The sequence below is a fragment of the Chelonoidis abingdonii genome, chromosome 8, assembly GCF_003597395.2.
Source record: "Chelonoidis abingdonii isolate Lonesome George chromosome 8, CheloAbing_2.0, whole genome shotgun sequence".
Taxonomy (NCBI): Eukaryota; Metazoa; Chordata; order Testudines; family Testudinidae; genus Chelonoidis; species Chelonoidis abingdonii.
Window position 1 is genome coordinate 6548354 of NC_133776.1, and position 71383 is coordinate 6619736.

Genomic DNA, 71383 nt, shown 5'->3' on the forward strand with positions numbered 1-71383 from the left:
CAGGAAACAGAGAAATCAATACTTCTTTCAGATCAGAAATATGGAGGACAAGCAAGGAATAGATAGATAGATAGATGATATAGCAGCAAAGGCCCTGCTAGGATGCAAAGGGAAAGTCAGACCCATATCAGGTAGATTCCTGGACTCCTGGGACCATTTCCACCCCCGCAATGATTCAGGCCACTCCGTGCATGTTGGCCACTAGTCCCCACACACCAGCATTCCCCAAGCTGTGCAGCTGAGCTAAATACACGGTGGAACAGATGGTTAAGCATAAGGAGTTAACTCATGTTGCTAAGCATAACTGTTACTTACCCATCTGTTCTCACCTGTATTTAGCTGGGACATTCTGATTACGTTTCCCAGTCCTGAAGAAGAGCTCTGTGTAAGTTTGAAAGCTTGTCGCGCTCATCAACAGAAGTTAGCCCATTAAAAGACAATACTTCACCTGCCTTGTCTCACTCAGAGCCTGGAACCAACAGGGCTACAACACCACTGCAGACAAGCTCTGGTTACTGGTCATATTACAAGAATCGATCAGATTAATCTGTAGGTTTTGGCTGGATATTAGGAAAATCTTTTTAACTCTAACAAGCCCTGGAGCGGGTCACCTAGGGTGGTGTAAAATCCCCATCACTGGAGGTTTTTAAGAACAGTCTGACCAGGGTTGGACTAGGTTTATTTGGTCCTGTCTCTCAGGGCAGGGGGATGGATTAGATGACCTCCCGAGGTCCCTTCCAGCCCTACGTTTCTCTGATGCCATATCTATATGGCTCCCCTGCTGTTTTGCATAAATCCTGGAGGTGGGGCCAAGCCTTGGGATTCAAATCTCAGTTCCAAGTGGGACCGTGCACACCCCACAACATAGTGGAGGGTTCAGATTTGGGGTCCTGGTTTGGCCCATTTGAGGCTGAGGTGCTAATTCTGATGTTTGGCTGCTGGTTCTTCCTTTCTCGGTTTTGAATTACCCACCGTTTGGGGAGTTAGACTCAGGGGTACCATTTAACCTTAACATAAAGAGAGATCCCATTTGGATCTGGTTCCTATTGAGGTTCTGAGCACTCCTGGTGTTTGCAGGGGTTGAGTTCTGGGGTTCTGGAGACCATAACTTTCCAGTCTGGAGTTGGGTTCACACTGCCAGTCTCCCACCCCCAAAACTCACAGGCCAAGATTTGACATTTGGGGCCACTTCCCATACACGCCTCTTCCTGCACTTCTGATGCTTTAGGAATTGGCCTTGAAGGGGTGGAGATGGGTGGTGTGAACACCACCCCATCTCTGCGTCAGGAGACACCTCCCTGGGCCATTCTCAGGTTAGAAGATTCAGACTCCTCACCAGCACTCAACAGGGTCCCTGCTTAGGTTACACCTCTTGTCTCGCCATCCTGCGCTCTGCAACACAGCTGGACACTCCTTGGTCTCGTCTCATTAGCATCTCCAAGTCTTCCCCTCACACATCCCCTAGGTCTGGCATATCCTCCCAGTCCTGTGCACCATACAATCTCCCTCGCCTTCAGATCCCTGCCCAGGACTCCTGAGGAAAAGGGTAAGAAGAAGGCAATGCCACCTTCCCACTCTGCCCTCTGCGCGACCACACCGGCCCCCTGACACTGAGCTATCATGTCTCTCCTCTGCATCTCGAAGGTTTTCCTGATCTCCCAGGAATCTACTGAAAGGGAGACCCCCTGCCCTGGATCCCAAATTGCAGTGCATGCAGCTGGGATCTAAACCGGAACAGCACATGCCACAGGGCCTCTCTGTTGTAGCCTTCCCTAACCTCCCCTAGCCTTTTGCTGTGCTGTGTCTCCTTATGACTGTGGGTTTCTCAGAGCAAGGCACCCGACTGTTTTGTCTGTCTGTAAAGAGCCATGTGCCCCTCTGTCTCTGGAGAGCTGATAAATAACAGCGCTAGATCTTTTCCCCATTTCAGGGTGAGCTCTTGGAGAGGTCGGTAAATCAGCTGGGCTCGGCTGGCACGCGGCCCGGAAGCAGGTGTCAGTGCGGATGTTTTCGTGCGGGGCTGGTGGGCGGCTTTTATCATCCTGGAATCTATTGGTCTCCTTTATTTTGGTTCAATTTACCATCCCAAAACCTGGAGGCATCAGTAGAATTGCCTATTTGCAGCTTTGATGTCTGCTTTGCATCGTTCAGATGATTTAAGCAAGTCCCCCAAAGGCAGATCAATGAAGAAAACCTGAAGAGGTAAATAAATGGGCTGCTGCCATGTTTGGCTTCTTTAGGAGGTAGGCAGAAAACCTGACAGGTTTGTTGTTTTCCCTTGGGCTCACTTTTCCCCTTGGAAATATCAGCCATGTCGAGACTTGACTTCCTTGTGTACTGAGTGCGCCTTGTCTGAAGGGGCAGGACAGAGGGATTTGTAACATGAGATCTTTTCTCCCACCTGTTGCTCTGCCATTTGAGTTACACAGGTGTGAGCAACAGCAAAGTACAAATAAAAACCACGTTAAGAGAGCGGTTTAAACAGCAAACGCTTCCTCTAGGTGCCAGTCGGGGTTTGGTTTCTGGGTGTTTGTGCTGTCATAGCCCCCCCTGCCCCTGTGCTCCAGTTGCCTACGGAGTCATTTGGGAAAACAGGGATAGTTCAGCCCCCCATTTCTCTTTGCCGCCCTCTGGTCATGTGCAACAACTTATCAGCTGACCAGAGAACCACGGGGTGGCCTCACATCAGTCTCAAGGCATCACCCAGTTTTACCCAGCAGGTAACTCGTCTCCTCTTCTGCTCCCCAGTTGAATGATACCCTCATTTAATCCCTGAGCAGTGAGTCTTTGGGAGGAACTGGGTGGGCTATCAGCCTTTCTCTTTGCCATGCGATAGGACATGTAGGCTCTGCCAAACCTGGTAGCACAAAGACTACCAGCTGGGTGGGGATTTATACAGATAAGGGAGTGCCATTCCCTCCTCCTGGCTCCCCTTTTCTGCGGAGATCCTAGTGTAATTCCGGGGGGATGCAGAACTGGCCCCGACACGAGCTGAGACAGATCCTTTTAAAAAAGCAGCTAAGAGTATTACTAGGAAGGCTTGGGAAGAAATCATTAAGGCTCTTTCACCCTGTTTCGCACTTTGCACCATCATTGACACCAGTGCAAAATGCTACCACTAGTGAGTGAGTGGAGAATTTTTAATTGCACCAATTTTCACTCCCTCTGCACGGGCATAACACTCCTCCCCAAAGTGCAGGTGAGCGGGGTCCTGAAAGCACCGTTGTGCTCTGAAAAGGGACAGAGGACTTGGCTCTCTGTCTGTTGCACCTCTGTGGCAAATGTGGTCAGTTTCCCTGGGTTTCCATATAGCCAGTGTCTCAGCCCCTCCTGGGCATCCTTCTACGGCTCTAGTTGTTGCATCAGTGTCAACCCTCTTCCCAATGCTGCTCTCTCCTGGGGCCCCAAAGGGCATTTGTCCTGGGCTCCCTCCTTTTTCTGCTAGTCTCTACTGTCTGTCTGGGTGATCTCATCTGGTCATGTGGCTTTAACTACCATCTGTACACCACCAATCTATAAAACGACCCCTCCCCTGCCCATCTGTCCCCCTCCATCCCCTCTGGAGCTCATAGACTTTAAGGTCAGAAGGGATCATCATGATCATCTAGTCTGGCCTGCTGCAGGCCACAGAACCTCATCCCCCTGCCCCTTAGCCTCTGACCAGTCTCTGCGACAACTCCTCTGGGATGTCCCACTGGGTATTGTGGGCAGTAAGTTCTGATTTCCAGACACCAGACATGACTCTCCCTTAGCTCCATCCAACCCCCTAGGAGATATCAGTGGCGCTACCCAGAGGTGGCTGCTTTGTAAGGCGAGTGCTGGGCCCTTGGCGGATGAGTGCTGGCAGCACTTCCAAATTGGGCTAGAAAGGAAGCAAGGCTGTCAGGCACTCGATGCGCATGCTATGGGTTCCTAGAGACTCAGCACCCCAAATGCAGCAGAGCCTATGATGGGCCTTGGTTCCGGCAAACCACACTGAGTGTCTCCTGGGATGCTGCCAATAAACGATTTTACATCCCAGTTAATCTCATTAGGGGGCCCTCAAGCTTCATTCGAGCAGCAGTTGTTGCTTAATGAAAAGTATTGACTGACTATTAAAGAGCCATTCCCTTGAGGTATATATCACCGCTCAGCACTAGCCCTTGATAAATGGCTGGGTAATAGTCATCAAGGGGCAATTACTTGCTCCCAAACACATCACCCTGTTGGCTGCAAACTGGCGAGCAGTGGGAGGATAGGAACCTCGGCTGGAGCGTTCCCACCCAGAGCTCCTGCTCTCCTCTGCACCAGTGATGGATGGCAGATTAAGGGAGAGGAAACGAGATCAGTATTAATGCTCGTGGCAGCGATTGTTTCCTCCGAGAGACGTTTTGCTGACGCAGGGCCGCGTCCTGCTGATTGCGATGGGAACTGGGAGAAGCCAGTGGGAAGCGAAGGGGATCGGGCGAGAGAATAGGGCTGGGAGGTCTGGATTGTGGCTTTCCCCTTCCTTCATCAGCACCCCCTGAATGATCCAGGACTCCTCGGGCTCCAAAACCAGGGTGGGAAGGTCACAAGAAAGAAGGCCCTTCACCAAGCTCCCTGGCAGGGCGCTGTGGGTAGCTGCTGATGGGGCCAACGAACAGAGTAAAGGTTTTCCTTTTGCTGCGGGTGGCTTTGCCGACGCGCAGGGCTCTGCGCTCGGGTGCCTTGTACAGCGGCTGCTACTGCTGCAGCAGAACACGCTGATACAGGCGAAACATGGGTTCTTCTTGCAGCACCGTGACTCCCAGCTTTGAGGCTGGATCCAAGAGAAATGCAACCCATGTGGGGTTCAGAAAGCCCCTCCAAGCTGCAAGGATAATGTAACCCAGCCATTGCTCCGACAGGCAAAGGCCACGGGGCAGGGATGGGCCTGATCCAGAAGCCCGGGACGGAAGGGCTCCGAACCCACAGCCCAGCTCAGTTCACAAGGCTCCTCCCACCCCATGGCTCTAAACCCCAAGAAGTGACTTCTTCCTGCGGGGGCAAACCCAGCTCCGTTGCTCCCTGGCAAGCCAAACGGATGCGTGGTGGGGGGGAGCCCCTGAGGCAATCTCTGCATGGGGACAAGGCCTCAAAACTAGTCCCCTGGTGGGAACCCCAAAAGGGTAGGAAAGTTTGGAGCTGGAGCCAGACTTGGCCATCCTTAACCCTCTCCCTGTCAGCTACAAGGCAGGATCCATGCACCCTGTCATGCAGCCTCTCTCCCCCCACAGCCCCCTGGCTAGGAAGTTTGGTTTGGTTTTCAGTCTTCTGGCACCAGTGTCAACTTTTATGGTGATCCCAGAAGCGTTCCTCTGCTCTGTATGCAGGCGGGATCCTTGGGGTGGGAGTGGGGAGAATAGGGCAACACTTTGCAGGCATTGGTGGCAGTGCTGGGGAGCTTAGGGTCACAGCAGCCTGGGCTCTCTCTGGAGGAATCTGCCATGGCCCTGGGCAAGGAGGAGAGAGAAGGAACAGGGTTCTGCACGGCCAGCACTGAACTTCCATGTCCATGATGCCTGTGGGTCTGATTCTGCTCCATGTTCAGAGGCTGGGGGTCATGCCATGCGGAGGGCACGGGGCCTCCATAGGTTTGCACCAACTCTTCCCCCAAGTGCCCCGCGCTATGGAGGAACCACTTGAATTCAGAAACAACCCAGACAGAAGCTCCTCTAGTCACCTTCCAGCATTGTTTCTGGGACATGAAAACAGAGTCTGGGATATGCTTTGTGGGCCTGACCCAGCATGCAGCAAAATCAGGGCAAAGGCACCTCTAGTGGCTGTGGGCTCAGGCTCTTTGAGAAGAAAAACTGCTGATTAGCAGCAGCTGATAGTCTCCTACCACATGAGAAGGATGCTGCTTGGTGCCTACACACCTCAAGGGTGGATTCAGATGAGATCAGGGAGCTTCTCAAAATTCTCCATGGTGCAGGCACTGGTTGGACAGAGCTCTTCGGGATGAGCAAGGATTGCATCTCAGGTGGCATTTCGGTGTCTGAATATTTCATCTTCTTTGTGGGCTGGGAGATCACAGGGGAATCGAGGGTATTGATCTGAAGGAATAATTGATTGCCCCTTTCCAACTCAGAGAAGCGCAGCCGCTTGAGCCGCACTCCTTGACATTTGGTGACATTTCCTGAATGCTGCGTTTGAAGGGCCGGCTACAGATTGTGCACTCACAACCCAGTGCAGCTGCTCTGGATTACAGGGGTACTTCTGAGGCCACGGCCCCAGCAAGCGACACCAGGACACTGTGGTGTATGGTCTGGGGTCTGGAAGGGGCAGCAGCAGGGGCCTGCATGTTCTTGGGTTAGGGTCTGTACTGTGTCATTTACAACTGTCTAACCAGCTCCTGGCCCAGAGGTTGAGCTGGCTCCTCTTGCACATAGAGCTGAAAGCACTTCACCTCCTTATGCCCATAGGCACCAACTCCATGGGGAAAAAATGGTGAGTGTCCAGGACTCACCTATCAGCTGTTTGGCGGGCCCCACCGATCAGCTCCTCCCCCTCCCCCAGTGCCTCTCGCTCACCACCCCTCAGGAGGGGGTGGAGTGGAGGCGGGGCCTCAGGACCGAGCAAGGGTGGAGCACCCTGGAGAAAGCTGAAAGTCGGCATCTGTGCTTATGCCCACTTTATAGGTGGAGAAACTTGGACAGAGACGAAGAGACTTGCCCAAGATCACACAGTAAGTCAGTGTCAGGGACAGAAACAGCTCCCAGGAGTCCTGACTCTCAGTCTGGTGCCTCATGCACTGGGGAATGCTGCCTCCTTTAAGACCATCATCCAGATAATAATCATTAGAAACCGGAAGTCAGAAAACAAAGCCAGTCACTGAATGGTGACTTGGTGAATTTGGACAAAGATACAGTCTAAGGTCCTGACCCCAAGCCCACTGAAACCAGCTGCAAGGCTCCCACTGCTGATTGGATTATGCCCTACAGGAGCAGCAGAGATCAGTTACGGGATTATGGGCCCGTTTACTGGGGGGGTTAGGAGCAAGTGAGGGCAGCGTGAGGCCCAGTCTGCTTCACTTTATTTGCTCAGGAATGTCAGGGAAGTTTCTGCTGCTATTATCAATATTATCACAGCACAAATCTGGCAGCACTGCATGTGAGCTAATCGTGCCTTGGGGCAGCGGCTTTAAAAAAGGCAGGATTCCTGTCGTGAAAACAGGAATGGCCATATTGAGTCAGACCAATGGTCCATCCAGCCCAGTATCCTGTTTTCCAACAGTGGCCAGTGCCAGATGCTTCAGAGGGAAAGAACAGAGCAGGGCAATTATTGAGTGATCCAGCCCCAGCATCTGGCAGTCAAAGGTTTAGAGACACCCAGTGCATGTTGTTCCATCCCTGACCATCCTGGCTAACCACCACTGATGGACCTATCTTCCATGAACTTATCCAGTTCTTTTTTTAACTCAGTTATGCTTTTGACCTTTACAACATCCCCTGGCAAGGAGTTCCACAGGTTGACTGTGCATTACGTGAAGTAGTACTTCCTTATGTTTGTTTTAAACTGGCTGCTTATTAATTTCATTGGGTGACCCCTGGTTCTTATGTTTTGTGACGGGGTAAATAACACTTCCTTATTCACTTTCTCTATACCAGTCATAATTTCATACACCTCTATAATATCCCCCCTAAGTTGTCTCTTTCCTAAGATAAAAAGTCCCAGTCTTTTTAATTTCTCTTCATATGAAAGCTGTTCCATATCCCTAATCATTTTTGTTGCCCTTCTCTGTACTTTTTCCAATTCAAGTTTATCTTGTTTGAGATGGAGCGACCGGAACTGTTCGCAGTATTCAAGATGTGGGTGTACCATGGATTTATAAAGAGGGAATATGATATTTTCTGTCTTATTATCTCTCCCTTTCCTAATGGTTCCTACTATTCTATTAGCTTGTTTGACGGCTGCCGCATACTGAGCAGATGTTTTCAGAGAACTATCCGCGATGAAGCTGAGATCTCTTGCTTGAGTGGTAACAGCTATTTTAAACCCCATCATTTTGTATGTATAGTGGGGATTATGTTTTCCACTGTGCATTACATCGCACCTATCAACAATAAATTTCATCTGCCATTTCGTGGCGCAGCAGCCTAGTTTTGTGGGATCCATTTGTAATTCTCCACAGTTGGCTTTTGATTTAACTATCTTCAGTAACTTAGTATCAGCTACAAATTTTGATACCTCACTGTTTATGCACTTTTCCAGATAATTTGTGTTGAACAGCACTGGTCCCAGTACAGATCCTTGAGGGACACCACTATTTACTTGTCTTCATTCTGAAAAAGGCCATTTATTCCTACCATTTGTTTCCTATCTTTTAAACAGTTACTGATCCCCGAGAGGATCATCCTTCTTATCCCATGACTGTTTACTTTGCCTAAAAGCCTTTGATAAGGGATCTCATCAACGGCTTTTTGAAAGTCCAAGTACATTATGTCCACTGAATCCCCCTTCGCCACATGTTTATTGACTCCCTCCAAGAATTCTAATAGACTGGTGAGGCATGATTTCCCTTCACACAAGCCTTATTGACTCTTCTCCAACAAATCATGTATATCTACATTTTTGATCATTCTGTTCTTTACTATAGTTTCTAACAATTTGCTTGGTACTGAAGTTTGGCTTACTGGCCTGTAATTGCCAGGATCGCCTCTGGAGCCTTTTTAAAAGACAGCGTTACATTAGCTACCCTCCAGTCATCTGGTACAGAGTCTGATTTAAGTGATGGGTTACATACCACAGTTAGTGGTTCTGCTATTTCATATTTGATTTTTGTCAGAATTTTTAAGTGAAACCCATCTGATCCCAGGGACTTACTACTATTTAATGTATCAATTTGTTTCAAAACCTCCTCTGTTGACACCTCAATCTCGGACAGTTCCTCAGATTTGTCATCTAAAAATCCTGGCTCGGGTGTGGGAATCTCCCTCACATACTCTGCAGTGGAGACCGATGCAAAGAGAATTCATTAACGTCTCTGCTGAAGTCAAATCGGGGTGCAATTGAGTTTATACTGAATAGTGGGTCAGGGGAGAGCAGCAGAGAGAGAAATAATTTGAGCCCAACTAACGAGAATGGTTGTGGGTTTGTTTTAATTCTCAAGTTAAGTGACAATCAGCTCATGCACACCAGAGAGACCTACAGAGAGAAAAACCCCGAACTCACCCCAGCATGGACGGCCCGGGGTAGCTGCTGATGTCGGAGGAGAGGCTGCTGCGCTGGGGAAGGTCCGGGACAAGGTGGTGAAGGAAAGAAAGGGAAGTGGAGAAGGAGCGAGAGAGCATCTGCTCCACAGCCAGGCTGCCAGCACTGCACTTTGAGTCAGCTGTTCACACACGGATCGGAGACATCTCCCTTGTCAGGAAAGGTTCCCATGTTTATGTGGGGAGGGTGAATTATCTTCCATGGCTCACACGCGCCAACACACAGGAGCCAGCCAGGGAAAGGGTGAGTCAGTCTCACACAACAGCTCTTCCTTCTTCACTGGGGTGGGAGTAAAACCAGTCCCGTCCCCCCCCCACCCGCCTCCAGCATGGCCTCAGTAGCTCCACCAGGCCCAGGCCCCACAGCTCTTTCCCTCTGATTTACAGTCCCTCCCTGGCAGGGGAAAGCGAGGGCAGCCAGGTGTGGTGTGTGCCAAACTGAGCTACCCGTGCCTTGCTGCGGGGGTGCCTGAGTGAAGGTCTTCCCACCCACAGCTGCCACGGCCTTGCCCAGAGCTGCGACGGCAGAGGCATGGCACATGCTCGGACAGCCAGGCATGTAGTGGGGTGGAGGGTAACACCACACCTCATGAGAGTGTTGATGTCTCAGCTACAGCATGTCAAACCCACAGGCCGCTGGAGAGATCCTGCATCTGCGCCCTGCCATACTCCCTGAGTGGCATTTCTCTGCTTATTTCCTCCACTTCGTGGTTCTTGCCCTCCTCCCCAGGGACAGCAGGAGTAGGGGGGGGTCAGGAACCCAGCAGTGCCAACTCTCTTGATATCTGGCATCTTTCTGAAACCCCCAGCTCCTGGAGTCCTGGGATTCTGGGAGCATCTCAGCTCTTGTTTTCGAGGCTGTAGCCCATGTGGGTGTGGAGAAAAGCTGGGGACTCCTAAAGGTCCCAGCACCAGAAGGCAGGGAAACAGACCCCGACATTTAGTATTTTTAAAAGTAAGATGAATTTGGGGGGCCAGGAGCTGGCAATGCTGGGAACTGATTCCCTGCACATCCCAGGAGCAAGGGGGGCTTGCGGGGAATCAGGAGCACCCAGTGGGGACTAGGGTACAGGAGAAAGTCAGGGGCTACTGGGAGGGGAGTATTGGCTTGGGACAGCCTGGAGGAGGGATTGTTGTGTGGTGGTAGAAGGTGCGGGAAGGGAGGAGAGAGCCTGGGGAGGTGGGTAGTGGGAGCAGGGGAGGAGGGTGAATGAGGCTGGCAGGTAGTAGTGGCTGGAGCCTCAGGCTAGGATTAGCAGGGAGACTTCTCCCAGGAGGGAAGAGGGTGTGGGGGGGACCTGTTGCCCTGTGACTCAGGCGGCCAGCAGGCAACGTTACTCTGTGACCAGGGCCCAGCCCTCTGAATGACAGGGGCAGTTGCTCTGAATTCAGTGGCCACGTCTGAACCTCTGGGCTGAACTGTTTCAGGCCCCGATGCCCTACACAGGGAAGAAGCTGGGATCAGTGGAGACAACCTGCTTCTCGCTAACCTCTCTCTTCTTGTCTGCGCCCCTCCTAGCACTAAGCTGGGCCGGTGCTGCCAGACGCACCAGACAACAACCTACAGCCGGATGGCACCACCACCTGTGCTGAAGACGAGAGGCTGCAAAGGCATAACCCAGCCAGTGAAGAGTTAATGCCCCACCTCTCTGAACCCAAGTTCTGCCTTTGCTCGTACCCTGGTGCCATGGCGCAGCCCCTGGTGAGTTCAGCCTACAAGGGGTGGGAGTGGAGATAATGCCAGGAAAGTGCTAGCGGGTGGCACAGCAATGGGAGACGTAAGCGGGTGACTAGACACTGGACATGGCCTTCCCAACCCCCTCACGGTCGTTGTGTCCCTCCAGGAGCCTGCCTAGCGGGGAAGGCCCTGGCAGTACCCTCAGGGGAAGGACGTCTCATTCTTAAGGGTGTCCTCCCCCTCCATGCCCATCTCCTCCTCCTCCACATTGGACAGGGGCAGTCCATTGCCAGCAGGCAGGTGCTCACACACCGTGCTGCGGGTGGTGACCCGGGTGACGCTGGGCGAGTACTTCCTGGAGCCCAGACTCCTCAGGCGCCTGTGACACATCACCTCCTTGAACATCTCCCGGAAGCGTGTGGACATCAGGTTGTAGAGGATGGGGTTGGCGGCTGAGCTCAGGTAGAAGAAGACCCCGGAGATGATGTGGACGTACTGGAACATGTGCAGCATCTGGCCCGTCCAGTGGGAGATGAAGCTCCAGACGAGCCGGTCTGTGTGGAAGGGGGCCCAGCAGATCCCGAATACGACAACCAGCACGACTGGAAGGAAGCAGAGAAAATTCCTGACGATTGGAGAGTGTGTGTGCGTGCTGGTTCTGTGCTCTGGTCCCTGACAGTCGCTGATCTGGTGGCCCAAGTTCCTTCCTGCCTCCTACTCTTTGCCTTCGTTGCGTTAGTTGCCATGTTCTCTCTATGCAGAAGGGGAAATATTGCCAATGCATGACACTGATAAAAGCATGCATCCTGCCCTCCTTAGTGCCTGGCTCACATAGGACAGCGAGGGTGGCCGCAGAAGTAGAGAGGTAGCTTGGGCCATAGGTAACCGAGGTTCAATTTCTGACTCTACCACAGAGGGATAACAACCTACTGATACTGCCAACTAACATTTACCTTGAGTGATAAAGGCCTGCGGTCAGGCCCGCCTACAAGGGGGAGGCAAAGGGGGAAATTGCCCAGGGGCCCAGGTAGTTTAAAAGGGCCCAGGGCCCCCAGCTGCTGTGGCGGATAGGAGCCCTGGGCCCTGTTAAATTGTCCAAGTGGGCCGCAGGACTCCTAGGCGTGCGTGAGGTGGTACTGGAGATGCTGAAGGCAGCCGGGCAGGCATGTGGAAGCCCTGGCCATGCCGGAGGAGTGCCCATTGACAGTTCTGCCCTGGGGCCCAGAATTGCTGTTGCAGGTGTGCCTGTGGTGCTGCGAGTTGTGGGTTCTTTCCTTGCGGATGACCCATTTTGGAGTGGGTGGTATGTACCTCTAACGTGCCACCCTAGGGTAAACACCCATTTCTTTCATAGCCCTCAGGTGACTGATTTACTGCCTCCCTGTTATGGTACTTACTGTAGCTGCCATCATACAGCCCTGGGAAGGAAACGGGCCCTTACAGTAAATGAGACATAAACCGACAAAGGATTTAGTGGCTGCAGGATGGGAAGAGACACAGAAAAAGGCAGGAGGTTTTGGCTGGTTCTGGCTGACAGGTGTGTCACTAGCACTAGTTTCTTCAGATATAATCTACTGATTTATCTGAATTAAGGGCAAGACACAAAAATAGGAGGGGATGGCTGGCAGTTAAAATGAAGCCCAAATACCACTTTGATGGGCATGATAGATAGATTAGACAGACAGCAAATGTGAAAAATCGAGACAGGAGGTGGGGGGTAATAGTAGCCTATAGAAAGAAAAAGACCCAAACATCAGAACTGTCTTTATAAAATCAGGACATCTGGTCACCCTAAGATAGATAGATAGATAGATAGATAGATTATAAGAATTTGAAGGCATGAGGTTGCTCATTGTGGTGAAAGGATGCTGGTTTATGTCATGACATGTCATTAGCTATCATGGCATGTCACACAGCAGTTCTTTGGTTTTGCATCCTAGTCACATGGTTTGTAACATTCCACAAGGCATGATGTGCTTTCAGCAGAGTTTATAAAATCAATAGCTTATCAAAAGTTAACAAAGGGTTAGCTGTTTTAATAACTGGTTAATCAACAGTAATAGAATCCCAAAAGTCAATAGACTGCTTGTAACCATCTATAACATCCTACACCTTTCTGTAACGTGAAACATCTATTAACCCTTTGTAAACCGTTTATAAATAGAACCCTAATATAAAGTGTGACCCGGTTCTTTCCCAGCCTCCACCCTCCATAAGAAATATAAGAGACATAAGAACGGCCAAACTGGGTCAGACCAAAGGTCCATCTAGACCAGTGTCCTGTCTACCGACAGTGGCCAACGCCAGGTGCACCAGAGGGAATGAACAGAACAGGGCAATTTTCCAGTGATCCGTCCTCTGCCATGTAGTCCCAGCATCTGGCAATCTGTGCGATTCCCTGTAACTATCGCTCCCTTGTGCCCCTCTGATGTCTTGGACCTTCACCCAGTCTCAGCAGGTCTTTCTTTCTCTCCCCCGTCCGTTCTTTTTGCTTCGTTCTGCTCTCGTCCTTTCTCTGCTGCCCCTCCTCTCCAGCCAGCAGTTGCTAAGTGTGGTCACATTAACCGGCTTTGGCCCTTGTCCCCCTTCCTTTCGTTATCCTGTCTCCGGTGTTTGTTTCTCTGTCACCTTGCCCAAGCTCCTTGACAAACACAGCTCCTTTCCTTTCCCCCGTGACCCCAGAGCAGGCTGCGGCTGTTGCCCCAGGATACGCACCCGGTAGAAATCAGGTGCCTGGTCTCGAAGGGTTTGTTTATCCTGCTTAAATACACGGCCCTGGCACAGACGGGAACGGAGCAGCCTCGTCGCTGCTCGCCACGCCCCAGAGTCTGGGCATGGATTCCCGGGCTGGTGATCGGAGCCAGACCGGCAGCCCTGAAGCCTTCCCAGCAGCAGCAATGGGGTCATGAGAAAATCTGGTTCCCATCCCTGTTCCCCCCAGGCCTGCCCAGCTGCTGAACATGCTGGTTCCCCTCCAGGGGGCAGGCAGCCTCCTGCCTTCACTGCCCTGGCAGCTCCTGCCCAGCTCCACGCCAGGATGTTCCCAGCCTCTCCTGCAGCCGTCAGGCGCCTGATGCCGGTGTATGGGGACTGTTGGTCCCTTACTAAACTCAGTGGGGGGTTTCTGGTTGGGTAGCTCCCAGTGCCAAAAGAAAGGGGAAGGTCAATGAGAAATTAGAACCCTGAGACACAGTCCCTAGGAACAATGCTCCAGCTCGGCTTGATTGACAGGCCAGGCTAATCAGGGAGTCAGGAGGGTCCCATCCTCCTTGTGAGCTGAAATCGCCTGGGTCAGACCGAGTGGGGCTGACTTAAGGGGAGAGCAGGGGCCCGAGCTGAGCTGGGGAGCAGGGTCCTGCCAGCCAGAGAACCAGAGAAGCACCCCAGGGAGTAGGTCAGTGCTGGGAGGAGAACTGCAGCAACCAGAGCCAGAGGGGCCAGGAAAAGCAGCCCAGGGGGCTGGAGGCAGAGCAGCAGCTGTGCTAAGGCAGAGTGGGGCTGGGGCTGGAGCAGGAGCCACCCGGAGCTGGGTGCAGTAAGCAGCTGAGGAGAGTGAGGGGGACCCTGGGCAGCAGACCCAGTGCAGGGAGACGCCCTTAGTTAAGAGATCCTGCAGGCCAGACCTGGAGGGGGATCGTAACCCCGACGGGGGCTGACGCTGGGAAGAAGGGTCCTGCCATCTAGAGCCTGGAGGTGTGTGGCCACTGCCAGAGAAGTGTCCGACCCACAGCACCTCTACAGCACAGCCAGGGACTGGGTCCTGTGAGGGACAGACTGTGAACTGCCCTGACATCCCAGAGATGCTGGTTGTGATGTCCCCTGGCCACAGAGCGGGGTGACATGTTTCCTTTAACCTTTCCCATTTTTTCCTTGTTCGTTTTTAATTGGTTGCTGTTTAATAACTTTGCTTTGAGCTGTATGCAGTGATCAATTGGTCTGGGAAGCATCCAGGGTGGAGAGAGCCCCCCGGAGTGGGGACACCCTCACCCCTGCCCTACGTGACCACAACAAGGTTGGGGGTCAAGCCCCCCAGGAATCCTGGGCCAAGCCTTGTTGGGGTTACGAGGACAGGCAGAGGGCAGGAGTGGAGCGGCAGGCATCTACCCAACACTGCCCAGGGAGCACCAGGCTTCCTGAAAGGCTGAGCTCAGGGTTAATAGGATTCTGCTGGCATTTCACTTGGACGGATGTTTATTTTTCCAGCGACGCTCATGCCCCCGGCTGCATCTGAACGGGGTGGAGGGGAATCCGGAGTTGATTTGGAATAGGGCCTCTTCCTTTGAAATGCTCAGCCCTGAGAGAGGCCAGGGCCATGCCCAACTGGAGGCCACCTGGGCAGCTTGGGTGGCACGCATGAGATTGCAATGCCCTGCATACCAGGTAAACTCCTGGCTGCCTGGTTAGCTGTGGGCTGAATAGGAGGCCAGAAAAGGGATTTCCATCCTTACAGGAATTATGGATCCAGGGGACAGAAATGTCCTAGCTAACCAAAATGTCAGTAAATCGGGATTTGTTTGTAGAAGGCCCCCATAGACCATGCTAACCCGAATGATGATTTATGTTTCTACTGCCCCTTTCCTCCCCAGCTGCATCACCAATGACACGCAGGTGGCACTGGAGACACCCAGGTATTGCAGTGATGGGAGCTAGCTAGATTAGACAGAGTGAAATGCAGCTGTTTCTGGGGTGGAGTCCCACCATGGGGACACAGGAATTTCAAACCTAGTGCTCAACCTGCTCCTCTAGTCGCCTCTGTTTGGATCAAGATGGAGCAATGCATTCTGGGACATGTTGCTTCTGCGGACTGCACCTCGGCCTTAGAGATGGGCCAGGCCCAGGAAGTGTTGTAGGGAGCCCTGTGGGGCCACGTGCTCAACCAAATCGCCTCGGGGCAGCTGAGCTCACTGTTGCAGGGTGGCATGGGGACCGGGCCCATGTCCGTTCCCCAAGTGCCCGCCTGCCAGGGCGCAGTGCTCCTGGGGAATCCTGCCCTTCAGATCTCAGTGCCCTCAGGCTGGGCTCCCCCCCTTGGTTTCCCCCTCCCAGCTCCCATAACTCTCCTCACTCTGGCTAAGTGGAGTCACCCGGGGATGTGGGCGGGATAACCCTTTGCATAGAAGCCACTGTAAGGCCATTGGTACCTGGGGGTCTCGCTCTCTCATCCAGCTGCAGAGTGGCTTTGGCATATCCACACACTGTATCTACCCCACAGCACTAATCCCCTAACAGAATCATAGAATCATAGGGCTGGAAGGGACCGTGAGAGGTCGTCTAGTCCAGTCCCCTGCACTGAGGCAGAGCTAAGTATTATCTGAGACCTTCCCTGACAGGTGTTTGTCCAACCTGCTCTTAAAAATCCCCAATGATGGAGATTCCACAACCTCCCTAGGCAATTTATTCCAGCGCTTAACCACCCTGACAGTTAGGAAGTTTTTCTAATGTCTGAGCTAAACCTCCCTTGCTGCAATTTAAGCCCATTGCTTCTTGTCTTGTCCTCAGTGGTTAAGGAGAACAATTTATCATCCTCCTCTTTATAACAATCTTTTACAAACTCGAAGCCTGTTATCATGTCCTCCCTCAGTCTTCTCTTCTCCAGACCAAACTAACCAGTTTTTTTCAGTCTTTCCCCGTAGGCCACGTTTTCATTGCTCTCCTCTGGACGTTCTCCAATTTGTTACTTCTTTTCCAAAGGGTGGCGCCCAGAGCTGGACACTATACTCCAGTTGAGGCCTTACCCGTGCTGAGTAGCATGGAAGAATTACTTCTCAGTCTCACTTACAACACGCCTGCTAACACAGCCCAGAAGGATGGTCACTTTTTTTGCAGCAGTGTCACATTGACCGCTCTTATTTCGTCCGTGATCACTATAACCCCCAAATCCTGTTCTGCAATGCTCCTTCCTCAGCCATCATTTCCCAGTTCATACGTCTGCAATTCCTTCCTCAGCAGAGTACTTTGCATTTTCCCCTAATGAATGTCACCCTATTTATTTCAGACCATTTCTCCAGTGTGTCAAGATCGAGTTGAATCCTAATCCTGTCCTCCAAAGTGCTTGCAACCCCTCCATCTCCGCTGCAGGGATGAGGGGCGCTGGATTACTTCCAACTGCGGCACAATGACCTTCTGAGCCAGTGTGGTGGCAATGCTTGTGGCGTCCCTGGGGACAGGACACCTTTGCAGCCAGGCAGTGTCACTTCAAGCCAAGCCTGAGTTAAAACCTCAGGCATTGCAAGCAAGGTGAACAGCTGGGATGGCTGTTGCACGAGGACACAAGGCCTTGTGCAGGCATGGGGAGCTCAGGAGCATCCCAGCCAATGCTTGTTTGCAATACTAGCCTGTCTCTGCATGGCAAGGCCAGAACAAAAGGGATTCACTCCCTGCCGGCTTGTTAATCTGCTTTCTGGGGGCGGCTGGGGAAGCAGGTTATAGAAAGGATGTGAGGTCTGCTTAACATCTCTCCCTCTCTCTCTTGCCAGGGCCGCTCCAGGGCTGCTCTGCCACGTGGCTTTGCTTCTTGGCAAGCACGGGACCTTCACTCAGTGTAGAGCCAAAGCATTGCAGCCCCGGGGAGCACTGCAGGTCAGCAGACAGACACAAAGCTCTGGCTGGCTCGGCCTCCCAGCGAGCACCTTCCCTGGGAAACATTTCCTGCCCTGGATTGTGTCTGTGCCCAAGCGAAACCCACCAGCCAACCAAGGCCTCCCTGGAAGCCTGCTGCATTTATTAGCCAAATGAAGCAGCCCTCCATTAATGGAGCAATCACCATCCCAACCCTGGGCACCTCTCGGAGATTAATGAGCGGCTGGGATTGCTGCTGGCTCAGATCTCTTATCTCCATCCCGTTGCCAGTTCCCAGCTGGTTCGTGATACTGTGATAAAAGCCTCTTTCCCTAGTTGCTCCACCAAGCTGACACCAGCCAGGACCACTGCAGGGGACTCTCCTGGGATGGACCCGGTAGGCAGAGAACCCACATGCCCCCTTGTGGTCCCAGCCATCCTCTCTCACACTGTGGTTGGAGGGATGCTGGATGTTGTTGGGACTCACCCAGGTGTGCTAAGCATGCAGTGAGCCCTGGCAAGGCATGCGGTGGCACCTGATTCCAGGACGCTGTTTCCACCTGGGCCAAGAAGGTGCAAAATGGCACCCGATCAGAATGGTAACATTTTACACCCATTTTCCCCAGCTGCAAAGGGGGCATGGGTGAGAATCGGGCTCAGGAGCTGGAACCCACTTTGGCCAGTCAGAACTCGCCCTCTGCACATCTCGCTTTAAAATAACAACTACGCTGCAGATCTCCACTCAAGTGCGGCACCAAAGGCGCATTTCCAGGAACATAGTGCTGAGCTGCGGTTACCCACACCCCTCTCCCTGCAATGCATCCGGCACTAAGGTACCACCAGTGCCCTGCAGCAAGGCACGGCCCAGTCACACCCCTGGGGTGTAGCACACAGTACCGCTTGGCGGCTAATATGGCACGGCCCCAAGATCCCGTAAAGGAAGGCTTGGGCTTAACCCAGCCCATCAGCGCCACAGGACAGGGCCTGTAGCTCTCTCTCTCTGTACAGCACCATGCACTCTGAGGCTCTTCCTATTTAATAGGACATTCCCCTGGAACATGTGCGCACCACAATGCACTCTCATGCATGCAGGGCAACCAGATAGCAAGTGTGAAAGATTGGGATGGGGGTGGGGGGTAATAAACAGACAGAGCCTCAATTATTGGGAATGTCCTTATAAAATTGGGACATTGGGTCACCCTACATGCATGCCCCCTCCCTGTACGCCCAGCAACACACCGCTGGCTAATTCAGCACTACTTTGCTGTCCCCACACACCCACCCGACCTGGAAAGGTGCATCGGAAGACACTTGTTGAGTGACATGCTGGAACAGCAAAGTCACACTGAGAGCGCAACACCAGTACCGCATACATGAAGTCAACAACGCTGAGAGACATACACACACACGCACACACACAGAGGTACACACACATACACACGCACAGACAGAGGTACACATGCACACACACAGGTATGCGCATGTGCACACACACACAGAGGTACACACACACAGAGAGATACACACACGTGTGCGCGCACACACACAGAGGTATGCACGTGCATACACACACACACACACACACACACAGAGCCAAAGGGGTCAACTGGAATAAATGAGTGCGACTCCATTGACTTGGATGGGGGCTACATCAATTTCCACCTGCTGTGGATCTGGCCCAAGGCGCCTGGGTTCTGGCTGGGTTTGTTAGGAGCTCTGAGACACCGGCTGGCTGTGCTCACGGAGCGCTGCACTGCGACGGGGAAACTCTAGGGTCCCAGTGAGCAGTGGCTGGGGCTGGGGCACTCATGGAGGGCAATATGCCAAGACCTAAGAAGGAGCAAGTCCCATCCAGCATGCTGGCCATCTGCAGGCCACCCAAGGATCCCTGACTCAAATCCCTAGCTGGGTTGCTCTCCACCTGTACCAGATGAAGGGGGCGGATCACTTCTCTGCAGGGGACTTTCTCCAATGCGTGTGCTCCTAGGGGCTTGCAGAGAGACTGCACGGATCCTGGCCCGTTCCAGTCTGGACTGCTCCAGGCCTTCCAGATCTGCAGTCCCCCTTGCAACGCCTTGGAGCTGGGCTGCATCCGCCCACCATCACTCTGCTGCGTGGTGCCCAGGTCCCCTTGGAGCTCTCGCTTGGTCCTGCCCACCAGCAGCTGGGCTGCAGGACTTGGGTGGCCTGCCCTAGCCGCCCAGTGAAAATGCAGGTTGGGGATGCCTCTCCCCTGCACCACTGAGCTGCTTCCTTCTGTGATGCAGGGGACAAGCCGCTAAGGTGAATCACGAGCTCTCCCCTGCCTTGCCCCCTCATCTCCACTTACACAGCATCTTAGTCACCTGCCTCCTTCTGATCTTCTGCTGCTGGACGCGGATGTTGTGGTAGTCGCAGTCCCTGCCCAATTTGGCCTCCAGGGCTTGCAGCATCTTCTCCTTCTTCAGCTGCAGCCCAATGAGCAGGTAAAGGATGCTGATGGTGCCCATGGGCAGGAAGAAGAAGAGGATGGTGGTGATCTGGATGATGAGGTTGTAAATCAGGCGGGGTTTCACCAGGGTGCAGATGGCCGAGTCCGGCACCACCCCCCTGCCCGGCACATAGAGGGGCTGGATACCATGCAGGCTGGTGTTGGGGATGGAGCAGAGCACGGACAACACCCAGACCGTGACGATGACCCGCTTGGCATGCCTCCTGGTCACCACGTACTTGGCCTTGAGCGGGTGGACCACAGCGATGTAGCGCTCCACGCTCAGCGCCGTCACGTTGAGGATAGAGGCGAAGCAGACCGCCTCAAAGAGCAACGTCTTGAAGTAGCAGCCGCCGGCGCCCAGGAGGAAGGGGTAGTTGCTCCACATCTCGTAGAGCTCCAGCGGCATCCCCAGCAGCAGCACCAGCAGGTCGGAGACGGCCAGGCTGAACAGGTAATAGTTCGTGGGCGTCCTCATGAACCGGTGGCGCACGATGACCAGGCAGGTCAGCGTGTTGCCGATAGCCCCCACCACAAAGATCAGCAGGTAGGTGGCGCAGACTGGGATGAAGAAGCTGGATCTCCGGGGGCCCAGGTATTTGTCCTGCAGCTGCTCCACCGTCAGATTCAAGTCCTTGGAGTCAACATGGCTAAAGGCAGTGCCCTGCTGACTTCGGTTGCATAGATCCTGGTAGTCCAGCAGCGCGGGGAGGTCTCTGTGGGGCAGGCTGGAGCAGTTGGCGGAGGGATACATGGCCTCCAGCTGCAAAGAGACTGGACTGGATTAGAGAGAAGCCTTAAAGTCACCCTCATTCCCATCCCCAGCAGCGGCTCCTCAACTGTCCTCTCTTCACTGCCAGAGATGTTCGGCTAGGCAGAGCCCAGCATGGGCCTTCATGTTGCAGGTGAACCGTGAGCGCTTTGGGGTCACTGTCCCAGGGTCAGGGACCGGACCAGGAGCTGTCTAGGATGCTGGCAAGTGGCCAGCCTGGGGAGGACTGAATGGCTGCCCCACGATACCACGGGACTGCAGCAGGTTGAAATCCAACCTGGGCCAGCGCATGCTCCTCGGGAACAATGGGCCCAGGCCACGGGTAACACAGCCTGCCGTGCCCTGAGGGGGACCCTTCGCCTGGCTTGGCCCGGCCGTGCTGTCACCAGCTATCCATGCTGCAGGCCGGGGGAGAGCTGCTGTAAGGCATTTGGGGGCATCTCATGCTGCGCCAGCTTCCCAAGGACCAGTCCAGCAGATGCATGTGAAAAATCCCCACTCTGCCTGGCACTGTGGGGCACTGGGTGCATCCTCAGACTGCCTGCTAGTGTGGGGGAGGGGGGGACTGCGGACAGTGCTGCCAGCTTGCTCCTATGCCAAAATTTGGCCATTTACTCAGAATTTACAAAAACCTGGGGCCACATGCCAGGGAAAAGTCACCGGGTGACTGGACTGGATGGGCCAGTCTGTATCATTGACAGCTTCCTGCACCAACCAGGTGGGGTTTTTGAAGCCTCCAGCCTCACCCAAACCTCCCAGTCTCTATGATCCTGCCCCCCAAACCTCCCAGCTCACTACGGCCCTGTCCCTCCAAACCCCATCCCTCAACACTCCCCACTCAGTACAATCCAATCCATGGTTTCACTCCTTCCTCTCTACACCCCTCCTCATTCACCCCCACAAAAGCCAGGCCTGGCAGAAGCATCTGTCTAGCACAGATTTGCCTGTCCCGAGTATAACCAGATCTGTCTCCAGGGGACCCTGTGGCCTCTCGAACCATGTTATAAACAGAAGCTCCCCTGCACACCCCAAGCCTGCGGCATTTCCCTAACTCCACACATGTGAAGAGCGCCAAGAAGCCAGGCACAGCTCAGTCCCAGGGGGCTCTTTTTGCCTAGCTCAGGAAAATGCTACTTCAGTGGCTCCTGTCTCTCAGAATAGCCTTCCCTGGCTGCCAGGGCCGTGTTATTCAGAGGGTCAGTGTCATCTGATTACCAGTCCCAGGGCTGCTCAGCTAGACTGGCACCGTCTCTTTCTAGCAAAGCTTTCTCGGCAGCCGTTAACACATGCCGCTCGGCAGGGCCAGACAGGACGAGTCTCTCTCCATGTGGATGTTCTCCGCTACCCACACACAGGTGCGAAGTGAAGCCAGGATGCAATTTTACAGTCAACCCAGAAAAGCTCTGACCTATCGCCCCAGTTCACACTTCCCTAGCTGGGCGGCGGGGATACAGGGACGGCCATAAAATCATCCTGAGGGAAATGGCTCTTCATCCTAGTGCTCTCTGGTCCAGGGGACAATTTACACTGGGTGCTAGATTAAATGCAAAACCCTCGGTGGGACAGGGACCAGGGCTTGGGCTTTGCCATCTTAACAAACAGGCCGGGAAAGAAAGAAAATCTCTTGTGCTTTCAACTTCACTTCCATGTCCTTTCAGATCCTCCCTGAAAGCCTCTGCCGATTATCTTGCCTTTCTCTTCGCCCTCCTTCTGCTCAGTTAGTCACCTGGGGATGCAGATGGGGAGAGGAGACACCACTTTGCATTGTGCTAGTCACGGCCAGGACTTCCAAGGGGTATTTCCCTCCCGTCTATGACACCTGTTTGCAGCGGAGAAATACATCCTTGACTCCTTTAGCTCTGCGAGGGGCTTACTGCCGCCCTGGGGTGCAGCGCATGCTAAAGATGCTCTAAATGAAATAATCAAGTGGCTTTGAAAGAGACCCACAGGCAAGAGGCAACCCAAGGGGACGCTGACACGGCCACCAGTGCTGCAGGTGGGGGAACGAATCGAGTTCTGATTTTTTATTTGTGCTCGGTGATGGAACAGACATAAATAACTCCGCTCCTGTCCTGAAGTGCTGACACAGTCTAATAGACTCTGGAAGGCAAATCGCCTTGCAAGGGAGATGCCACTTCTTAAGTGACAGAGGCAGAGGTTTCTCTTCTGCTGCTTGGCACATGGACTCTTGGCCAGGACGGGGCCACCCCTTCAGGTGCAAACCTCACTCCCTCCCCCCCAAACCATCTCTGGCACGGAGAGCACTGGCCAGGCAGACTGTGTATGTAGCTCTAAACCCACATGCTGCTCACAGCCAGCTCAAAGCTGCAGGCAAAGTCCATATAACAGCCAGGGGAAGTTTACGCTGAGACTGGTCCCTAAATATTTAACAGGATTCTGATAAAACGGGCACATCCAATAATAATCTTACCCTCACTCGCCTGCTTCCCAGAGTCTGTCTACAGAACCTACATCCGGTGTCTGTCTAGCTGTCCATCTCTCTGTCTGTCCATACACCGATCCCATCTATCACTCTCGTACACATCCAGCATCGGTCTGTTTATCCGATATCTGTCTATCCAGCCAGCCAGCCACCTGCCCTGGAATCTGCAGCCATCCATTCACACCTGCATAGTGTCTGCCCCTCAGGGTTGTGGTTTCAGAGTTTTATCACATTTCCTCCACACCTGATATAGAATCGGTTCCAGCCGTACCGCCCCAGCCCGTCGGCTCCCCTTGCCTCGCTCCTCTCCATGCAGCTTGCTAAAGCAAGAGCACGACTTTACCCCCGAAGCTGCTCTATTTTCAGATGTTGCCCCTCTCTTAGGAACACACCCGTCACCCTCCAAACTGTCTGCTTTTTCCAAGCCGTGGGAATCCACTTTTTCTCTCCCACCTAGCGACTTGGAGTGGGGCGATCAGGGTTCCCGGACACCCAGTGCTACATTCATTTTCCAGAACCACAACAACAAAAAAGCAAAATCCAGATTTCGTTCTGGCAGAGGGGGACGCTCACCTTGCTACGCAGCCCAGCTGGAGAAAGAATTCCCCGCTCTTCCAGCCCTGCTCATTTTCCCTCGGACAGTTTGGAGGAGGAGAAGAGGAGACGGTTAAAGTCTTCACTCCATCTCAGCACTGGGGCGTGTGCGTGCGAGCGTGTGACACACTGGAGGGAAAAAGCATCAATGAATGGGGAGGCTGCCTGCCTCAGGGTGGGGGGGGCCGAGTGAGGACTGGAGCGGGGGGCTGCCTGTAGCTGCTGGCTTTTCAAGCACCACCAGGTGGCATTGCAGTCTAGCAGGACCTCCCCGTCTCTAATCACAGCTGCAGAGCTGATCCTGGGGAAGGGGTTTTGTGCATGGGGCTTTGTGTTGCAGCCAGCGCCATGGCAGGCCCCCCCTTTGGACCATGCAGGAGGCCAGTTAGCAGTGGAGGCAGCAGGGCTGGGCAGAGTGAGGGACCTGCAGCTGGGAAGTAGCCTCTAACCCTGGAGGGTATCAGCACTGTCATTAGAGGGAGAGGGTAGGATCGGGCCACACGCTGCACTTTTCTGGCCTGGGCATCCTGTCTGCTCCAGCGGCTCCCGCAGCAGGAGGCGTGAGACGTTCGCTTGCCTCAGTCTGCAACCTGGGCCAGCTCAGAGCCCAGTCTGAGGCTGGCCCCGCCTTGTGAGATGTAGCTTGGGACATGTCAGGGCCCGTGGTGAATTCAGAGGGGTCTGGGGCCAGCCACGTGGGATTCTACTCTGGGAGCCCCATGGTAGCTCTGCTGCCTGACACTCCGTATGCACCCCTAACTCCTGACCTGGGCCCCCCCTGCTATTCCAGCCCTGAGCTCCTCCATCTCCTCGGCCTATCCTCATTATAGCCCGGCCTGCTAACTGCACCCACCATTTATGGATAAGGCAGGGGGATAAGATCCAGCACGTTCATTTCCATTGCAAACCACGCAGTGCTACTGCAGAAGGGAAGGCGTCCCCTCGGCCCACCAGAACAATGCTGGGCAAGTCGCTGATCAGTCCTAGCCTGGATTGATCCGCCCAGTGCCCTTTCTGCCAGGGGACCCCAAAGCACTTTACAAACATTAGCAAAGCCTCACAACCCCGTGGGATGTATCATGAACCCCCTTCTACAGTCATGGAAATGACTTACCCTAGGGCAGGTTGATGGCAGGGGCATGCTTGGTCCTGATGGCCTGCCGAGTCCCAGTCTCTGTCGCTAACCGCTCAACGCCCCCTCCCACTAGCTGGGGGAAGAACCCCAGGGGTCTGGTTAGCAGCCCCTCTGCTATACAAGGAGAGCCCACTCCCTTAACAGGGGTCGCTCCTGGGGGGCCAGCCACTCCCAGCTGCTCTGGGCTGAGCGCCGAGGGCCACGTCACAGCCTGAGAGTGTGAAGTCACATACACAGGCACAACCCGCTGCCTCCAGCAAAGGCCTCGAGCCGTCCAGCTCCCCAGCAGCAATGTGTGTGGTGCAAAGCCCTTTTATAGAGGAAGAAAACAAACCCCATTTTTATTTAATGATCATGGGCAAATATTTGCCCAAGAGCTTTCGAGAGTGCGAGCCAGCACAGAGTGTGCTGGACCGCTGGGGCCGGGCGCTGCTTCAAAGCAGAGAGAAGCAGTATGGCAGAGATAGGGGCATTGTGCTAGTTTAATAAAGAAGGAGTTTAGTTCCAGCTTGACTTGCCAGGAGGGTGAGTGCTGAGGATCAGGGGCAAGGTTTCCCTACCCTGTGAACCCACCACAGAGAAGAGCCAGGACTCTGCTGCTGAGAATCCAGACTAGACCCCAGATTGGCTAATACAGCCCATGGCGCCCTGAGTCACCACCTGGGGCCCCTTAGATCCTGGCCTGGCTTGGCCTCTAAACTGAATTTACAAACCCTGGGGCCATGGGCAAGTTCTTTGTCCTGTCCAGGTGACTGGGCTGGATAGGGCTTAATCTATACCGTACCCAGAGAGCAGCCATGGGATCACACTCACAATGGCTTTTGTTTGAGGTTGAGGAAAACAACAGAAAAGAACTGAAGTCAAATTGCTGGGGGAGAGAGCACAGTGTGTGCATCTCATTGCAATGTGCCACGCCCACTCTGGAGACAAAGCGGCCACTGTCTCTGCCCACAGAGGGCTTAGAAATGTAAAGGCACAGGACACAGAAAATAAAAGCTGCGTGCACCACAGGGCTTAATTGGGTGTAAGAAGCCTCTCCCACCTCAAATGTCTGCTCCTTAGACAAACACAGAAAGAGACACACAGTCCAAGTCTGCTCCCATTGACGTAAACAGCACAACTCCTAGTGATTTCAAGGAAGCAGGAATCTAAAGAGATGCAAAGTGTTATGTTTCCCCACAGCACCAAGAGCAGAAAAGGCAGTGTTCAATCTGGTCGATTTTATTTCAGATGATGGAAAACAAGACAGAAAGAACAAATGTAAAGTCTCCACACAAGAGCAGTGAATCCCTCTGCAACAGTTTGACGATGGCCAAACAGCAACTGCCCCGCAACTGCCCCCTGCAGACAGGCAAGGGAAACACCTCTACAAGGTGCAGGACTCAGAAAACTGAATGCCAGCTGCCCCACACAGAGCAGGGCTAGAGAAATCAAGGAGGTCACAGACGTAATTTAGTTTTATTCTGGATATTACTGTAGTCACAGCCCAGGACCCTGTTGTGCGGGGCACTGGACAAACAGAACAGATAGCCCCTGCCCCAGAGAGCTCTAAGTATAAACCAAGTGACAAGAGATCGAGACAGACAGACAGAGAAGGCGAAGAAAACCATCAGACAGCACTGATCAGTGTGATCGGCAGAGGTTTCACAGCCTAACCATTGTTTGTAGGGATCCTGGCCAACGAGGAGGGACAGAAGGCGGATAAGGAAGTAGCTTTGTGGGTGTTTCTGGGGCAACAGCCACCCGGTTTTCATGGGTGTCAGGAGATCTCAAAAGCTTCCCCCACCCCACCCCCAGCACTGAGGAACCCAGTGGCGTTTTGCTTTTTCCACCAAAGGGCTGCAGCCAGGCATGAGAGACGCGGATGTGATGGATTCCAGCCACCGCACTCCCGCTGCTGCTTTCAGAAGGGGTCGTTCTCAGCTGGGCTTAGAGACACTCACATTGCCAGGTCCCTAGCCATGTGCAGCATCACAGAACCAAAAACGCCCGGGCTGGAAACGAGATAGGAACAAGCAGATTGTTGCAAGGAAGGAAAATCACGTCAGGCCCAAGGGCGGCTGTGTGTCTCACCGGCAGTGGTCTGAGAAGGCAGGATGCCTAGGGCAAACCTCTGCTCTTCCTTGGCAAAACGGACCTTAGCTCTGCTGTTCAGCTTTCCTTGTACAGGGGCCATGGGAGACCAGGACTGGCAGGGGCAGGGGTGGCTGTCAGTGCATTAGGACCAAGGCTGGGAAGGGAGGAGGTTGCAAATGGAGACTGTACATTTGAACAGATGAGAGTAGGGGGTCCTGGTCTGGAATAGCAGGGGCTGCGGATTAGGACTGAAGGGCATCAGCAGAGCCAGGGTTGGGGGGAGCCCATGGCTGGGGTGGCAGGGGGCTGCTACTTGGGATTGAGGGGCACTGGCAGAACTGTATATTGTTGTACAGACAAAACTACACAGGATCTTTTCAGGGGGCAAGACAAAGATGTCATGGGATAAAAGGGAAGGTCCTTTCGTGGACTGAGAACTGGCTAAAAGACAGGGAACAAAGGGTAGGAATTAATGGTAAATTCTCAGAATGGAGAGGGGTAACTAGTGGTGTTCCCCAAGGGTCAGTCCTAGGACCAATCCTATTAACTTATCATAAATCGATCTGGCAGAAAAGGGGTTAACAGTGAGGTGGCAAGTTTGCAGATGATACTAAACTACCAAGAAAGTTAAGACCAAAGCAAGATTGTGAAGAACTCAAAATGATCTCACAACTAAGTGTTGGGCACAAAATGGCAAATGAAATTTAATGTGGTTAAATGTAAAGTAATGCACATTGGAAAAAAAATAACCCCAACTATACATACAATATGATGGGGCTAATTAGCCTACTACGAGTCAGGAAAAAAAGATCTTGGCGTCATTGTGGATAATTCTCTGAAGATGTCCACGGCAGTGCGCAGAGGCAGTCAAAAAAGCAAACAGGAGGTTAGGAATCATAAAAAAGGGATAGAGAAAAGACTGAGAATATTTATTGCCCTTATATAAGTCTATGGTACGCCCCCACATCTCGAATACTGTCACAGATGTGGTCTCCTCACTCAAAAAAGATATCCTAGCCACTGGAAAGTTCAGAAAAGGGCAACTAAATGAATTAGGGGTTTGAAGAGGGTCCGATATGAGAAGAGATTGAAGAGGCTAGGCCTCTTCAAGCTTGGAAAAGAGGAGACTAAGGGGAAATATGATGAGGTCTATAAAATCATGAGTGATGTGGAGAAAGTGGATAAGGAAAAAGTTATTTACTTATTCCATAATACAAGAACTAGGGGTCCAAATGAAATTAATAGGTAGCAGGTTTAAAAAAAATAAAAGGAAGTTCCTTCTTACACAGCCACACAGTCACTTGTGGAACTCCTTACCTGAGGAAGTTGTGAAGGCTGGGACTATAGAAATGTTTAAAAGGGAACTGGATAAATTCATGGTGGCTAAGTCCATAAAATGGCTATTAGCCAGGAAGGAAAAAGAATGTGTCCCTTGCCACTCTGTTCATCAGAGGATGGAGATGGATGGAGGAGAGAGATCACTTGATGCATTGCCTGTTAGGTTCACTCCCTCTGGGGCACCTGGCATTGGCCACTGTCGGTAGACAGATACTGGGCTAGATGGACTTTTGGTCTGACCCGGTACGGCCGTTCTTATGTTCTTATGTTCTTATGCCACATTTATTATGATAACAATCTGATTTATGACCAATAACTAATATCTTAATCCTTATACACACACATTGTACCTAATACCTATACACACACACACACATCCATCAGATGTTCTGCAGCTGCTGCATAGTTACCAGTCCTGGACATAGCTTAAGTTCATGGCTTGGTTTTGCAGCTTGGGTTCATAGCTTGTGGCAGTAACTGGCCAGGAAAGCCGGGCACAAGGATGAGCTGGGTCTCTGTTGGGCCTGCACCAATGTCCTTCCATGCTGGCAGCAGAACGTTACCCTCCAAAGTTTTCCATCTCACCCATTCTTTTGTAGGCTTTAGTTTGAATCCAGAGTCTACAGGTCTTGCTGTGTCACGCTACCTCTGGGTTTGGTGATTGATCACCTGTCAATTGCAGGCGTGACTTTCAGCCTTGGACCTGGCTTCGATCTTCCTTTTATTGTACCTTTTCTTTTTAGGGTGAACTCCTCTTACTTTGTTAGGACTCTTGTCTGCATCTTCAGCCGGTGGGGTTTGAACTTTATTTCATCAGGACAGGCTGGGGCTGGAGGTTGATTCCATCATTCATACATGCCTCATTCACACATCTAAACTAAACTAATAAGATTACAGCAGGGTTTGCAAAAATGAAGGTTGGAGGAAGCTTTTGCAAAACGGAGTTAGAGTTTTAAAATGGGGTTTGAATTACAATATGGCAAACAGTGAACAAAAGTTACAATATAGAGAAGTGTAGTGGATGACAAACAGTAAACAGAAGTTACAATGTAGGCAAGTGTAATAAATGGTGAACAGAAGTTACATTAATAAAGTGAACAATTAAAAACAATTTCATTTATCAGTTCTACAATATGCGAGGGGGGAGCCCAGGGCTGGGGTGGCAAGGGGGCTTGGCCTCAGTTCAGGATTGAGGAGCACACACCCTCTCCCCCTGCACCTGCTTCCCCTACCCTCTCCCCCCGAGGTTCACACTGGAGTGCAACATAGGCCATGAGGGAAAGCGCAGAGATCAATTCATCCCCTGCTCCTCCTCCCCGAGGTTTTTTGGCCCAGCTGAATAATAGGCCCAGCCCTAGAAAGTGTTTAAAAATTCATCGGCAGCTCTGTTTACTTAACAATCTTCAGAGGCATTATCGAGGGCAGGCAAACAGCACTGCTAACAGGAGTAACTGCACTCGCAAAGAGTCAAGATTACCCCCAGTGGGACAATCAGATTGGTCAACAGAGCCATGTGTGGACAAGGGCTCTGCACTCTCTTAGCCCCACCCGTAAGGGAGAGCCAGTGGGCCAGGCCCAGGTGCGCAAGCTTCTCCCAGCCAGCTGTGAGGGGTCACGGTCACATGCAAAGGACCTGGCTGTGGAGCAGGGTGTGAAAGAGATTTCCAGGCCTGGGAGAGTTTGAGATTTTGAATTTATTTGCCAGTCCCAAATGGGGACCAAAAAGTCGAAATCTTGAAAGTTTTCACAGCCCGATAAGCCAAACTGGCATAGATCCCACCCGTCGAGATGTTTCAGTCTCATCATTTCAAAAGGGTTTGTTTCTATTTCAACTTTTCTTTTTTTTTTAGTGTAAATCCACTCACATTTCTAAACGAACAGTGGTTTCAAACAAAACCCCCCAAAACTTTTCATTTAGAAAATGTCAAAATGGGCCCCACTGACCACGTTGAAACTCTTCAAAAAAAATGTTTTGAATCGGGAGATCTGTCCAGTCCAGCCCCGCCCTGCGAAGTTTTGTTTTCAATTAATCAGCAAATTTCATCAGCAAATTCCCACCCTGTTCTTCTTCACTGTTTCTTGTTCCATCTGTGCAGGCAGTGATCTGCATTGTTTAGTTCCCTGCCCAATGGCTATTATTGGAAATTAAGGAAAAACAACAAGAAAGAACCGAAGTAAAGTCTCGCTGTGGGAGAGCATGGCATGGGCATCTCATGGCAATAGGCTGCACTGAGGCTGAGAACCAAATGGCCACAGGTCCTGGCACAGAGGCCAAGCACTCGGACATTTAAAGGCTCCGCACACAAAGCAAACAGCATCAGAGTTTCTTAGTTACATGAACAGAACTTCCGTGACGTTACAATGTGGTGGTTACAGAGCCTATGACATGGGGAGCAGTTCAGGTTCCAGCCAGGAGAGGGCAGTGGTGCATAGACATACAAGGGCTAAAGCCGTTTATAACACTCTGAGGCCTCCAAAGGGCAATCGAACCCTAACCAGTGCGTGCGACTGCCGCCGGCAGTGGCTGTGGTGGCAAGTCCACTAGCCCATCGGCCAGCTCTCTGCATCGCCCCATCAGTCACAGACCGTATCCGCCCCTTCCTCTCCTACGTGGCCAGCAGGTCGCTCCCAGGACTAGCCAGTGCTGCCAGGGGTGGGTCACCATGTGCCGCTCATGCAGCCTAGGTTTGAGCCACAGGAGACACAGGTAGGAGCCTCTGGCGGGTCGCGAGCCTCCGTCTGGGTCTCACTGACCTAACCCCGTGGGGACGCTGCATTGGTCAGAGTTTGTCGAGCACTTGGACACGTCACTAGAGAAGGGCAAAGCCCTCGGCGATGATTAGCAGCCCAGCTGTGAGCAGGGAGCCATTTAATTCAACAAGGGGCTGGGGCAGGGGGCTAATAGGCCAGATGTAAAAGCCGCAGCAAAAGTGCCATTTGAAAGCTCCGTTTCTGACAGCTGACTGCTTATCTGCTCTGAAACATACTAAGACCCACCTGTCCTGTAGCAGTGAGTTCCACAGGTTACTTACCCACTGCATGATTAAGCCGTCATTTTTAATCGGCTGCCTTTTCACTTCATCGCATACTATGGGATGGGGGTAGCTAGAAGTTAATTGGCTTTCTCTGTCTCATGCATGATTTTAAAGACCTTGATCAGCACTGGCCTCAAAGCTCCTTTCCCTGCAGTTTCAGTCCCTCTAGCGGGACCCCAGGAAGCCAGTCCTTTGCCAGTTAGCCAGCTCTAGAGACCACAGCTTCCCTCTTTGCAATTCATAGCAGGCAAGGAAGGGAAATCTCCCTTCAGTAACTATGAGGGGACCTTTGACACCAACTCGGCGGAGAGGAGCAGAATCCAGGCTGTTTCTGCTGAGCCAAACCTGGACGTTCCTTGGGACACTGCTAGGAGCTGAGAACCCCCCAGCAGACCAACAGCGCCTTCTGTGGACTCCTAAGAACTGTGCAGTATGGTTCCGAAGGGACATTCGCTAGCTGCCAAATCCAAGTCACTCAGCTCTCTTTCCCTTTTTATGCTCAAAAAGTCACATGGCTCGTCAATCACCAAGCAGTTTGTTAAGCAAGTTTCAAGCTATTAGTTATGCAGATGTGTTTTTGCAGGGCCTGCAGTCTCGTGGGCCCCGCCACACGTACACTGGAAGTCAAATACAGACAGGCTTCCTATTTTTCCAAAACCACGTCCTGTAACAGTTTGGAAGACACAAGACAGGATCATGCTCAATTCTTCTTGTCACTCCCCCTACTCTCCTGGCCTGCCTGGTTATGTTAAGGTTGCTAAGAAGGCCTTACAGGTACTTTTGGCAAAAGGCATGATCATCAATATTCTGGTCCTAGGCATTCTGCTGCAGTGCTAATGTCTCCCCTAATCAACCCAACACAGAGGGGACCCACCACACATCCTGGTTCTCAGATGCAGGGGTCAGAGTTTGGCCTCATGGTTGGCCAGGCGCTATAAATTGCCCTCCTCATGTCAGGTTGGGCACTCTTCCACTGTGTGAGTTACTATTTGCGATGCTGCCACACAGTCACATCATGGGGAGGAAATCAGGCTAGGCCGGCACGTGGTTCCAGCAATTCTGCCGAGCCAGAGAGTAGCCTGTAGAGCCTGGAGCAGGGTCTACGACCAAGTGGACAAGGAGACACATGCAGCAATAGACTCTCTTTCCAACTCCTGCTCCCACACTGTGAGGGCATCGTTTTCGGCTCCCTGGCGGCACGGACTGTCCGCGCATGGTGAAGGGTCAGGGACGCTTGTGATGGAGTAGCATCTGTCTGTGTGGGGGATGGGAGAGCTGGGGATGTCTTTAGGTGAGGGACAGGATCTTTAAGCCTGTAACCTGAGCCAGGTAGGGGGGAGGGGGTTACACCTTGGCCTGGGGAAGCTGGACAAAGGAATCGGCTGGCTGGAGGAGGGGCAGTTCAGTTTCGGTTTGGGGCTGGCTGGGGGAATTCAGGGAAGCCTATGCTGGGATCCAAGTGCTCTGAACCCCGAGAAGGACTCGACTGAAGGGTCCTGGTTGGGCCTCCAAGCTCTGCTGTAACCTGCAATCCTGTTGTCCAATAAACCTTCTGTTTTACTGGCTGGCTGAGAGTCACTGTGGGTCCCAGGAAGAGGGGTGCAGGACCGGACTCCCCCACACTACGTGACAGCGCTCTTGTCCAAACATGTGTGAGCTGCAGTAGCAAAGGGACACCAGAGACCATCCGTGAGGGCCCATCCCGGCCATAGGTGCTGGCTACCTCCCCTCAGTACAAGCACATCTGCAAGTTGGTTCAGCACGTTGCTCAGGCAACTGGAGATGGAACAGGTTGGTGTGACGTTGACAGGCCAAGTGCCAGCTCATGCCAAGGCCCCAGGCCTCATTGAGCGTTGACAAGTGCACAGCTGGAAACCAGTCCGGCTCACCTGTGTGTTAGCACTGTCAAAACAGACGTTACGTTGAGAAGAACGCGTTTAGACTCAATGAACTATTTTAGGAGGCTGCATGGACGGGCGTCCCCTATAACCTGTAGCCCCCGGTATAAAGTTATACTGAGTGTTTGCATGGCAGACCCCTGTGACTTCTGACTCACCAAACAGACAAGAAGCACTAATTGATGTAAACTGCTTGTCCTGCCCACGAGGCCCAGTGGAACCAATTGAGCCATTGTGAAGCATCAAAGCCTGTTGATTGCTCCCCTCCCAACACACTCATACACCAAGGGCAGACAGGCCGCGCACTTGTCCTCTCCCTTTGAACTCTGGGGAGTGACGAGTTTTAAACATAAGCCAGGGGGTCCCCAGCTATTTACCCCTAAAGGACAGAGAGAGTTTGCTTATTACAGATGTTTATATTATCCTCTGAAACCTGAGACTGGAACTCCTTTGTGTGCGTACATTTACAGGCACCAGCACTTCTCTCCGAGAGGACCCCGCAATTCACCCCACTTGCAGAGCGGAACGCTAGGAGACAGCACTCCCGGGGACCACCCATGATTCCTCAGCAGATCCCACTGAGTTTAGCCTCATCCTGTCTGGTGCAGGGATTGGTAAACACAGTGACAGCCTCTTCAGAACAAAGTAGGGTTTATTTAGCCATAGGAACATAGCGAGCATAGAGAAAAGGGTTAAAACAACATGGCAGGAGTTCCTAAAGCTTAGCATTTCCCTCCAGACTAAGCAAGGCCCTGCGTTATCACAGGTACCCACCTGCTTCCAGGGAGTCCATCTTTACCCATTTAATAGTTTTCAAGCTTTTTAAGGTTTCGCACCCAAGTGCCCGTGTCCCAGTCCTAAGCCAGGGGGTGGTTGGAAAGAACACTGTCTCCCCCTTTCTTCACACTCTGCTCTTAAAGGGGTGCTTCCTTCCCAGATTCACCCAGTTCTCTTCTCTGCAGAAAGGAGCAGAAAAAACAAAGCAGAAATGGGTCAGTCAATGCTCCAGCAGATAAAGAAAGAAAAGAAGGTTTGCTGCAAGATTATCTGGCGGGATCACAGCAGACGTCACAGGGGGCTTTGCAAATTATTATCAGTCCCGGAAAGTGTGTGGGGAGGGGGAGGGATCAAAATTGGACATGCAAGTGAAATTGTGCAAAACAGACTGGTGAAAAATTGCAGTCCTTGTCTCCAGCTCCTGTTGCCATGGCAATAAGTGTGATATCACAAAGAGAGGATTATGATGTCAGAGTCAGCAACAGACTAGGAGCAGCCAGCAGCTAGCCTGAGTAATAAAGGAGGAGGGATGGATGGAGGAGTTGGGTTGTGTCTCAGTAACGTTTCCCAGGTGGTATCAGCAGGTCCTTACGCCCCGCTATACAATGCAACACGACAAATCAGGGATCTGTCAATAACCATTATAGGTCACTTAGTATTTTATATAACTAGATGCTGTTTAGGCAGCTCGCTACGAGATCCATTTTTAAATGTCATTGTATGAACCCAAAACTGCCCCTCTACGTAGTGTACCAACGATTGAGTGTCTGATCCATTGACTGATGATGGAATGTGAGGTTAATTGTGCATCAGGCCAGATATATCACAGACTAAATGAAAGCCTCAGCAACCATCAGCTCGAACCTGAGGAAATGTGAGGTTACAATTAGGAATAAGCTGGAGCTATTGGCTGAATATGACAATCAGCCAGGGGAGCCTGGCTTGGAATCCGGATTTGGTGACTGTCCCCTCCTGTCTATAAAGAGGCCAGACCAAATCCCGGAGCTGAACTCTCACTAACTGCAGGGTGGGAGCAGATCTGGGCTAACATCTGAAATAAATGGTGGGACGGACACGGAATTAAACTCAAATTCGTTCATTTGGCTGATGCTGGATTGGGTTTGTTTGGAGAATCGGTCTCCAGAACGGAGCTCGGTTCAGAAAGAACATCCAAAGCCTCCTCATTCTCACAGAGAGGAAGTGCCATGGCCGAGGCTAGACCAGGCAACAGCAGCTGATAACAACAGTGCTTTGGATTTCTACTGTACCTTGCACCTGCGGATTGCAAAGCACTTTACAAACTTTGGAATCCAGGGCTGAGATTCCGCTCTGCGCCTCTTGGAGATGCAATGCAGGACTTGTAACCCTGTGGGCAGAAGGATGAGGGTGGCTTTAATCCACCTTTGCACCTCCCAGATCAGGCGTAATTTAGAGCAGCCCGGGGATCTCTCTAAATTGTTGCTGTCTATGGGGGTGGCAGTGTGGCCCAGATTCCCCACCCCTGACAGAACCACTCGTACCCCCAGCCCTACCCCTATAGTTCGTGCACTGGGGGAATTCTGCCCTGGCTGAGTAATGGTCTTTCATGCTCCTTGTAGCCGGATGCAAATCTCTTCCCAGGACACCTGAGTCACTTGCCTTCTCTCTTTCTCTCAGCTGTGTCTGTTCTGGAGCCCAAAGCTACTAGGCACTGTTCATTATGATCCCTGAGTCCCTCAATAGGGCCATGGAGGACAATATACAGGAGATTGAGAGAGCCACTTCTGCCAATAAAGTCAATGGGAGAATGAAGTGCCCAGCTGAGAACAAGATTGGTTCAGAGCCCAGTGAGCTGCAACCCTAACGAAGGTGCTGGGAAGTGGGGTCCACTTTCAGCTGTTCCTCTCACGCACACCTCAGTAGTTGCAGGGCAACAGGCCGTGGCCTCGCCGTGCTCTGCGTGCGCCCTACAAGGGTTTAGTGTTATTTCAAAGCACCCGGTGTTTGGTACAGGAGGGAAGTAAGGAGTCCCGGTCCAAAAGCTTCCTTGAGATCACACGTGAGTTGCTAGGACACATCTCAGGCCCATCTCATCAGTCATCCGCGGCAAAGGACCCTTAACATCATTTCTCCTTCCCCCCCCCCACCTCCAGGCCACCGACGGAGTGGGGGGGCAAAGCAGGCAGCTGTCCCAGGGCTGGCGATTTAAAATCATCATCGTAGCCACGGGCTGCATGGGCCAGGCAGCACGGATGGGCTGGCGGGGGGAGACTGACCCCGCAGCCCCGCCCTTTCCACCCGAGGCCCCGCCTCTTCCAGGGGCCCAGAGCTGCGCCCCTGTACCAGTAAGAATTAAACATTACTTTCACCCCTGCTGTGAGGTCACCCCCTTGGCCTGTTAGCGCTCAGTGTCCTCCAGCTCCCAAGGCCCTTCCCCGGAGTATCCCAGCAGCTCGCAGTCTTAAACTGTAAATAATCCCCAGGCCCAGCAAGGTGGGGCCAGGTGGGAGACTAAATGACTGGCCCAAGGTCACACAGGAAGGCTGTGGCAGAGCAGGGAATGGAACCCAGGGCTGCCAAGTCCCTATCTAATGACCCATGCCCTGCACCAGCCTCTCTCCATATCCAGGGCACAGTCACAGTTGCCCTTCTCTGCTGGTGAGTGCCAGGGTGTTTCTCCAGTGCGCTGCCTCTCAGCCGTCCCTTGCTTCAGACAGAGCAGCCAACGCCCCTCCTGTCCACACAGCTCTGGAGCTTTCTAGTGCCTGGAGCAGGGAGTCCGGACTCTGGGCTCAGCTCAGTCAGTGCAGTGCCGTGCAGCCACCTCTCTGCGGCGCTGTCCTGATCTACAGAGGAGGGATGAGGAGTGCAAATTATGTGCTGGGAGGAGGCAAAGGTGTTCCCAGAGCTGGGCCTGTAGCAGGCTGAGAACATGAGGCAAGAATTTCCCAAGGTTTCCTACGCCTGCCACCTGCCCACGTGGCAGATTGCTCCAGCGGCAACCAACCCAGCCCCAGAGGTTGCTCCGGCCCTGGGCCACTGTTCCTGGGCTGGGCTGACAGCTGCTCCAGCCCCACCACTGCAGCAGACTGGAACCGCTGCGGTCACAGAATCCATGACCTCCGTGATAGACTCGGATCCTTGCCAATGGCCAAGTTTGTGGAGGCACCTGGGGACTGTCTCCAAAGAGTCTGCAGGAGCGTCTTTCCAGCCTGGGCCGAAGAAGACGGCTGCTTTAATTGAGTTATCCCAATTAGCCAAACCTTGGGGCAGCTTTCTCGGCTCACTCCTTTTGGTGCTGCTAGCGGGTTGGCTTCTGGAAAGGAGAAATAAAGGGCTTCAGAACTGCCATGGGGCACCCTGAACTCTCTGCAATCTTCTCCGCTGCCCATAATCACATTAGCTTCCCAGCCAGCCCGGTTACCTGGGCGAAGCACGTGCCGGCTAACATCGTTAGCTAGGCAGTAACAAGTGGCCGCTGGGGAGAGCGCTGCAGCTTGCCAGCCTCCTTGACTGCATTGGCATTCGGACGAGAGGAGAGGCATGCTAACAGGATGCTGCTAGCAATAAATCTTCCTAGGAAAAGCACCCTGGGACCCCCACTGGAAATGAAACGCCTTGACCGAAAGGGATCGAGTTCTACTCAGCTTGTGCATCTGTCTCGACGAGTAGCAATTATCCCTGTCTCTGGGATGGGGAGCTGGTCGCCTTGCACATTGTGCAGTCCATGCCAAGCTTGGCCGTTGGACTTGGTGACATGAGTTTGGCAGGTCTCAGTCCAGCTCCTGGTGCCACCTCCCCCCCCGCCCCCATCAGCCAGGCTCTGAGGCCACGCTTCCTTGCCAGCCCGCATTTGCCTCGTGCTTCCTCAAAAGGGCTTGGCAGGGTTAATTCCCAGCAGCAGGAGATGGAGGTAGATCGACAGAGGCAAGGGGGAAGAGATCTGTGTCCAGCTGAGGGTTGAAAGTCAAGGTGGGCAGCAGGAGGCACTTCCAGGGAGGTCAGGCCGTGGGCCAGCTGGGATGAAATGCAGGCACGCAGCCAGCACTAGGGGAGCGAGAAGGCAAAGGACACGACCTGAGCTGCAGAGAGGAAACCCTCACTGGTAGCCTCGTGGCCGAGCGGGCAGTGGAGCGAAGTGGGGTGAGGAGAAATTCTAGGCAGCATTTAAATGCAGCTACCTCTAGGGTGGAACCTTCTCGCCCCTAGGTCAGGGCTGAGGTACCGTGTTTCCGAAAGTGACGCTCCCTGGGTCTTCTCAGGGAACCTGAGGCAGATGGAGCTCATGGCAGCCAGAGATTCATGAGGACACATCGGAACGTGTCAGACCCCAGTTCATGCCGGCCGGGGGGAGTCAGTGGCCAAAGCGGCAGAGTCACGACCAACGGCTCGTGTCCCCGAAGATCAGCAGGCTCTGCGCGCTGCTGTGCCAATGACACGGAGCCGCACACGGACGGGCTGTAGGTATTGGCGTTATTCATGAGCGCCGATGCCGAGCTCAGCGCTGTCCAGTGCTCACACCCAGGCACAGGTGACCAGATGTCCCTGTTGTTACCAGACTTGCCTGTTACTTTGGGGTGCGCTCATTTATTGGGGTTACTCTTCTGAGGGAAGGGGTTTCTGTACATCTATCAATGTGCTGGTTGTGTCACTTGTGTTCTCATATGGAGCTCTAGTTCTCCCTGTTGCAAGTTCCCTCCCGACAGAGCTATCCTGTAAGACCTCGGTTCTCCAGGGCTGGTTCTGCCAGCCCCAGAATCAGATACACACACACACACAGACACACTAACAGAGCGTCTGAGTCAATCAACACTCCCAAGCTGACCCCTTATACGTCCCTGGACTCTGCAGGCTGGGTCGAACAGCACTTCCAAGCTGCCACCCTCCTATACCACAGGTTCAGCACATCCCTATCCCAGGGTGACCAGCTGAGAGGGAAAAAATATTGGGATACATGCAGGGGGAGGAGGAGGTCCACTGGTGGAGCAAAAAAAAATAAAAGGCGAGTGCTGCTGGTGGAGCAGCGAGAGGAGAAAAAAAAAAAGTTGAGTGCTGCTGGCGGAGCAGCAACTAAACAAATAAATAAATAAAGGCAAGTGATGCTGGCGGAACGAAATATCAGGACAAATTGTGTCCCGACCAAAGATCGGTCGGGACACAGGACAAACACCTAAATATTGTGATGGTCCTGATTTTATCAGGACATCTGGTCACCCTCCCCTATCCCCACTTTCACATTACAATTTTCCTGGTAGAACTGACTTGATGAGCAAACCCCACAGGATTTTTGGGTGCTGCAGGGATCTTTAGCTTAGGTACGAGGAGCGTTGCTGCAGAGCGAATGGGGGAGCCAAAAACACAAAAAAGAGAGTGAGAAGGAGGGAGGGAAGCAACCAGCTTAACCACACAAGTTATTTATTGCCAGGTAATAACCATACAAGGGGAGCCAACCAAACAAACCAGTTACAATATTGAATCTAGCTTCAATTTGATTACAAAAGTCAGGTTTAGAAAATTGTAACTGATCACACGAGTCAGGGTCACCGAGAGAGCGAGAGCTGGGATCTCACCACTCCGTGAAGCTTGACCCGGTCGGGGTTCCCAGGTGATGGTGGTGGTCCAGAGTGCTGGTGAAAGGTAGAGCCCCCAGCACAGTCAGTCCAGAGAAGATGAAGTCCCAATGGAACTGATGCAGATTTTGGATCCAGGCATCAGAACACTTACTGGAGTGTGGGTTGGGGTTTTTGTAGGGAAACAACAATGGTTCAAGGGAGACACTAGATTTGTTTATGGGTAAATTGATGGCTCAAGGGAGTATCCCAGCATTGTTTTTTCAGGCTACAATGGGAACAGATCATTGCTGGCTATGGGTGGGGTTCCTTCCAGGGAGCTCACAATGCAACTGGGCAGCTTCGCTCTTTTGGATACCAATGAAGGATTCATTACTAGAATTGGTCTGATAACTACTGAGCTGGGTGTGTGCAGGTGTAGGATTATTAACATCTGGAGCAGAGATCTCCCATCATGCAGTGCTTCCCTGCTGCTCTGGTCCCAGAGTTCAGTGCGGTTCTTGCCTTGGAATCTCTGTTCTCCATTCTGTAGGCTAATGGAGATGCCTCCCTGTCCCATCTTTGATGCTGATGAGGCTGGGGAGTTGCCTTAATCCTGTCACCCTTGTCAGGAGGGGTTTAGATGTGTCTCCCACTGCCTTTTCATTGCTTTTTGTAAGTCTTTCTTCTGATCAGTTTGGGTTCAAGCAGAGGCTCGGATGTCCTTCATGAGTCAGACAGGCTGGTTACTGCGCCCTGGTTCCCCAAGGACACACAGCTGACAGCTACCACGGCTCACCCACAGGCTGGTGGCCAGTTGCTTGTTTGCCTTATTACTCGTGCCCCATGTTCGGTTCCTTGTTCCTTCAAGAAGGATCTGAACGAGGAGAAGAGGATGCCTGGTGTAGCAGGACTGGGGGATGGTTCCATGCATGCCCAAAGGGGGCAGCGTGGGAGAAGACTAGAGAGGCAACGAATGGGGCATTGAGGCTGGCATCACTGGCGGAGCAAAGAGTGTGAGGAGGAACCCACCATGAGGAATCACTTCACCCAGTGCTTAATTGCAGCCACCTCTGGGGTGGAAGCTGGCAGCTGTTTAACAACACACGGCAACGCTCTACAGTACCTTAGGGAAGGAAGCAAAGAACACTGCGTCCAGCTAAAGCTGCGGGGGAAATTTAGATGCACAGAGTGGAATAACCCAAACTGTTGTCAGGACACCAGGGCTAACACCCCAACCCTTAGAAATAAAGCACGGTGGGATCTTAATGACCGCAAGCAGTGGTCCTCCGGAAGGATAGCGCCTCCTAGTGGCTCATGCCACCCCTTCACCAGCAGCACACTGGGCTTTCCAGACACATACCAGTCATCACAGGACTGGGGAGAGCTCAGAAGAGCCTAAAGTCGGATGGTGTGTCTGTACCATGATGGGCCCACGCCACGTAATAACTGTTTATGGCTGTGTTTTCTTAGCCCTCCGTCCTCCGGGAGGGTTTTGTTTTCTGAGTTATTCACGTCAATAAAACCAGTGCATAAAGCGTCCGCCTGTATGGTTATAGGCGTAATGATCCCGCTGCGGGAAAGGCCTGGTTTGATGGCCCCTATAAAACATTTGATTCGCTCCATTTTATTATTGACAGGTATCAGAAGCAGAGGAGACAGAGCTGATTAGTGCCCAGCTTAATACCCCAACTCTCAGCCAGACCGGATGCTTCGAGCCTGGAAAACGTCCGGTTTCGATTCATTCACCACGTACTGAAATAACCCAGAAACGGGCAGTGGGGTTGGGGGCAGCTTTGGCGAATGGGAGAACAGGACTAGAGGAACTTTAGGGATTGTGAACGGCAGAATAGAATTGTGTCATCAGGGCACGTCTGAGGGCATCGGTGACTGAAAGTCATAACCATCGGCAGTGCGGGGTAGTGGTTAAGACACTATGCTGGGTTCTGGGAGACCTGGCTTCAGTGGCCAGCTCAGCCATGGACCTGCTGTGTGAGGTTTGGCAAGTCACTGCCCACTCTGTCCCCCGGTTTCCCATCCCACCCTTTGTCTGTTTTGCCCATTCAAATTGCCGTAAACTCCCCTGGCACAGAGTGTCTCTCATTCTGTTTGTACAGCACCTGGCGCAAAAGGGCCTTGAACTGGGGCTAGCACATGCTGTAATACACATTCTCTGGCTGTTTGGTGGCTCTCAGGCCAGATCCCAGGGGATATCAAACCCCACTTCGTGCACATGTTGCTGCCCGCCCCATCTGGGCACATGCAACTGCCCGCTCATTGCCCTCCGGCAGATCCCGGGAACAGCTTTCACGGTCAAGCAGCTGGCATGGCAGGAAATGCTTTGAGCTCTCCGCCGTGGTCACAGGGATTGGGACCAGTGGTGTAGCCCCACTCAATCATTGTGTCTCTAGACCCACCATGAAGGACACTAATCGCCCTCCCCATATTGTGTCTGTCTCAGCTGAGAGACCAAGGCTAGAATGGCCCATGACGGTTTCTCCTGTGGTCACATTGGAAATGGCTTCCTCTTAGTCAGGGCTGGAGGATGGGAGCGGTAAGTGGCACACCATAGATTTCAAGGGGGCCAGTTCCTCGGCAGGGATGAATCCAGCTGCCCTCTGTGCATGGAAGAAAACTACTGGCAATCACATTGAGACGTTATTCAAACTGTACTCACCTGAATGGCACATACATTTTATTACATGCCTGCCTGCTCCCACAGTACAACTCAAGGACACCACTACTGTGTATTATCTGGGGATGACCTGAAAAATCCGATTCCCGGCTGGATGTATCATGTAACCCTCACTCACCGCTTCTGGTTGACTCTGAGGATGAGCGATCAGGAACTGCTCTTGTCACCCTTGTTTCTCGCACACATCGGGTCCATCAGCTGTTTCGCAGCAGTCAATGGGCCCGGCTGGGCACAGCTGAAAGCAGCATTGGTCCCATCGCATCAGTACCGCTCAATGGCTGTTCATTATGTTTGAGATCCATGCAGTTGTTACAAGGGGATTCCCTGCCCTGTTGCACAAGGGAAGAGAGACTTACAAGGTAGGTCTACACAGCATCTAGACACCTGCAGCTGGCCCATGCCAGCTGACTAAGGCTTGGGACTGACTAGGGGCTGTTTCATTGCTGAGAGATCCAGGCTCAGGATGGAGCCTGCGCTGTAGGACCCTGTAGGGATGAGAGGATCCCAGAGCTTGGGGTCCAAGAACTCTCCACAGCAACGAAACCCCCGTGACCCCAAGTTGGCTGGCATGGGCCAGCTGCGAGTTTTTCTTTTCTGTGTAGACAGATCCATACCGACTTTCCTAGTGCCCCCAGCTCCAACAACTAGGGAACTATAAACAACCATTGCTTCATTTTCCATGTGTGAGACGGATTGTTCTGTAAATGATCCATAGGATTTGAACCATGTACCTACTAGTGACTTGGACTGTGACTTCAGCTCTTGCAAACCGAGCACTGCTTTTTAATTCAATGGGGGGCCTCCTCCAGCTGTGGTGGGAAGTGGTAGGGGTGACTCAGTAGGGGGCGCTCTCCACTCCAAGTCAGTGCTGCGCGTTCTCCTCCACGTCCCTTGCATGTGGAAGTTACATTGCCCCCAGAAGCTATGTCCATAGTGGTAACAAAGCACATCTGGTGCCTGGCCTGGGATCCGTTCTTCCTTTCAGTCCCGCTCACCTCCATCCGGTTACTCGAACTGTCCCTGGGATACAGAACTCGGTCCTTAAATATTCCACTTTTCATACCACCATATAGTTCAGTGATTCCTAGTTGTTTCCAGGCAGCCAGCGAAGCCACAGGGAGATCCCAGGCGTGGCTGCTGGGAGATTCAGACTCTCAAGAGGTGGGAAATCAGTGAGGCAAGGGACATGACAGACGGCCACCGACTCTCCGCCTTGTTTTCCTAGTCATCGGAGCCCAGCAGGAACAGAGAGGAATATATTTGATTGCTGATGAAACCCATTTGAGTTGATTGGGCTTTAAAGACGTTCACAAATCACCTATAACAATCTCAGCGCAGTGGGAGCAGCTGGCTCGGCTTAATGAGACACTTTATTCAGCCTTGTCTCTCAAAGAGACCACGGAGGGCCCTGTCTCCATTAGCCTGGCCCAAGGCAACAGACACAGCCCCGCACTAGCCGGTCAAACTGCTGGCCAGGCCAAGCTCCCAGGATGGTTTGGAGATACTAACCAGGCCCTTAAACTAGAGGGACCTGGTATCCCACAGTGTGGAGGAGATTTTGGCAGCATCTGTTGCCGCTGTGCAGACGGGCTGCTGCAGCCTGCACCGACAGTCGCATTAGGTAGGCTGGTGGATTCGGTCCTTGGCCCCAGACGTTACATTCACCCATGCAGGGGGCCGGAGTGGGCAGTTTCCCATGACTATGTGGTATCCAGATGTGCTAAGGAATCCAGAGCTCACCACAGCTGCCCTGATGCTCTGTGGTCATGGGCCCTCGAGGGACAGGGGATGCCAGGGTGGCAGCGAATTCCTCAAAATGCTTCCTCCCCCCTCACACACACCAGCATCACCTTGGCCATTCCTGGTCACAGCTGCTGAGTGGAGACAGGGCCCAGCAGATACATAGAATCATAGAATCTCAGGGTTGGAAGGGACCTCAGGAGGTTCTAGTCCAACCCCCTGCTCAAAGCAGGACCAATTCCCAACTAAATCATCCCAGCCAGGGCTTTGTCAATCCTGACCTTAAAAACCTCTAAGGAAGGAGATTACACCACCTCCCTAGGGACCTTTCGCAGTGCTATCCCACCCCCTAGTGAAAAAGCTTTTTCCTAATATCTAACCTAAACCCCCACTGCAACTTGAGACCATTACTCCTTGTTCTGTATCTAGGCTACCACTGAGACATTCTTTAGATCCATTCCTCTTGGAACCCCATTTCATGCAGTTGAAAGCAGCTATCAATCCCCCTCACTCTTCTCTTCTGCGACGTAACAATACCCAGTCCTCAGCCTCTCCTCTAAGTATGGCGCTCAGCCCCCTAATACATTTTTGTTGCCTCCACTGACTCTTCCAATGTTTTCCACTCCTTTGATAGTGTGTATCCAAACTGGATCCAGTACTCAAGTGACGCCTCATCAAATGCCAAACAGAAGGGGAAACACGTTCTTCAATCTGCTGCAGCCCCACTTATAAAGCCCAAAATGCTTAGCCTTCTTGGCAAAGGGCACACTGCTCGACTCATAATCCAGCTCTTGGTCCCTATACCCTAGGTCCTTCTCTGCGACTGCTGCCTAACCACTCGGGTCCCTAGTCTGTAGCAGGTATAGAGATTCTTCCGTTTAAGTGCAGGGATTTTGCGGCTTGTCCGTGTTGTTTAACCTCATCGGTGTTTCTTTGGCCCATCTCTCTGATTTGTCTAGGTCCAGTGTATCCTATCTCTACCCTCCAGTGTATCTACCACCCCTTCCAGTTTAGTGTCATTCGCCAAACTTGCTGCAGGGTGCATCCACACTCCACCAGATATAATGATGATTTGAACAAAACTAGCCGACCGAACCCTTTGGAGCACTTCTCTTGATACCGGCGTGCCAACTAGACTGGACAGTTGATTCACTACGTGAAGCCCGACTATCTTCGGCTTCTATCCACCTTATAGTCCATTCATCCAGCCCATACTTCTTTAACTTGCTGGCAAGAATACCATGGGAGACCGTATCAAAAGCTTTGCTAAAGTCCAGGAATAACACGTCCACTGCTTTCCCGTCATCCAGCACTCTGTGCACTCTGGAAAGGGGATGGAGCTGGGTGCAGCCTGGGCATTGCTGGCATGTCAGTCTATGCTGTTCCACAATCTCTTCCAGTGACTCTATATGGAGGAGGGTGGATCTCTGTGGGACTCCCCAGAGAGGGCTCTGGAGGCTGAGGAACCGGTGCCCCCTCAGCAGGCTCTGAGTATGATCCAGGAAGAACAGCCGACATAACCCACCCCTGCTAAGATCTGCCATGGCTCCAATTTTGTGGGCCTGCCCAAGTCTCAGAGCCTCCATCCGTAGCTTTCTCATTAGGCTGTGGTTGATGGAGGGCCAATGTTTGGGGCCTTGCCAGGTTCTTTCTGTGAGGAAGAGAAATGGATGAGAGGAGTCAGGTGTATTCTTTGGTGCAATCCTGTTTATTTACAAAGATTGGACACAGAGGCTTGTTTCCCTGTATGCAGCAGGCAGTTTCCTTGCTCAGAAATCCCTATGCCTACCCCTCCAACCCATCTGTGCCCAAAACAACTCCGTTCCTCTGGCTTGCTCTGCTTCTCTCACACCTAACTTGCCATGCAATCCTTAGCCCTGTGTTTGCAACCAGCTCCAGAGAAGCCCTTCATAACACATGGCTTAGCCCTGCTCAGGCTTTGCCATGTGGCCTACTGCCTTGGGTGATGGCTTCTGTTGTGTTTGGCTATCTCCCTCCATGAAGGTGCTTAATTGCTCCTTTCCTTTAGCCTGAAAGAAGGGTGCTTAGCACACTCATCAGCTGTAATGGGATCTGTGATTGTCTGTAGCTCAAAGACCCACATGATGGCAGCCATTAACTCCTTCCAGCAAAACAATATCATCTGATATGACACCAGTGCATGGATGGGTCAGATTTTAGTAACTCTTTTGGCCTGAAGCCAAGAGGCGCATGGGAAAAGTCATGCTTTCTAACTGCAGAACATCTAGAAAAGGGGGACCTGCTCTCCCTTGTCTGACATCTATCCAGCAGCTCAGCTCCTTCACGTCACATGTTACCATAGGCCCAAGAACATACAGCAACTAAGCACATGGAACTCTGGGCCTTCCCCCTGCATCCCAAAAGGAGGGTGACAGAGCGAAGTAGTGGCTGTGATTATTGTGAGGAGGGACAAAAATCTGAAGGACAAAAAGAGTAATCGAGCATGGATTGATTTTAGCTGTAAGCACAGATTCAATATCGCCAGTGAATCAGGACCCCCAGAATCATGAGATTGGCTTAAAAAAACCCACCCCTTTTGGGGTTCTCTTTCTTTGCCTTCTGTTTTGAGCTGTTTTCTAGCTTTTCTCCACAAGCAGAAAGACTAGACACTTCCTTTTGTTAAGTGAAAGCTGCGACTCTCGCAATCCCAGGACTCAAGGTGCTAGGGCTTTAATACAAAGAGTAACTGTTAGGGTATAGATATTCAGGCCTGTCTGCAAAGGCCTACACTTTAAGAATTTAGGTGTATTCTTATCTTTAGCTAGTTATAGAGGTATAAAAGAAAGAATCAAAATCACTGTCTGTGGAATGGCCTTCTCTTACTGTGACAGGCTAAGGCCTTCAGCTAAGATGTAGTTAGGCAGCCATAAGCTGGGAAGTGTCTGGTCACATCCTCACATTCCAAACTAGTCACATTGAAATAAGGCGCTATTGGGCTATTAGGAATACAGTCCTGTCCTGATATTCCTGTCACTTCCAGAGAAAGGAAAGAACCTAGAAGATGTAAAAGGAAACTTAGTTTAATAGCATCCTGTTTGGCAAGAACTCACTTATCAATAGACACAGCTGGAAAACCCTTCTGTCTGTATAGATGTAGTTGTAAAATACTCACTTCTGTATTGTTTTGTATGTTTATTTGCATGGTCTCTGTCTGGTTCTGTAATTGTTTCTGTCTACTGTATAATTAATTTTATTGGGTGTAAACCAATTAAGGTGGTGGGGTATAATTGGTTAAATAACCATGTTACAACATGTTAGGATTGGTTAGTTAAATTTCAGTAAAATGATTGGTTAAGGAATAGCTAAGCAAAACTCAGGTTTTGCTATATAGTCTGAAGTCAATCAGGGAGGCGGGGGGGAATGGGAACAGGGACTGGGGATGGGGGAATTGGGATCATGTTTTGCTAAAGGGGGAAACAGGAACAGGGACACAGGCAAGGCTCTGTGGTGTCAGAGCTGGAAAGGAGGACACTAAGGAAGGAAACTGGAATCATGCTTGCTGAAGTTCACCCCAATAAACATCGAATTGTTTGCGCCTTTGGACTTCGGGTATTGTTGTTCTCTGTTCATGCGAGAAGGACCAGGGAAGCGAGAGGGTGGAGGAATAAGCTCCCTAACAGTAACTACTGCAAGAATCCATGATAAAATCTGAAGGGCCAGCTACTGAAACTCACCAGGGAGAAATATACTCAGCACGCTTTCTAAAGCCATGTATCAAGGTTAACCCTTCGCTCACCTTGCACATGCTAGGTCTTTTTGCACGTTCTCATATCGTCTGCCCAGCTGGGCAAGCACATGTGAGTGGGGGAGGGGGGTTAAGAAAATGACAAGACAGAGATAGACCTGATTACCCAGAAATCAAATAGGGGGGAGAGTTTTTTTTTTTGTTATTGTAATACCAGCAGCCCCCTCATCAGCTCTCCCTCCCCCCCAGCGCCTCCCGCCCGCACTCGGGGGAGGGGGCGGAACTGGGTGAGAAGAGACTGGGTGGGAGTGGAGCAGGGCCAGGAAGGGGCAGGGTGGGGGTGGGAAGTGGTGAGGATTTGGGGGAGAGCTGGGGGTCGAGCACCCCCCTGCACCGGTGTTAAGTTGTTTTGTCGTCAAGTACCCTCACTTATTTCTAGTCTGAATTTGTCTAGCTTCAGTTTCCAGCCACTGGATCTTGTCGTGGCTTTTTCAGCTAGATTCTAGACCCATTTCCTATCAGCAATCTCTTCCCCAAGTCCATAATTGTAGGCTGTGCTCAAGCCACCGCTTAATCTTCTCCTGGATAACCTAAATAGACTGAGCTTTATTCTCTCAAGACAGATTTTCCAGACCTCAAGTCATTCTTGTAGCTCTTTTCTGAACCCTCTTCTAACATCCTTTTTGAAGTGTTGACACCAGAACGGGACAGAATATCCAGTCACAGTATTATCTCTGTCTGCGGCATTACATGACTTCTCTGCTCCTACTTGATATTCTCCTGTTTGTAATCCAAGGATCACATTTGCCCTCTTACCTACCGTGTCGCTCCACACTGGGCATTCACGTTCAATTGGTTACCGACCATTCCCCCAAGTCCTTTTCAGCGTCACTAATCAGAGTTCCCGAGACAGCATGTTGCTCACTGGACAGCTGAGGTGATATCGTGGGAAGCTGTTAGTTCATCGATCTGACTCTCACCACTGGATCCTCAGGAATTAGTGACATCCACTCTGATCGAATTGGCCCTGTCAACACTGGTCTTCCACTTGATGCAGTAACTCCCTTCTCTTCATGTGTCAGTATATAATGCCTGCAGCTGTAATTTTCACTCCATGCACCTGAAGAAGTGGGGTTTTTACCCACGAAAGCTAATGCCCAAATAAATCTGTTAGTCTTTAAGGTGCCACTGGACTCCTTGTTTTTGTGGATACAGACTAACACGGCTGCCCCCGGATACTTGCACAAATAGTTCCACTTCGTAGAAGTTCTCGGGCAACTCCTGCCTTCAACAGACAGCCCAATACAATAGAGTACTCAGAGAATGGCATGCTTTTCCTCTCCCCTCGTTTCCATGCTCATGGGCTTGCTTGAAAACATGCTGAGGGATCCACCCACACGGCAGGTGTACACACACGGCTTCATCCTTGTAACTCACTTGGATTTTCATATTTTGCTGAAAGGAAAATCATTTCATGGTTGCCAAGGTAAAATCAATCAGCATTAAGGGGGAGAAATGACCTTCATTACTGCACGTCTCTCTCTGCAGGGCTGAGCCAGGAATTTGGGGAGAACGTTGGCTATTTCAGAACAAGTCTTCGGACGCCATGGCAACTGTAATTTCACTAATCAAGGCCAGCTGCAGGATGGAGGCACTTTTGCACCAGCCAGGGGAGCTGTTTGTTTTTAGGTATCTATCAGCTTGAATCCAGACTGCGTCAGGTTGGCAGCCTTTTGCAGCCGGTTCACCTTGCTCTGTGATCTTGTCCTCTTAGCAGTACTGGGCCTGCTCTCCGCTTGGAGAGGAGACCTCCCAAGAAAAAGCCAGGTATGCTCCAGGTGTTGATGAGCTAGCGTGAGGGTCTGTTGTCTGGTTCAGGGCTGACTCAATGGACCAGTCCAGCGAGGTGCTGTCTCTCCACTGAGACCTCTCAATGAGCTATGGTGATTGAAAAGTCCATGGCAATTTTCATAAGATATGGGTGGAGATCTGTCCTCCAAGGGTCTGGCAACTGCAAATTCCATCTTGGTTAGTAACATTCTGCCTCCCTGCATTCCAGTCCCAGTCACCACAGGCGAGACACAGATTCTTCTTAAACTCCTGTCCTTCACTGAGCCACGGATGTGTGCTGCTAGACAGAAGTGGCTGCAGATCAGTCATGAAATGGTGCGTGCGCACTTAGATGTATGTTATGTACATGAGCATTTGGGGACTCTCAGACTGAAAAGCGCTATTGAAATGATCTGTCCACTGCTACTGCTAAGGATAGACCTTCTTGTAGGCCATCAACTAGCGAACCGCCAGGGATCAGGAAGGTTATCGCCAGGTTATCCCATAACTGTCCATGAGATGGATTCTTGCACCTGTCTGTGAAGCAGCTCAGACTCACGGACAGGATGGACCCCTGGTCTGAGCAGTTCCAGAAACTCCTACGATCCTATGATTATTGGTTATGCCTTTAATTGCGTTTTTGATCGTCCACATTCCTCATTATGTCCTGAGGCTCCCCTGATGCCCACATCAAATCCTGCCTCCGTCCCCTATTTTCAAAGCCCTGAATTTTAGCCACAAGCCTTTTGAAGCCAGGTCTCTTTTTGGGAGCGTGATGGAGAAAGGTGTTTAGAGAGGCAGAGGGGCAAGGTGGGTGAGGTATTATCTTTCATTGGACCAACTTCTGAATGGAAGCAGTTAACAGATAAGGGCGCCATCTACTGGCCACTCAACAGACCCATCAACTCTGTTCCTCGGTCATTTGGAGAATTCTCTGATCAGATCCACTCGTTCCTTTGCAACTGAACTCGCTGCTTCTGCAGGCCTCCCATTCCCTTGAGACCCGGGGAGTGGGGAAATCCTTCCTTTGGGCTTACATTTACCCCCACCGCAAGAACCTTGACAAGCTCTAGTGATTTCCGTGTGGTTTCTCTGAGAGGTCTCATTAGCCTGGTATAAAAACACCCTGCTTTAGCCTGGTAACTCATCCAACAGCCCTGACGTTAACCGGCAGGAAGCCCTCGGCCTGATGCAATTTATTGCCCAAGCCATAATGAGGTTTGGATTGACTCACCTTCGGAGCGCGTCTAAACAGAACGCATCTTTCATGGCATGTCAGCCAACAGCTCGGGCAATTTATTGGGGTCTGCCTAGTCTGATCCAAACCTTCTTTACCACCAATAAAAAGATATTAATAAATCAAGCAATGAAAAGCCAGAGGCCACCCTGAAGTTCCAAGCCAATTTGCATACACCAGCCCTACGCACTGGTTTTGGGCTCCCACCTGCTCACCACCCCCAAATCACCTCTCAGCACCCATCTGAAGGCTTGGAAGGTCTCAGAGGCTTATAGCTCAGATGAAGCACCACACATATAATTCTTCTGCACCTCATTTGTGAAGGGTGCCAAGCAAGGGGATAATAAACGCCTGCGATCTGCTTCCATTTGCCAGGCAATTACTCAAGCTCCAAATCAACAAAACAAAGGAAACAAAACGCAGCAGCAAATAAAACATATAATAATAATAAAAAAAAGAGAGATGCGAGACATTTATAGCCCAATTTGTGCTCAGGCACTTTTCTCCTCATTCTTTTATACGAGCTTGCGGGAACGTGCACAGACCTCTAAGCCAGGATCTGGGTGCAGGGCTTGAGGAGGAAGGGAGGCTGTTGGAGGGAGCAGAGAGGCTTTCATCTTTCCTGGCGGTTGTTCATCCCAGGCGATGATTTAATGCTATCATTGCACGGCATAAAGGCGTCTGAATTTGTGCAGTGAATTTGCTGATCGCCTCCTGCCTGCTGCTTTGCAGGATTGTTTTCCAGCTGGCTTCCTGTGCTGATCCCCAATACCCTGACTGGTTGACTAGAGAACCAGAGGGTGGTGGCTCATTATTTGTATAAGGAACAGCTTGGGGTGCTCTCGCTCTGCTGAGCACTTCCCACTACTGCAGCCTACCCAAATTACAGGGAGCCCAGCAGGAGCGGGCAGGGAAAGGAGCAGAGAACACCCTGGAATCAGATTTAACAAACTACTTTCCCCCACCCAGTCCCTCACTGCATGCTACAGTGATTGTAAGCTTGGCAGCAACACTTGGCTAGAACTCGACGCAATCTCCTATCCATTGTGCTCCAGGAGAATCTACATAGCAGTGCAGGGCCCATGACACATGGTTGAGCATGTAGAGACTACAGGGACCCAGGCCACTGTGCTGGGGTGAATGCAAGACTCTAGTGAAGTCTACACTACAAAATTAAGTCAACCAAAGTTATGTCAACGTTGCGCCACTGCAGCAGTCGAATCAGTTTTACACGTCCACACTACACTCCTTGGGAACCTGCGTTCAGCTGATTATCCACTACACCCCCCAAATCACGGCTTCCCAGGATACAGTCCCCCATCCTGCAAGTATGACCGACATTCTTTGTTCCCAGATGTATACATCTACACATCCCATATTAAAATACATATTGTTTGCTGGCACTCTGTTTACCTAGTGATCCAGATCGCTCTGAATCAGTGACCTGTTCTCCAGTATTTCCCATTCCTCCAGGTTTTGGGTCATCTACACACTTTGTCAGTGATGGTTTTGTTTTCTGCCAAGTCATTGGTAAAGATGCGAACTAGCACAGGGCCAAGGACCAGTCCTTGCAGCTCCCACTTGATGACGATTCCCCATTTACAGTTACATTTTGAGAGTAATCGGTCAGCCAGTCTTTAATCCATTTCATGTGTGCCCTGCTCATTTTCTATTGGTCTAGTTTTTTAATCAAAATGTTGTATGGTACCAAGTAAAACACCTTATAGAACTCCAAGTATGTTATACCAACACTATTACCTTTACCAGCCACATTTATAATCTCATCAAAGACATATATCGTTAGATCTTGCCAAACTATTTCCCATAAACCCATGTTGGCTTGCATTCATTTCTACCCTCCTTTAATTCTTTATTAATTGAACTCTTTATCAGCTGCTCCATTATCTTGTCCAGGATCAATGTCAGACTGACAGGCTGTCATAGTTTCCTACTCAGATTTGAACCTTAGCGTTCATAAACTGAGAAGCTAGCATGAACCCTCTAAGCTTAATTACCAACTTAGATCTGATATCCCTGCCACCAGCCAAGTGATTTCCAGGGCTTGGCTCCCTCTCTGGTCCCAAAACCTTCTCTGGGAGACCCCAAGACTCAGAAGCCCTGAGTCTTACCACAAAGGGAAATAAACCATTCCCCCCCACCTCTCTCCACCCAGAATTTCCTCTCTGGGCTTAACCTGAGAGTTACTGATGCAACCTCTTATCCATCACAAATACCAAAGAAGCATGTCCGCTCCTTACCACAAAGGAGACAAACACAAAAGAAAGGAAACAGAAGAAGATTACTCTCTCTCTTCCCCCTTAGCTTCTTCCCGCCTGGGACACTAGGAGAGTTAAACACAGAGAGCAGTCTTTCCCTCCCTCCGTCTTTCCTTTTCTCCAACAATTTCCTGGGGCGGGGTCCTGGGTCAACTAGAAACAAAAATCAACAGTCTTAAAAAGCAAAACTTTTAATAAAAGAAAGAAAGATAAGAATAAACAGTTCTCTGTAACCTAGATGGTAAGATACAGGGTTTTTGACTTATAGAAAATGAATAACCATAGAAAGGATAAACAGCCTTATCCAAAAACAATACAATTTAAAGTTCTTATAGCCAATACACATTAAAGACTCCACCAGCAGATACACAGATGCAAATATAGCAAAACAATTTAGAGACTATACTTTGGCTACCTTGTACTTACAAACTGGGAACAGAGATTAGAAGGACTGGAAATAGATCCTCTCATAGCTGAGAGGCACGAAACAGACAAAGACCAAGACAAGAAAAACCACAAATTCCCTCCCTTAAGCTTTGAAAAATCCGGTTTCCTGATTGGTCCTCTTGTCAGGTGTTTGGTTCCCTTTGTTAACCCTTTACAGGTAAAAGAAACATTAACCCTTAGCTATCTGTTTATGACACAGGCCTGTAATTACTCTGGTCATCCTGTTTACCCTTTTTTAAAATTAGCACAACAGTAGCTTTGTTCTAGTCTTCTGGGACTTCCCCGGTGCTCCAAGACTTATTGAAAATCAATGTTTACAGTCCAGTAAGCTGCTTAGACAGTCAACTCTTTTAAAAGTCTTGGCTTCAGATTATCTGGGCCTGCTGATTTGAAAATATCGGACTTTACAGGATGTTAAGCAGAAGCCACTAGAGGTGGAAAGTGTGTTATCACCATAAGATGAGACTATTTCATGTTTTTTCCCAAAACACAGCACAGAAATATTTATTGAGCACATCTACCCTTTTTACATTATTATTGATAATTCTGCCATTTCGTAATGGACCAATACCATTGTCAGGATCTTTTTTGTTCCTAATATAGTTTAAAAAACTATATTGTCCTCAGCTTTGCAGGTCGTAGATTTCTCCTTAGGTCCCTTTGCTTCCCTGATCAATTTTCTACAATTCCTAAATTCTGATTTGTATACATAACTATCAACTTCCCCTTTCTTCTATTTGTTATTTGTTTTTTTATAACTGCCTTCACTTCGCCTCTAAACCAGGTCTTTTTTTTTTTTAACCAGCACAGCCTTCTTCCTCAATTGTGGGATTGTAGCTTTTGGGATATGTAGGAATGTATTCTTAAATTATTCCCAATTATCAGTCACACTTTCCTGATCAATACTACCTCCCAGTTGATTTGGTTCATGGTTTATGATTAGATCCCTGGAAACCGCCCAATATGGATTCATAGAAGTTTCTGACTTTGTTTTGCTCAGCCCACTTAGCAGTGAGTCATAACTTGACTCAGTAATTCATAAATGCCAGAGCTAGACGGGACCACTGTGATATCTTCCTCTTGCTTCTTTTTCATTTCTGGAGGGCATTTTTCTGTAATTAGTAAGTACTGTGTTTGGGAAACCTATGAGCAGCTCCTCCTGTTCACACTTTTGCTGCAACTTTTCTGCAGTATCCACCTAGTGCCTATGATTCATCTAGCCTGTCAGGCAACCCTGCCATCCTGTCATTCACTCTGTTTATCTGTATGGATTGACTCACATGGGTCCCAGGGACCTGTCATTCCATGCTTTCATCTCACGAGCCAAGTGAGGAACAAGCAAGCCAAGGCTGAAACCATATGAACTTCCAATCAGACCAGCACGTGTCTCTGAGAGCAGCCTGGGCCTTATATGCTTCAAGAGGAAGGTGCAAGAATCCCCCCATTAGGAATTATGGAATAACCTGCTCAGGGAGATAGTTTCTTCGTAGCCCTGTCAGATATTGGGTTGTTTATACCCCAAATGTGAGGGCTTATATACCTTAGATCTTTTCATCCCACTCTATGTGAATATTGTTCAGACAAGGGTCTGACCCTTTTTAAAGTCCTGCTAAGTGCTTGGCCTTGATGACATCTTAAATATCATAGAAATGTGGGGCTGGAAGGGACCATCTAGCCCAGCCCTACACACTGAGGCAGAACCAAGCCTATATAGACCATCCTGTTCAACCTAGTCTTTTAAAACCCTCCACTGATGGAGATTCCACAACAATTCATCCCTTGGAAGCCAGTTCCAGAGTTTAACTACCCTCATGGCTGGAGAATTTTCTCCAATATCTAACTTACAACCCCCTAACTGCAAACTAAGCCAATTCCTTCCTTCCTGGAGAACAACTGATCACCCTCCTCTGGATAACCCCCATTTATATATTTGAAGGCTTATCAGCCACCCGCCCCCTCCGTCTTTTCTTCTTTCCTCATAGGTCATGTTTTCTAAACCTCTCATTTTTGTTAGTTCTCTCTAGACCCTCTCCAGTTTGTTCACCTTTTTCTTAAAGTGCATCCAGTGTGGGGCACCCCAGGACTTCCACTGAAGCCTCACCAGGGCTGAGAAGTGACCCCCATGTCTTACAGACAACACCCCTCTTTATACACCCCAGAATGACATTAGTCTTTTTCACCACAGCATCTTGCTGTTGACTCATCCAGTTTGCGATCCGCTATAGCACCTTGATCCTCTGCTGCCTAGCCAGCCACTACCCCATTTTGTATTGGGGCAGCTGATTTTTTCCTTGCTACGCACAGTCCTTCCCGCTTGTCTTTCACTGAATTTCATCTGAGCAATTTCAGAACAATTCTCCCCTTTATCAAGGTCTTTTTGAATTCTACTCCTGTCCTTGGCAGTGCTTCATTCACATCCCTCTCAGCTTGTGGCAAGGAGGGGCCCAGGCTAACGAGGCATTGTGGAAGAGGGGCACCTCATTAGCAATGAGAAAAGTGGTGACTTTCTGTTTCACAGAGGAGCACCCTGCTCTTGTATGAGGAGGGGGTATGTAGGAGCACCCAGCAGTCCTTCCCTCTGCTATTCTCTTCTTCCTCTGCCCTCCCCCTCCTTTGCTGCCTAATTGGGTAGCTAATTCTCCCAGCCTGGAGTGATTCTCACTGCACAACTGTGGACTCCTTTCATATTCCCACTGAACCGGGGGGAGGCAGCACTGAACCCACAATCCCAGTGTGGGGATGCACCATGGAGCTATACAGACAGTGCTCTCTTTCGCTAGTCTTTAAGCCACCTAGCAACCCTTTGCTTTCCTGACTCCAGCTGCCTGGTTTGCTCTGAGCCACCTGGGCAATTGCAGTTAATCAAGAACTTGCACCTGCTCAGGGAGGCCAAGTAACAGCAAGAGCCGGAGCCTGCTGCAGGCAACCCCAGCATCCCCTCCACTCATGCCAAACCAGCAACACCCACCCTCACCACAGCTTCTCACAGCCAGCAGCCCCTCCCTCCTTTTATAGCCCCTCTGACTGCATTACTAGTCTCTAGATCCACCCAGCCCCAGGCCTCCCTAATCCCCCAGCAGCCCCTGGCCTGAGGACACACACCTGGGGTAAGGGTGATGGCTCAGCTCCAGGAGGGAGTGTGTTAACCCTCCCCTTGCCAGCCATCTAACAGGGTCCATTACTGAGAGGGAGGCAAAGGAGGCCAGCTGGGAATCCTACAGCTGGATAATGGGGTGATGGCTCATTGGATGCTGGTGGCATCTGTCCAATTATCTGTTTTGTGGCTGCTGATTTCCGCTGTTTGACCAGCCCTAGCATTTGTCAAGTAGCTTCTCTCTGACTCACTCTACAAGTCAGCTAGGGGGGGTAGGACTGGCAGGCCCTGGCCAGGAAGAGGTGGGGAGGGGCTGCAGGTCAGGACTGAGGACGTCCGCAGGGAGGAGTCCAGGACTGGTAAAGCCTGGGAAAGGGGAGACTGCAAGTCAGGACTGAAGGACATTGGTGGAGCTGTGTGGGGAGGGGGGAAGCCTAGGGCTAGAACAGCAGGGGGTGCTGTGGGCTGGGACTGAGGGGCATCAGCAGAGCTAGGGGGGTGTCCAGGACTGGAATAGCAGGGGTGCTACATGGAAGAGGATGGAGAGGCAGCAGCAGAGTTTTATTTCCCTGCGGGAGTCACTTCAGTCTCACCATGCCTCAGTTTCCGCATCTGTAACACAGACATAATCCTTCCTTAGAGCTGCGGTTAGAAGGAAATTTCCACACACACACACCAGAAGACTACATCTCCCCAGAGACATTCCCTCACAGGCCCAGAACAGTAACCCCCATCCCCAACTCCTCCCTAGGGGGGAAAGGGGGGCTTCAGGAAATGACTCCGATTCTGCAAGAGCCTGTTGAACTCACAGATAGCACAGAAACAGCTGCTACCTACGCTGTGTCTGGCACACAGGGCTGATCAGCAGCAAACAGCGCTGGCCCCAAGGCATGAAGGGGGAAGGATCAGTGGGATTCTCTTCTCCTTCATGTGACCTTCAGCACATGTGAAATGAAGTGGTAGGTCTGACTCAGGACCTAACAATTAGTGGCCAGCTTTTCTATAGGTACTGAGTGTCATAGTTCAAGGCAACTGCGCCTCGAGTCCCCCTCTACAGTCCAGCCAGGGCACCACTCTAGGCTCCCCAGCCATCACCTCTCAAGTGGAAAGATGCATCTCTCCCACTCCTGAGTGGGGTGTTTCCAGGCACCCCATTCCCCTGACTATGCTGTGATATCCCCAGCAAAAGCCAGACTGCCTCAGCAGGCATGCATCACTTCTCTCCTCAGAGCCAGTGCACAGGGTAATGGCCACAGTGAAGTTAGCACCTAGCCCTTTCTAAGCAAGCACATTTATTCTTAAGGTAAAAGCATTGCAGAGGAAACATATTAAAACAATGAGAACCTACATGTCGGCTCATAAGCTTACTAGAGATCACCCCGTTCCAACAAGGGCTGTGGTTGGTGACTGGTTTGCCTGTTGTCCGAAGTTCATCACCGCTTCAGCTCAGAACACAGCCCCTCATGGCTCTGAGAATCACTCTTTTCACCCATTTGGGTCTTTGAAGAAGCTGTGAATAGGGCATCAGCCAGACAAGGGATTTCTGCTCTATGTACAGCTTCCAGAGGATGGATCCTTTGCATTTTCCTCCTCCCAAGTATTTCCTACGAATCCCCCTATTTCGCTTGTCTCACACTGCAATTAAACGCTAGCAGCTGGCCAGCACTCAAGCTACGGGGCCAATTGTGGTGTAGACATTTAGGCTCAGTCTGGAGCCCAAGATCTGGGATCCTCCCTCTCCAGTCCAAGTAGTTACATTGCGATTTTACAGCCCAGTAGCCAGAACCAGCTGACATGGGCCACCCACAGGTGTTTCATCGCAGTGTTGACCTACCCAGAGAGTCCTCAGAAGTGCATAACACACCCAGGGTTGGCATTAGCCATTCTTTCTCCTTAAAGCAGTTACTTCCAATCCCACACAGACAGTTACAACTGACACCACTGGGTGGGTCATAACCCCAAAGCACCTGGCTGGGTCATTCAAAGTGGGACTCAAACCGGGGACCTCTGGTGCTTGATGCATGAGCCTGAGCTAGAAGGATCAGCTTGCTTAGCCCTGCCTGTAGCAGACCCGTCAATCTCTAGCTGGGCTAGCCATTAGCAGGCAGCAGGGTGCCACACCACGCAGGCATGGCTTGCAGACTCCCCATGGCTAGGGAGGTGCTGGCCCCACTGCCAGAGGCTTTCCAGTTCAATTCCGCTTACGGGCAGCTACTTATAACACTGATGCCCCTGGCCAAGTCATCGGGAGCCAGGATCAAACCTGAGATGAGCCTGCCACAGCCTTGGCTAAGACAGATGAGTCTGTTAGTGGAGGCTCACGTGTTAAAAGATCCCAGGTTCCATCCCTGCTGCCATTATACATTTTGAATACTATGAACTCCTAAAATACTTACCGCAATTCAATAAGGTTAAACCGGCACCTTGCTGGCTATTGCCATATCTGTCACCCCGAGCACCCTCGACCTCTGCTGAAGCCAGTGGAGACCCCAGTGGCTTAGCCTCTCTGGAAATCTGACCTCATCTCAAAAATCACCAGCCCAGCTAGCAGCCATTGGGCCCTGTGCCAACAGCCTTGCCAAAGTGCCAGGAGTGAACGCGCTGTGGAGGTAGAATCTGCCTCTGGGGATCAGGACTGATGCATATTGGGACGGTAGGATGGCTAAAGGGGGGAAGATGCTCGCATTCAGCCTGCGGCGGACTGCTCTGCAGCTAGAAGAAGCAGTTGCCTGCCCTGAGCACCTGATTCTCCAGGTAGACAGAGCCTTGCTCTGACCACTAGGCAGCACAGGCTCCCATTGCAAATGCCCCAGCCAGGATGGGTGAATGTTTGATGGGCTCAGTTCCCGGAGAACCATGCAGCACAATGGCCTCCTGGAAGGATGTTGATGAGTTGGAGCTGATGCCGAGAAGAGCCCCAGGAATAATGAAAGACCTGGAAAATGTTTCGGAAAGCAATTGAGCTCCTGGAGTGTCTCTGTTTAATTTATGAAAGAGACGACTAAGGGGTGATGTGATTCCCGTCTACAAGCACCTGCATGGGGAACAGATATTTGCTAATGGGCTCTTCAGGCTAGCAGGGAAAGGTCTAACAGCAGCCAGTGGCTGGCAGCTGGAGCTACACAACTTCAGACTGGAAATAAGACGTACTTTTTTTCTTTGATAATGATGATAGGTTCTACATTAGTGATTACCTCTCAAGAAGGATCTTGGAGTCACAGTGGATAGTTCTCTGAAAACCTCAGCTCAACGCACAACAGCTGTCAAAAAAGCAAATAATGAGGAAATTGATTGAAAATAAGACAGAATATTGTAATGCTCACACCATGTACCCACACCATGAATACAGTGTCCCGTTCTGGTCTTCCTACCTCAAAAAGGACATAGTGGAAAAGATTTGGAGAAGGAAAACAAAGATGATCAAGGATATGGAACGGCTTCCATATGAGGAGAGACTAAAAAGATTAGGGCTGTTAGCTTAGAGGAAAAAAGACAACAGTCTATAAAATCATGAATGGAGTGAAAAAAGTGTTATTGACCCTTTCGCACCATATGAAAACCACTTCCAATGAAATTAATAGTCATCAGGTTTAATACAAATAAGAGGAAGTACTTTTCCCACACAATGGCAAGTTAAGCTGTGGAACTCATTGCCATGGGATGCTGATGGCCAAAAATATAACTACAGTGAGGGAAATTAACCAATGAAACAATTTACCAAGAGTTGGGGTGGGTTCTCCACCATGGATCATTTTTAACTCAAGAGGTGGATTTAAACCGAGAGATGGATGTTTTTTCTAAAAGATCGGCTGCAGGAATTGTTCTGGGGGCAGGTGTCCGGCCCGGGTTACATGGGAGGTCAGACTAGCTGCTCACCATGGTCCCTTCTGGCCCTGGAATCTATGACTCGAAGAATTGTCATCCCAGAGGATGGCTGCCTCTCTGAAAAGCTGCCCCGCAGCTCCCAAAGGCACTGAGGTCTCCTCACCACCACAGCTCTGACATGCACCCTTCTCACTTCCCATTTGAAAAGCTCTCATATTTGCAGAGGGGGAAACTGAGTCACGGAGCAGTCAGGCAGCTGATCCAAAGGTCACACAACAGCTGGCGGCCGGAGCTGGGCATGAGTGCCTGACTCCCGCCGCACTTCCTGTTTTCAAACTGAAACAAAGCACTAGACGAGGAGCCAGAGCGTCACCCCACTGTGCAAATACGACGGCTCCCTCTTCCTCTAGTTATCCTGCCTCCCTGCGCTCCTGGGGGAGGCGAGAGGATGTTTAAGGTCTGAGGCAGGGGCTTGAGGGCATTTGCATCCCAACCGCAAGGGCTCTACGCACTAGAGAGCTGCTAAAATGGACAAAGGCCCAGCACCCCCTAGACAGAGGATCTGGGACCTGAACTGCCAATCCTGAGTCACCACTCCAGAAGGGGCAGCTCTGGGCTGCACCTTGACCTCGTGAGCCAGGAAAGACAGGTTAAGGAGCCAGCACAGGACGAAGCCTCCATCCGCTGCAGTGGAGGGGAGCCAGGAGTTGACAGGAGCCAGGCTGAGCAGAGGCAGGCGGTTCATCAGGCACCCTGCGAGGTGTGAAATCCAATCTCTGTTGTGTGTGCGTGGGGCCGGCACCTCCGAGGGTGCCGCGTGCTGCCGCAGCCCTCTGCCGAGCAGCAAATCAGAGCCCCTGCCAGGCCGGGGAAGTTGCCATGGAGGCGGGAGATGTCACTTAAAGGCTATTACCAGACTCTCTGCCAGCAGCACAGCAGGCGGGATGTCCACAGGACACCTTCCCGGCGGGTTTGTTTGGGCAGTTGCTCATGCCTATCGGTGCTGCCCAGAGCCCGGCTGGGGGTGGGCTGGCACTGGGCACGTTTCCTTTCAGCTCTGCCAATGCCCTTCAATCCCAGTCCTGCAGCTAGCTCTGTGATGCCAGCTCAGGGTTCCTGATACACAGCTCTGCCGATGCCCCTTAATCCCGATCTGGAGCCCTCCAGCTCTTCCTGCTCCCCCCCACTGCTCTGCCAACACCCCTGAATCCCAGCCTGCAACCTCACATCGCAACCCCCACTACAGCAGTCCTGGATTCCGCCCCCACCCCAGGTCTGTTATGCCCCTCAGTCTTAACCCACAGTTCCTCTTCCATGTCAGCCTGGGACCCGCCCCCCTCTGCCAATGCTCCTTAATCTTGACATGACTTCCCTTTCCCCCTCAGCCCATCTCTGCAAATGCCCAGCGAACCTGTCAGCCTGATGCTGATCCTGGACAAACTAATGGAACAACTGATCTGAGACTCGACTAATAAAGAATTAAAGGAGAGTAATTTAACGAAATGCCAATCAGCATAGGCTTATGGAAAATAGATCCTGTCAAACGAGTGAATGTGAGATCTTTTTCGATGAGCTCACAAGCCAATGGTGTTGATGTGATAAAATTCTGTACAGCATTTTGATAAGGAAAGTAGTATGATACAACATCAACCCGGCTCACACGAGCTGGATTAAAAACTCGCTAACCGACAGGTCTCCAATGTATCTGTACACCAGGAACCATCATCAAGCGGGCGTGTTTCTAGTGGGGTCCTGCAGGGATCAATATTCCTCCCTACGCTAGTTAACATTTTTGTCAACGTCTTGGCAGAAAAACTAAAGTCATCCCTGATTGAGTTTGCAGGGGACACAAAGATAAGGGAAGTGGGAAACAGAGAAGACAGGTCATTGATTCAAAGCAATCTGGATCGCTTGGTCAGCTGGGTTCAAGCAAACAATATGTGTTGTAATATGGCTAAGCGCAAATGTATACATCTCGGGGCAATGAACATAGCCCATGGTTATAGGAGAGGGCACTCTGTCCTGGGAAGCAGGGACTAGGGTCACGGTGGATAACCAGCTCAACATGAGCCCCCAATGTGATGCTGTGGCCAAACCAGACTAATGCGATCCTTGGATGTATAAATGGGGGAATTCTGAGTAAGAGTAAGGGTGATGTATTACCTCTGTATTTGGTGCGATTGCTATTGGACTACTGTATTCAGGTCTGGTGTCCACAAATCAAGCAGGACGTTGAGAAATTAGTGGGTTCAGAGAAGAGCCACAAGATGGATTAAACGGTTAGACAGCCTGCCTTAGCAATAGACCCACGGAGCTCAATCTGTTTGGCTTATCAAAGAGGAGGTGAAGGGGTGACTTGATCACGGTCTATAAGCACCTACACGGGGAACAGATATTTGAGAATAATGGGCTCTTCTCTCCAGCACACAAAGGTCTATCGAGAAGGGTGGCTGGAAGCTGAAGCTAGACAAATTGAGACTGGAAATAAAGGGCAGTATTTTAACAGTGCAGGGAAATAGGCACTGGACCAAGTTCGTGAGGGTTGTGGTGGATTCTCCATCACTGGCTGTTCATCAGTTTCAGATGGGATGTTTTTCCCCAGTGATCTGCCCGAGAGAGAAACTGTCCCATGGCCTGTGTTCTGCAGGAGGTGAGCCGAGATGATCGCTCTGGGCCCTTCTGGCTTTGGAATCGATCAATCTGTTCAGCCAGTCATGCAGCCCTGCTGCCTTCCTGGTCCTAAGGGCTCCAGACCATATCACCTGGAGGCATCAAAGTCAGGAACTCGCATGTCACAAGCAGACTGTGCTGTGATCTTCAGCTCCTAATCATCCAGGAAGGGTTCGGCTCAGTTATCCACAAAGCCTGCATTATATACAATGAAATGCAAAGTCAGGAAATGCTGCAGGTGAAGGTGAACTCCCCCCCCCTCCCCCCCCACGCACACACACACACGTGCATTTTACGGGAACACTCCAATTGCCAGACCAGAGGGTCCATCTCACAGTGGCCAACACCAGATGCCAGGTGCTGGCTACCCCCTAGTGGACAATTGGGGAATAACCTGCCCATAAGGGAAGACTCTTCCCGACATGCATTGACCTGCAGGAGAGGGTTTATACACCTTGTTGTCCTGGAAGAACAGCTGGCATGGGAGCCATGTTTCCAGGCTGGGCATGCAACTGGCACCATGTGTCTTTGCCCCCATGAAAATGATGATGACTAGGGCTGCAGATTTGACACCGCATTTTTTAAGCCAAAACCAGGGTCCTGGACGTTGTGATTTCTGAGATAAAATTCCAAGGCAGATGAAATTCAATGATACCTCTTTAAAATCCTAGGCCTGCCTCCTTCTTCTCACCTCACTGAGGGGGCACCTGCTGCTGCGGCATGTACTCACCTCAACCTTAATCCCAGCCTGGTGCAGAGGGGAGGTCCTGGATGGGTTGGGGATAGGGGGGAGTTGGAGAGCAAGCCCCCCCCCCCCCCCCCCGCCTTGCTCTCACCCTACAGTGACAACTCCTGTCCTACAGGGATGGGCCTGGCTCTCCCCTTCAGACTTAGCAGCCTGGCATACCGGTCACTGACAGAGGGGTGGACAGGCCAAACCTGAACATCACTGCCTAGCCCTGTACACCAGGCTGCAGCGCCTCTCAATCATATTTAGCCTGGCCACACCCGCCTCCACCCCCAGGCCAAACCTACGCAGCAAGGTGACTCCATGAGCCAGGTTGCAATGCCCAGAGTGGGGTGCCGGGCCCAGACGTGCAGGACCCATTTATTAAAATCACAGACACAAAACAAAGTCACGGACAGAGGGGAAAATCACCATATCCGTGACAGTTCTCCCGCTGTCACACATCTGCAGCCCTGTCCATGACCAGCCCACCGGCAGCAGCAGAACCATTCTCTGCTGTGGGAACAAAGCCTGCGAGCGAAGCCACATTTATCTCGCCAGCAGGAACAAGCTGCAATTATTAGATGAGCGAACGCAGCTCCCCGGCCCTGGAGGACTGGATCCAGAGCGCTTTGCTCACCATGCCAGCTTCTGTCACAGCCCACCTCACTGGACTGATCATGCCCTACAGTGCCAGCGCTGATCAGCCCCAGCTGTCCGACAGTCAGGATGTGCTCTTCTCTGAGACCTCTGAGCACCTGAGTGGTGGCTGGGAAAAGGGCCTTGCATTCCGAAAGAGGGGTGGGCACTGCCCGGGCACCACAGGGAACCCACTGGGCTCCGCACAAAATGCCTCCATATTGTCCAACCTGTCAGCTCCCCCAGCGAGCACGAGACACTTCGATCGAGCCAGCAAGGCGGGAGGGGCAGTTTGTTGGCTGTCTTCCAGAGAAACACTCGCTGGAGAGGCAGCGTCACTGTCCTGCAGCCAGCACCCTGGCCTAGTGCATACGTAGTCCCGCAGACACGGCTCATGCAGGATCTCGTCACAGCAGTGGGGTCAGGTCAGCATTCGGAGAGAAGACCCGACAGGACTGCCTGGGAGGCTGCAAGGCATGAGGAGATGTTAGGAGGCTGCTGGGGGTGTCCTTCAGATGAGACCTGTCGACGAGATCCTGCCCACTCGTGGTCGCTAGCAAGCCTGTGGCACTTCCTGCCAGACCTGGTCACTCTGTTTCCTGGCCCAGTGCTAGCAGGATGCTGCCTCCCTCCGTTCCCCTTGCAGCTGATGTTGGATGCAGTGTCCTGGGAGTTCCCAACCACAAAAGGGCTGAGCAGCACTTGGATCCCTGCAGAGCTGTGGGGATGGTGGGTGTGCAGTGAAGACCAATTCTGGTTGCTCGTGTCTAATTCCCTTTGGATTCCTCCTTCGTTGCAGAAGCGAGCTCCAGGGGGAGGGGATTTGGGCCAGTGGTGCCTTTCCAAATGCATACACCTGGCCCGTTGGCAGCCTGCCCCTCCAGCACCCATCAGCGACGGTTTCAAGCTGAATTCACTGTTGTCCTTGTCACCACTCTGGAGATGTCCCCAGAGAACCAAAAGGGAGGTGGTGATAATATTTAAGATGCAATAGACATTCAGAGGTGCACACCAATTAATAGCTCCAGTCCCTTCCAGCCATGGATCTCACAGCACCTCTGTTAGATAGGGCTGCTCTCTGTTTCACATAGGGGGAAACTGAGGCACAGGGAGGTTAGCTGACTTACCCAAGGTTGCAAGACACAGCTAGTCTGTGGCAAAGACAGGGCTGGAAACAAGGTGGTTCCCCGTCTCTCAGCTCTGCCTTGCATCAATTCACTCATGCTGCCCAGAGGCAGGAGGTGGGATGGGGAGAAATGGACGCAAGACCCTTCCACTGCTTCAAATTAAAAGTGCAGTTAGAACCTTAGCATCACATTCCTGCATTAGAAACCCGGCTCTGCTTCTGTGCCAGGCAGGGGATTAGGAATGCAGGCATAATAGCAGCCGAGTCCTGTGCAATTAGTCCAATACCAGCATTTAGCATTGAGGAGAGAGGAGCAAGAGATTTCAGGTTGCAGCCATTCCCACTCATGCCCGCCTTGCTCCAAGACAGGGTTGCAAGCAGGCGCTAGAGACACGCAGATGATCCAACTCCCCCTGTCCCCTCATGTAGGCGCTCAGTGCTTTTGGACCAAACTGCCTCCTCCCCAAGCTCCTTCCCCTGCCTGATGGCAAAGGATGGCCCCAGATTACAGAGCCACAGGCCTCCCAACCCTGGCTCCCATTTTCTCCTTCCAAAAGAAAAGCTCTTGGGAGGAGATCCCCCTCAGAGCCAGTAGCCCATTGGGTAGGGTCCCCCCAGCACTGCTGTCTCTGGGTGCCTCTAAACTTCAATGCATTGCTCAGCACAACATCCTAAGGGGGCAGGGCAGATTTACAGCTGGGGCCCGGAGAGACGAAGGCCCAGCTCCCTGAGGGGAGTTAGGCTCCTGACTTCCTTCGCAATCAATGACAGTTAGGAGCGTAAATTTCTTTGTGGATTTGAACCTAAGTGACTTGACCAAGGTCACAAAGGGAACCTGTGGCAGAGCAAGGACTAGACCCCCAGCTCTCCTGAAATGCACGATACTGCCCTAACCACTGGGTAATCCAGCCGCTTTCTACTCAGGCTAATGATCCTTCACACCTCCCTTCCAAAGCACCTCAGAAATAGGAATGAATTTAGCATCACAACCCCTGGGAAGGTTGAGCTGATTTCCACTGTACAGATGGGGAAACTGAGGCACAGAGCGAGTGGCAGGGGACCATCCCTGTCTTAAGGTCACAGAGTGAGGCTATGGCACAGCTGGACAGCGATCCCCAGGGTCCTTGCTTCAGCCATCCCACTTCCTCTCTGGGAGAACCATCTCTACCGCAGAAGGAGGACATGTCTCAGCACAATGAGATTTGAGCTCACAGCAATTTTTCATGTCAGGAGTGACCTTCAGAGAGTGACCAGAGGCATCAGCAGAGAGCTGGGCTTTGACGCGACTTATTGCTGGTCCTTGCTCTTGGCTGGGCCGAGTGGAGCTGGGTGTGCTTCACCTGGGGGCGTATGTCGGCTCCCGACGCCGGCTGCTCCCAGGGCTGAGCTCCACATAGCTGGGTCATCAGGCAAAGATCCCCTTGCTGCCCTGAGAATCTCCACTGGGCTCGGGCCAAGAACGTCCCATGGGATTTTGCAATGGCCCAGGACAATAGACGGCCTCCCGCACCGTGTTTCTCTCACATCCTGGCACTAACACAGTGACACCACTGCAGCCCCAGAGGTGAGTCGAAGGAGTCCAGCCTGCGCTGCCTGCAGGATGCAGTGTTTCCAGGAGGCCGGCTCTGCCTGGCGTGACACCCGCTGTCACTGGGCATATGGATTTAACAGGCTCTGGGCCGGCAGTGGCCATTTTCTCAGCTCTCTTGTCATTATCATCTGGTATTTTCTGCATTAGCTCCATGGCATTATTTCCCTTCCCTGCTAGGATGCAATAATCTGTGCCTGGGCACTTGCTTTCCCCTCCTTGCCTGGACCTCTCCTTTTATTTCTCTCCGTGTTTATGTTAGAGAGGCCCCCGGGCACTGGGGAGCCACTGTGCTGGGGCTGGACAAGCAGAGTGGGGACAACTAGTGGGGACAACGGAGCCACAAACGTATTCATGGCCCGGTCAAGTCCCGTGGGCTGCCACGAGAGGAGGACTGGGCCCTCAGTCTCCAGCTTCCCTGACTTCTGTTGGCCTTTAGAGTGGAGGGTGAACACCCGTCAGCAGCGAGGAGGTGGAGCATGCTGAGGGCGTGAGCATTGTGTCTAGGGACAGCAAAGCTGGGACATCTGGGATGATCCTGCGCCCATAAAACTGAACAGCCAGCAGTGTGTTGTGAGCAGCTCCCTTAAACAAGGGATGATCTTGGGCAGCTGTCAGCCTCACGTGCATCCACTTTAGCAGCTAGGCCACACCACCCCTAGCAGCCTCCGGCTCACAGAGTTACTCCTCTGTGCTGTGAACACAAAAGTCCAGGGTTCAAGCCCTACCCATAACCCCTAAGAAGGCTGTTGGAGCAGCAGCCATGGTAGGATGGCGTCTGTGCATACTGGGGGTGCTATGCAGACCGTTGATTATACCAGCAGGGCCAGGGACTAGAACCCAGGACACGGCACCCTCAGAGACTGGCTTCTCCATGTCAGTGCCTGCCGCTGGCTGGTGGGAACAAGCTCCCACCTTACTCTTTGGAAGGGATGTGGGGTTTCCTTGCTATGCCCAGAGCAGTGATCGCATTGTGGTGAGGGGGCAGCCCCTGCATACATCCTGGTTTAACTGCTCTGGGATCCCTCTTTCTGTGTGTGAATCCAAAGCCATGGCTGGGTCAGTGCCAGTGTATGCAGGCAGGTAATAGAGAAGGCACCATCTACTGGCACACGGGGAGATATAAGATGGTCAGGGCCCAGGAACAGCTGTGTCTCTGCTTGCTGAGCCAGCCAGTCCCCCAGAGCAGGCCTGGGTCATCTGTGCACCAACCAGCAGCCTTGGCATCTGCCTCATGCCTGTGGCACCACAGCCCCTTCTCCTGTCCCTCACATGGGGCTCAAGGTGCAGCGTGGCCACCACATGGCTGGGGGGCAGGCCAATGCCCCCTCATGACAGGAACTTCCTCACTGCAGAAGCAGCACGGTGGGGCTGTGACACCTCAGGCCCTGCCCAATCCACCATGGCTGCCATTAAGCACCAGCCAACCCACCTCCAGCTGATTTATAGCATCACAGGTGAGGCACTCTGGGTAACTGCGCTGAATAAAGGACCCAAAGCAGTAGCCTGCCCTCCCCTACCACTAGGAGGCGCTCCAGGGAGATGAAATGTGGCAGATGGAGCTGGTTCCAAGTGAAACCTTAGGGCCAGGGAGGCTGGAGCCTGGGTGCTGCACTGAAGTTACATGGGGCACCTTCCTCGGGGCATGAAAAATCCTTTTTTCCCCAGGCTTCTGCAGATACAGGCAGGCATCAGTTACACTCTGCTCTTGTTTTCAAGCTTGTCTTTGCATCTGTGAGAAATGGAAACAATTGTATGTGAAATGAAAGCTGAGCTACTGAGTTCCTCTGGTGTCTCCGGGAGCAGAGTGGAGAAAAGAGCGAACAATATACAGCCGGGCTAAGGCCCAGTGAAGTAGGCGAGGGCTGTTGGGCACCATCTAGGAGTAGCTGCGTGTTATTATCCAGGCAGGGAAAGCATCAGTCAGTTGTTATATGATTTATTATTTGCATGGCAGTGCTAGGATGCATGAGGGGCTGATGGGAGGTGAGCACCATGGAACGGAGAACAGGAGCGAAGCTGCCAGAGGCAAAAATGGTGGCGGGGGGGAAGAGGACTCCATTGGGAGCTGGGTATCCCAGGAGAGAGGTAGGATGCAGCACCCCGAGACCTTCATCCTGCCATAGGGAGGAGGAGGATGGACAAGATTCATTCTCATTGGTCAGAGCTGGGTCCCCATGGTAACTCCTCTGAGGGAAAGAGTGACCCCACCTGGAGCCAGCCCAAAGGGCAGACACAGAGCTGCCATGTACCCCCCCTCCCCAGAGTCTCCCATGCTCACATCCCCCAATCCTGGGTCACCCACACACTCCTCAATTTCTGGGTCTCCCATTCACGCACACCATTATCCAGGATCGCCCAAGCACATAGCCCCCCCCAGTCCCGGGCCATGCACACAATGCTCCCCACCCCCAAGCCAGGGTGTCCCATGCACCTAGGACCTCCCACATCCCCCCAGCAGCTGTAATGCAATGACTGTGTGCTGCATGCCACAAGCAGACAGTACCCAGGCTGTTCCGAGCAAGCCTTCACCAGGCGGCAGATGCAGAACGAAACAGAGTGTGGGTGCAGGGAAGCAGAGCCCTTTGCAGAAAGCTGCCTGCTGGAGGCAGCCATCCTCAGTGCTGTGCCATGGGGTGAAAGAGAGCCCCATGCACCCCAAGGCCCGGGTCTCTCCAACCTGGGACAGGGCGATGCACTGACCAGGCGCTGAGCTGAAGCCCAGCAGGAAGGAAGCGACCTGTTAAAAGCTGCCATGGAGCAAATCCAGAACCTTTCATCCCAGGGGGTCTCCAGCTTTTCCCTACTGGGGCCTGCTCTCCCATGTGGCTGGGATATCCCGCCTCCCCCAGAACTATGGGACGTGCAGGGCAGTTGTGAGGGACCCCGACACCTGTTCACGACCCCAGGTCGAGCACCCCGATGTAGCCAATAAAATGGAGACTAGCTCTGTGCTGCCCCTGGTTTGGGGGCTGTAAAGCCCCCCTTCCAACCAAGCCCCTAGGGCACAAGCCTGCCTGTAGGGCCCCACGGGGGGTACATGGATCCCAGCTTCTCCTGGGACTGATGCCTGCTGGAGCCACAGGCTGCCGTGTTTCTGAGTCCAGACTGACAATGGCCAGGGCAAAACCCAGCCTCCGCCTGGCCAGGAAATCCTCCTCATCTCCCGCTGGTTGGGCGCACAATTACAGCGCTTTGACTCCCTCTAGTGGAGACACGTCAAAACTACGTCGGGCCAGGGAAAGGATGGGTTCGGCAGAGGCCCGGCCTAGGCAAGGACACCGCGGGTCTCTCCCCCAGAACGAGCCACGGTGAGGCTTGCCTCGCAGTGGTCCTGGCTACGATACCCCTGTCCTGGGCTCCCATCCCAGGGATGGCACAAGCTGCATGCCCTGCACTCTCAGGACTAGACGCTGCTCTGCCCGGGGATGGATGGACACAGCTGTGAACTGCCCGGGCTGGGGACGGACGCCGCCACCATCCGCCCTGCCCGCTCCCCTGTGGTCACCGCGTGCTCCATCTGCACCTTGTTATGGAGTCTCAATGCCAGCTCCCTGGGCTGTCCTGGCTCCCGACATGCTGGGGCCCCTTTTCACAACATCCCTTGCGCAGGATCCTGCTGTGCTGGGAAGTGGCCAGCACCTAACAAGGGGTCTAGATGACCTAACCTGCCTGAGGTTAAAACGTGCCTGCTGGGACGTGCTCATGCCATTAGCTGGGCCCTGCAGCTAACCCGACACTGCTCACAAGCTGCTGCCGCGCACCAGGACTCTCTGAGAGTCCGGAATGACAGGGAAAGTGCTGTGAGGATGTACACCCAGCCCTGGCCCTGGCCCCCCGCCTGTGTCTTGGGAGGGGCACGGCAAGCTGCTCATATTGGCCAATGTCCCTGTGCAGCTCTGCAAAGTCTCCACCCCAGCCTCTTCTGGAAGCAGGGTCTGTGCTAGACAGGCCTCTGGGCAGAGTCATCCCCTGGCACCTGGCTCAGAGAAAACCCCAAGAAGCAGGGCCTGTGCCTTCCCGCTCAGATCCCTTTCCCACTGCAACAAGCTGAGGCTCCTCAGCCCCCTGAGCAACATGCCAGATGGGCACAGAGGTGGGCAGACTGCCTCCTAAACCGGCACCTCTAACCGTCTATGCCCCAGCAGCGGGGCCAGGTTTGAATGGGTACACTGAGGGGCCAGGCACTGGGGGCTCCAGCCCTAAAACCATGAGCTTCTAGCACCAAGTGGACCTTTTGGGACCTCAGCGGAGCTGAACCCTCCTGAA

At 52.0% G+C, this 71383-nt stretch overlaps 1 protein-coding gene across 1 annotated transcript; it reads right to left on the reverse strand.

Moving 5' to 3' along the window:
• Positions 1 to 10853: 10853 nt before the first annotated feature.
• NMUR1 (neuromedin U receptor 1) lies at positions 10854 to 20672 on the reverse strand. The gene is made up of 2 exons (XM_032777360.2): positions 19778 to 20672; positions 10854 to 11492 (listed from the first exon to the last, which is right to left on the reverse strand). Exons 1-2 carry the CDS (start codon positions 20670 to 20672, stop codon positions 11092 to 11094), a joined length of 1296 nt encoding a protein of 431 aa, XP_032633251.1. The 3' UTR covers positions 10854 to 11091.
• Between the last annotated feature and the right edge of the window lie 50711 nt (positions 20673 to 71383).

Excerpts from the sequence above, each read along its gene's own strand:
- NMUR1 (XM_032777360.2), bottom strand. The coding sequence starts at position 20,672 with ATGTATCCCTCCGCCAACTGCTCCAGCCTGCCCCACAGAGACCTCCCC. Across the intron at positions 11,493-19,777 it reads GCAGGTGACTAAGATGCTGT|TCGTGCTGGTTGTCGTATTC; the intron begins GTAAGTGGAGAT and ends GCTTCCTTCCAG.